We start from the raw sequence: 72089 nt of genomic DNA, 5'->3' as shown, positions 1-72089 counted from the left end.
CCCACATCCCCACATCCCCACATCCACATCCCACATCCCCACATCCCCACATCCCCACATCCCCACATCCCCACATCCCCACATCCCCACATCCCCACATCCCCACATCCCCACATCCCCACATCCCACATCCCACATCCCCACATCCCCACATCCCCACATCCCCACATCCCCACATCCCACATCCCCACATCCCCACATCCCCACATCCCCACATCCCCACATCCCCACATCCCCACATCCCCACATCCCCACATCCCCACATCCCCACATCCCCACATCCCCACATCCCCACATCCCCACATCCCCACATCCCCACATCCCCACATCCCACATCCCCACATCCCCACATCCCCACATCCCTACATCCCCACATCCCCACATCCCCACATCCCCACATCCCCACACCCCACATCCCCACATCCCCACATCCCCACATCCCCACATCCCTACATCCCTACATCCCCACATCCCCACATCCCCACATCCCCACATCCCCACATCCCTACATCCCTACATCCCTACATCCCCACATCCCCACATCCCCACATCCCCACATCCCCACATCCCCACATCCCCACATCCCCACATCCCCACATCCCTCATCCCCACATCCCCACATCCCCACATCCCCACATCCCCACATCCCCACATCCCCACATCCCCACATCCCCACATCCCCACATCCCCACATCCCTACATCCCCACATCCCCACATCCCCACATCCCTCATCCCCACATCCCCACATCCCCACATCCCCACATCCCTACATCCCCACATCCCCACATCCCCACATCCCCACATCCCCACATCCCCACATCCCCACACCCCACATCCCTACATCCCCACATCCCTACATCCCTACATCGCTACATCCCTACACCCCTACATCCCTACATCCCCACATCCCCACATCCCCACATCCCCACATCCCCACATCCCCACATCCCTACATCCCTACATCCCCACATCCCCACATCCCCACATCCCCACATCCCCACATCCCCACATCCCCACATCCCCACATCCCCACACCCCCACATCCCCACATCCCCACATCCCCACATCCCCACATCCCTACATCCCCACATCCCCACATCCCCACATCCCCACATCCGTACATCCCTACATCCCTACATCCCCACATCCCCACATCCCTACATCCCTACATCCCTACATCCCTACATCCCTACATCCCTATATCCCTACATCCCTACATCCCTACATCCCTACATCTCTATAGCCCTACATCCCTATATCACTATATCCCTATATCCTTATAAGCCTTATAACCCTATAGCCCTATAGCCCACTATAGCCCCACACCTGGGATTAAAATGAAGATATATTCCCATAATATTTCTGTGTTTTTTAAAGAAACCAAAATTACACAATTCTTACTATGGTAGAATGCAATTTCATGATGGTCTATGGCACACTCCTTCCTTTGGAGGACACAGAAGACTCTCTCCAGGACAGAGACTACTTTGGTCACCAACTCCTTTTCCTGTAGTACTAATTAAAGGAAGACTCGATCCTTATGTTTTCTTCCACATAATGTTGAACTTTTCAAAGGTGTGGAATAAGGAAAAGGAGCCCCATGGTGTCATTTTGCTGCCTGTGTTCCTGCCAAGTAAAACTGTGTGTTGCGCCTTAAACATTCTCCCTGCTCCCAGCATTTGTGTGTGACCTTCCTTCTTCAGGAAGCTCGTCCTTCCACCTTCCACCTCTGCATACTCCACTCAACTCTCCTCTCAATGACCCTCACTTTTATTGTTCCTTGCTGAGTGTCCAGTGAGAAGTAATTCCTTCCTCTCCCAGAATGCCATGGTGGTTTCACATTACCCTGTGTCCAGCATTTATCAATCCTAGCTTGTATTTCACACACCGGTATTTGTCTTGTCCCCCTTGGTTTAAGATGGCGTCTTTGATTTATCTTAGTGTCCAGGTGCCAGGTTAGCATCCTTCACACATGGGAGCTCAGCAAACGGCTCAGAAAGGAAGGAATACACCAGTGGATGAATAAGAGCCTACGGACAAAGTCTAGAAGCACAGCGAAACTGTGGTTCCAACTATCAGCCACTCGGATTCCTTGTTCTAGCCATCTTCCGTCACCCCATCCCTGCAGGACGCTGGCATGAAAGGGGAGATCATCACATTTCCACTTCTAACCCTTGAGCATGTCAACTGCCAGGTACGCAGTAAGCACCGCGCCTGACTCCTCTTGCACTTTCATCCCCTATATTTTAGTCCTACTTCAAACATGAGAATCCAGATTCTGCCCTTCAGGAAGCCTGAGAATTGGCGATGGATCCTCTGTTACCTGGATCTCTGTAGTTACAGGAACGGCAGGGCTGTATTCAGGATCCTGAGTACACATACTCAGAAGAAGCTTGGGTGTGCATCTGTTTTATAGTTTACTTTGTCCTGTGGTTTGCATTGCATGTTTGGTTGGTTTGAAAACAAGGTGTCACGCAGCCCAAGCTAGCTTTGAACTTGCTATGTAGCTGAGGTTGACCTTGAACTTCTCATCCTCCATCCTCTGCCTTTCCAGTGCTGGGATTACAGCCATGCACTACCACTCTTGATTTTATACTTAGTTTTCTATAAGAGTTCTTATAAAAAAAATTCCCTCTTTAAAAATATATATTATGTACACTATATAATATATATTTAAAAATTGGGGCTGGGGAGATGTCTCGGTGGCTAAGAACACATACTGCTCTTCTGGACCAGTTTGGTTGCGATCACCTATGTTGGGCAGATCACAACCTTCTGTGACTCCAGCTCCAGGAGACCTGACCACTTCTTCTGGATTCCACACATACCTGCAATTCATGTCCACATATGTCCACACAGAGACACACACATACACACATAGCTAAAAATAAAATAAATATCTTTAAAAGCTAAGTGGAAAGTGATAGCCGCATTTCACATGACCGTGATCTTCCAGAGTGGTAGGTCCCTCACCATCCCCACACACCCAACACAATGGCATGGGCTTAACTAGGAGGCGTCTTGGCTACATAAGGCAAGAAGTAGCAACTTCCGGAGTCCTGGCTTGGTGGGTCCCTTCTCTCATTTTCAAAACAGAGAGGCTGATCTAGAAGACTCTATTACACTACTACACAATACGTTTCTTTGAAGAAATAAAAGTGCCCAGTGTGGAAGGCCCCACTCACAAGTGATCACCAAGCAGGAGCTGGATCTTCACTTATAATTATCTAATTTTATTTTCTCCTATGAGTAGCAGATCCTATACTGGAAGGGTGCAGCTTTAAAGCATGGTTTTTAAATACCCTAAGGCTTCGACATCCTAACATTCTAGAACTTTCTAAACAGTACTACTTCTGCCTTATTCCTCCTACCAAAATTGGTAATTATATTCCCCACTCTCATAAAACACACACATGGGGGGGGGCAGGGAAGAGAGAGGGGGCAGGAGGGAGGGAGGAAGGGAGGGAGGAAGGGAGGGAGGGAGGGAGGGAGGGAGGGAGGGTCAGAGGACTAAAATTTGACTACCTAAAATAAACAGTAGGTGTCTCCATTGCCCAAAATATCAACTGCTCGTATTATGGTTTGGTTTGGTTTTTTAAAAGCCCATGGATAAGCAGACATCTGCCTAGTCAGTGTGCTGTCTCTACACAGTAACTAAAACCTGCAATGCAGTTGCTTCCCAGGAAATCCCTTACATGCCCAGGAGGCACTTTGCGTGATTCTTCTAGAGCCCCTGGACGCCAGCACCCCTCTGCAGTTTTTCAGAGGTTCTACATCTTACCAAGACAAAAATCTCGACAAAAATGAAGACCAGTACGCATTTGCCCTAAACTGTGTTCCACTAAGTAATTTTGCAAGGCACTCCCCTAGAACGGCGTTGTGTCTGACCATCCTCCTACAAAGAGACAAACTACAGCTGCAGCGTCAGACATGGGTTGGAGCCAGGGCAAGTGGCAGTGCACTGAGGCAGCCAGGGTTGGACTCCAGACTGGTCCACGGGTTGCCAATCTCCCTGTGTTAGAGAGATGGTTTCAGACACTATTGTGTGTCTTACGTACACCGGCTACTGCTGTGATAAAACAGCATGACCAAAAGCAACTGGGGAGGAAAGAGTTTGTTTGGCTTACACATCCTGGGTCACAGCACCCAGGGGAGCCAAGGCAAGAACTCAAGGCTGGAGCTTGGAGGCAGGAAGTGAAGCAGAGACCATAGAGGAGCCGGCTTCCTGGCTTACTCTCTATGGATGGACAGTGGGCTGGACCCTCCCACAGCAATCATTAATTTAAAAAAATTCCCCCACAGACTAGCCTACAGATGTATCTTATGGAGAGATTTTCTTAATTGGGGGGGGGGTCCTCATTTCTAAAATTACTCTAGCTCCTGTCAATTTAACAAAAACACCAACCAGTACACTGCCATCCCAGACTCCATTGCTGAACAGACCTCAAAGAGCATAGATAACGTGTTGCACACAGCCCGCTAGTGCGCCTCCTCTTACACAGGTATCTCAAAAGCACGGACGTTTCTGTCACATAGATGCTTTTGCACAGACATCACTGTGGCACAGCCACTCACACAGACATCACTATTACATAAACACCGCCACTATGCGGCATCACCTCGGCACCGTGGTTACACAGTGGTTGAGAAAATACGTGAATTCTGAATTTGTATTCCAGGTCACCGTTCACTAGGGAAGCCATATTACTTAGCCTGTTAGGTTTTTGTTGTTGTTGCTGGTGTCTTGTTTGTTTGTTTATTTTGGGGGTTTTTTGTTTTGTTTTTGTTTTTGAGTAGCTGTAGAGAGGGAGAAGGCAGAAAGACAGGCTTGGTCTCACCTTAGGTGGGACCAAATTTATTCACAGCAATGGAGCATCTTGTCAGCCAGGTACCTTGCTGACCAAGATGACTACAGAGGAAGACAGATAGAAATGACTTCCGTAGTCCACAGGGAAACTGGGAAGTGTAGTTCTTTGGCAGGAAACTATCACAACCTCCTTAAATAACCAGTTTCTTCATATGTAAAGAGAACATTTGGAGAAAAAAAACAAAAACAAAAACAAGAAACCATCGCAGTGGAAGGTCTGTCTTATAGCTCAGCTATGTGATAAATTCTCTCCCCATCTTTATTTATTTACTTATTTGGTGGTAAAGGTATGGCCACAAAGATTTGCCCATCTCCTCTGTTCTCATGAACTACCTCATGTGTGACTTTCTTAGCGTGGCTGAAGATTTCCGTTTGAATGACACATATCAATTGAGGCTTTACTCTCATAAGCCTTCCACTCCCAGCACACATACACATAAAAAAAACCCTAATCTCCTCCCCCAATCCCCCCACCCCACCTCCATTTCCTAGTGCTGCACCTCACACTTGCTTCCCAGGGCTCTGTGGGACGCTATTATACTCCTCTCCAGTTTGGGATGGGAATCATCACACTGTCTGTCTGTCTGTCTGTCTGTCTATTTTGTGTTGGTATCACAGAATTCCTGCTGCAGGGTGCTCTAGTTAGACCCTGACTACCCCCCAACCCACATGTTAAATTCTCTGTCACCAAGGAAGCTAAAGTGGGCAGAGTGGAAACTGAATGGTGGGGCCTCAGGAGAAGTCTTTGGAGGCACACTTCTGAGGAAGATCATGTGACCCGGCACACTCCTTGCTTTCTGTTTCGGTTCCTGGTGTTAGTGGTTTCTTTTGTTACTCACTCCAGCCAGGACGTCCTGCCTCACCTTGTACACGCCTCAAAACAGTGGGTCTGTTCAATCACAAACTGAAACTGTAAGCCAAAAGAAACCTTTCCTCTTTATAAATTAATTACGTTGAGCATTTTGTTAGAATGGTGGAAGGCTCATAAACATTGGGAGATTTATAAAGAACAGATAAATATGACGGGAAAGTCCAAAGTTGGTGGGCTTGTGCCTGGCAAGGGTCTTCTTGCTGTACCAATATATGGCAGAAGAACAAAGGTGGAAGGAGGGTTGATGGAGGAAATGGGGGAGGGCAGACTCACGCTCCCTCAGGGACTCTGCCCTGTGATGACTAACCCATACCATGATAATGTGTTTGTGAAGGTAGAGCCTTAACACCCGACCTCTCAAAGCCCCTGTTTCTCCACACTGCCCCATCGGGAGTTCAGTGTCCCGTGAAGATTGGGAAACACACCAAACCAGGGACTTTTACCCCTGGCCTCCAAAATTCATCTTCTTATCTTAACTATCCCTAATTCTCAAGCACTAGCTTAAAGTCCAAATTTCAGGGCCTCGTGGGATAAACACAGACAAGTCTCAATGCATGATCTACCCAGAGGTGAGTCTTGAAATCAACAAATTACATGTTTCATAAAGACAACAGCAGAAAAAAAATAACAGACATTCCCGTTTTGAAAAGGAGAAATGGGAAAGCAAGGGGTAACTGACCCACAAAATCCAAAACCCAGGAGGGTAAGCAGCAGAAAGTGTTACACCTGGGGAATACTAACCTTTAACTCCACAGTATGCGCATCCTGAGCACACTGTCCCTGGCATCCTTTGCCATAGGATACTAGGCCCCATGCCCAAGAGCAGTCTCTGTCTATACAATTAGCATCATGCAGAGTTTGTGTCCTCCAGAGTAGAGGCCTAAGCATCACCCCAATATCCTTGAGCTGCAACCAAAGAATGGGTGAATTACAAGAAATGAACACCAAATCACCTGCAGCTCTGGAGGCTGGCAAGACCAAGGTCAAAGGGGCAAGGTCCCAAAACATCCCGGAGCATCCATTGCTAAGGAGCCAGGGGTACCTCTGTGGCAGCCTTGGTCTAAAGCCCTGCTCTGGACCACTGACCACAGAGGCAGCCTTGAAGACCTCTAAATGACCTTCAGAGCTCCTTCCCTGCCCCCCCCCCATCCAAGGCTCCTTCTACCCTCGATTACCTCTTTAGCAGAGGGTCCCTTGGCCTACCTCTAGTTTGCTCTCCCAAACATACCTTTGCTCTCTCTGTAAGGTCAGGGTAAAGTGTTTCAAGTATTTTACTTTCCTCTTTTCTTTTAATTAAAAAAAATACATTTTGATTTCTCTCTCATTTTACTGCAAGCAGCCAAAAGAAGATGTGCTTTGCTGCTTAGATTTTTTTTTGTGCCAGATACCCTACTTTGTTCAGCCTTCCTCAAACACGTAGGACTGGCTCGTAACTCTACCAAATCCTGTGTCACTGTGTAACAGCAGGACCTTTACTCTGCTTCCTACTCTCCCTCAGCTCCCTCTGAGGCCTTGGCACGGATCTCACCATTCACATTTCCACTAACACTCTGGCCATGGCTGTTGCCATCATCTCTAAGAAGTCCCAGGCTTTCTCTACAGTTCTATTTTTCTCTGCCCTCACCAGCATTATCCTGAACAATGTTTGTAGTGATCCAGGCTCCTCTCCCCGAATGCTCTAAATCAGAGTTTCTCAACCTGTTGGTTGTGACTGCTTTGGTCAAACAACCCTTTTGCAGGGGTCACCTAAGACCATTGGAAAACACAGATACTTAGATCATGATCAATAACAGTAGCAAAATTACAGTTATTAAGCAGCAATCAAAGTAAGTTTATGGTGGAGGGGGTCACTACAACATGAGGAAGTGTATTAAAGGATCACAGTGTTGGGAAGGTTGAGAACCACTGGTCCAAATCCTCCTAGCCTACTATTCTGTGCTCTGTCACAAAGCCACCTCCCCCCTTTCAGGTATTTGTTAAAATAACTTTTTCATCTCCAACATCATTTTCTGTCGCGGTCTGTTTTCTGGCGCTGTAATCTCAGAATATCTGAGGCTCAGAGTCTAAAGTTGAGGGGTCCTGATGGCCTCTGATCTACAGAAAAGGGCAGAAGGACAAGGGAGCACACACAGGATCACTGGAAAAGGGATGGGGAGGAACTCCTGCAACAGCAGCATTAATTTGGTCCAACCTCCTCAAACACATCCCACTTCTCAACACGGTTGCTTTGAGAAATGAGTTTCTAACACACAAACTTGTGTGAACATTCAAACTGTAGTGTTACCAGATACAATCCTTGGAAAGTAATTAAATGTAATCTATTAAAATGATTATAAAATGATCAGATGGACAAAGCAAAAAATCATTAATTCAAATCGCCTGACACCCTTGAAAGACCCCCTAGTAGCAAGCTTATCCCGTGAATGTGGGCGTGTGGTTGGCTTTCAGCTCTGACAATTTGCTGTAGCCAGATGTGGTATAACAAACTGAAACATCTATGTAGCTATGACTTCCTGCCCAACAGCTGGGCTTTCGAATGACTCAGTACACAGCCACAATGCTGTACCTATATTGCACTATATAAACCCTCCAATAACAAAAACAAATATACTTATGTACTTCTTTAACTATCTTTAAATTAAAAAAACAAGAAGAGTATTCCACTCCTGAGGCAGAAGCTGCTCTTCCCTCTGCCTGGCCACAGAAACCCTTTCCAACTTCCTGCCTCATCCCTGGTATGCACAGAAAAGCTCACTGACAGGCAAGAATTCTTCTTGTGTCTGCAGCTCCCTGAGGCAACTACATTCTCATGCAAACTCACACATGGTCCTTAGAAAACCGTAGTTTCTTGCAAACAGCCTCTGTGGTGTCCAGCAACTTTTCAAATCCTGTTGCTTGCAGACATCTCTTCCTGGAGCTGCTTCGCCTTCCCAAAATTTCAGGCTACATAGTTGACCTAAAACCTCGGATCTCAGAGAACATCAAAAGGTTATAACTTTACAGCTTATCCAGATTTTTCTTCCTCGTAAGAATAAGAGCAGTGTTCTTTCTAACCTTCTATATCCCAAACAGAAATCAGATCTGATTTGTGTTTTAATTTATTTTACATTACTCTGTGTGTGCATGTGAGAGTGTGCAAGTGTTTGTGTGTGTGTGTGTGTGTGTGTGTGTGTGTGTGTGTGTGTGTACACAACAGCATATGTGTGATTGTTTTTTTCCTTCTACCCTGAGGTCCTGGTGTTAGAACCCAGCTCATCAGGCTTGGCATCAGGTGCCTTACTCTCACTTTTAAATGATCAATGTCATCATCACTAACAGGACAAGGCAGGGACAGAATGACCTATAAGGAGGCTATTTTAGCTTCTAGGCAAAAGATGGAGGCACTACGGACTAGGAAAGCAGCAGAAAGTAATAATATGAGTGGCTTGGTTCTCTTTGCAGTAAAGGAATGGAATTTCCAGATAACTGAATGCCAAATACAAAGATAAAAGAAGACTACATAAAGGCAATACTTTTATTCTATAAAAAAAAAAAGTCACAGGAACCACATACCACAACATGAAGTGGAAAAACAAGAAAAGAACCCCATTTCGAGGGAAATGCAATGGCTTAATCTCAGAGGTTTTACATTCGAAACATTCAGTAGACTTCTGGGTCAGAATGTCAGGTAGGAATGAGGCCTATAGAGCTGTGGCTGTAGCTAAGTTTACAGTGCATGTCTAGCATGCACAGAGCTGAAAAATGAGTTTGTCCAGGTGCCCAGATAAGAATAACACAGATGTTAGCTGACATCAGCAGTATGTGCCTCCGTGGCCTCGACAACCGCCATTTTGTGAAATGACGGAGAGAAACCCTGGTTGGAGTGGCCTTAGAGGAGAGCTTGCGTAGATGGATTGGGTTCTGAGAGTGAAATAGTATAAAAGACAAAATGCTAACATGAAGAAGACAGGCTCAAGAAATTGAGAGGGCAGGGCACTGCACAAGTACTGAGTCATCACCCAGAACTAAGACAGAGTCACCCAGAACTAAGTCAGAGTCACCCAGAACTAAGACAGAGTCACCTAGAACTAAGACAGAGTCACCCAGAACTAAGACAGAGTCACCCAGAACTAAGACAGAGTCACCCAGAACTAAGCCAGAGTCACCCAGAACTAAGTCAGAGTCACCCAGAACTAAGACAGAGTCACCTAGAACTAAGACAGAGTCACCCAGAACTAAGTCAGAGTCACCCAGAACTAAGACAGAGTCACCCAGAACTAAGTCAGAGTCACCCAGAACTAAGACAGAGTCACCTAGAACTAAGTCAGAGTCACCCAGAACTAAGTCAGAGTCACCCAGAACTAAGACAGAGTCACCCAGAACTAAGTCAGAGTCACCTAGAACTAAGACAGAGTCACCCAGAACTAAGACAGAGTCACCCAGAACTAAGTCAGAGTCACCCAGAACTAAGTCAGAGTCACCTAGAACTAAGACAGAGTCACCCAGAACTAAGTCAGAGTCACCCAGAACTAAGTCAGAGTCACCCTGAACTAAGTCAGAGTCACCTAGAACTAAGACAGAGTCACCCAGAACTAAGACAGAGTCACCCAGAACTAAGACAGAGTCACCCAGAACTAAATCAGAGTCACCCAGAACTAAGACAGAAGATATAGTAGAGAAAGAACACTAACCACCGTCTAAAGTTTTGTAGAAATGAGGGAGCTCTTCAAAAGCACTCAAGAGAATGGACCCAGCAATGCGGCCCAGCGATTCCTTCCTGAATACACACTCAAAGGAAACAGATCCCTGTGAAGAAATAGCAGTAGCCGGAAAGTGAGACCAGCCTAACACCATTGCCAGGCGAACGGGTAAACAGTGGAGTGTTATTCAGCCACACGGACGAATGAACTGCTGACACAATCTGCAACAAGAACGAACCGTGAAGACAGTACGCCAGCCAAAATAAAACAGCGAAAGGGATAAATAGTATATTATTCAACTTACTTGAAATATTTCAACATGCAAATGCATTGATATAGAATAGAGCAGAGGGGACCAGGAGCTGAGGGGACAGGGGAGCAGCAGGGCACTGCCTAACAGTTTCTCCTAGGAAGTGAGGGAAAGAATTTAGAGGTGTAGCAGTGAAAATCTGAGACATTATTCAGCTATTTAAGACTATTGAGTTATATTGCTGATATCGTTTAAATTGGCATTTTTATATTAGATCTAGTATTTAAATTAATAATGCTATGTACCTAAAAATCATTGAATAACACACGTTACATGGGTGAATTGTACAGCAAATGGCCTACATCTTAATGCAGTGGCTAAACAAATTAGAAATGGATGAGTGCCCCAGAAGGCAGAGCAGACGCAGCAGCGTGCAAGGTGATAAGTGGTTTAGGCAGTGACGTAACAAGATGTGCTGCTGTGTGCTGGGGAGCTGGAGAGCACTCCATTACCTAGAAAAACCACCACCCAGAAGCTTCTGGCCTAGACCACATCTAACTGACCAAACTGTAACCAAATGAACTCGGTGAGAACCCCATCAAAGTCTGTTCTCATGTCAAGGTACAATCTGTGTCCACGGTTCAGAAAGCCGATGTGTTAATTACGTGGACCCTTTCCCCACCAGCACCTTGTACAGAAAGCCTGTTCCCACACCACCCTTTACTGAAGGACAGAAAAGAACAAACAGCTCTAGTGTAACCTCTGACAGAAGCGTAGGAGCCCCATGGCCTTCTGCATCCTCCACTCCATCCCGCTCTACTCCCTGCCCTCAGATCCTCCTTGTGTACTTTATGGAAACTCATCATCGATAAAGTAAATTCATCCTAACACCTCTGATCCATTCTCTTCCCTCTCTGTATTCAGGCACTCTGGAAATTCAGACCTAAAACAAAACTTCCCTAACTGATCGTGTCTGTAGCTGGGAACTCTGTAGCCTCTTCCCAACTGTGAGTTTCTGCCATCCTTTCCAACATGCATCCATCCTTAGCAAGCACTCACTCTAGGCTAGAATCGGGTACCACTATAAACACACCGCTCTGAGAGCATGTCCAACCTCCCGCCTTGCAGCAGGTTGCTGTCCCTTAAACTTTGTATAAGCAGACACTCTGGAGCTGCTACTCCCTCTACGTTGGCACTGGAAGATGTCCCTCTTCATCGAATATGGATTATTTGCCTCCTGAAAACCTTTACTGCCTGAAATTTATGATCACCTTCCAGCTCTATGAATGCTAGTCAGTAGGGGTGGAGCTTCCAGTTGGGCACCGGCTCAGTCTTTCCCTGTCCGTATCGTCTGCAATAGGTCCTTACATTCAGGTCATGGAGGGTAGCCAATGCCTTTGCAACGTCCTGTCATGTTTAGGGGACCTGGGACCCTTTAGCCAATGACTCAACAAGCTGTAATCCATTTCTACCACACGACAGGCGTGGAGTTTGCTTGGTGGCATCAGATGTCTAGTTAGGACATTATCTACCCCCATTATATGATGACTCTGCCTAAATTAGTTTTCGGTGTATGTATATTTATGAAGCATTTACAGCACTAGGCTACCATATAGCCTTGCAAAAGGTCTTTAATGGCAGTTGCCCCTCCCATATGCGTTCCTTTGGCCTGCCTTCCCCGCCCCTTCCATGCCACCCTTCTAATCTAGTTTCCCCTTTATTTACTTATAATACAATGTTCTATTTCCCATGGGAGGAGGAAAGTAATGATCAATACACCCAGGCACAGTCCCTGCGCTAACAACAGCTACTTGCCGCAAGATTTGCTGGTGCAATAGTGGCATCAGCGTTATGGGAATAAAGGACCACTTTTAAAAATTGGGTTTACAGTCCACTGTCGGAGATGAAACCCATATCTGACACTGTAAAAGAACCTGAAACTAGCTATGCCACGGGCCCTAAGAGAAAGCCTAATACCATTACTCTGCTAAAATAACATAGCGATAAAGTTATTCCTAATGACGTATCACTATAATCACAGATCAGTGCACTGCTTGGCCCTCATCAGAGAAGCTTCTAGTAGGTAGGTGATAATTAGCACAGAGACCCTACATTTTGCAGTGCTCAGCTCTAAATAGGATTTCTTTCTCAAACCCCTCCCCTCGAGTTCAGAGGTCTATGTGGAAAAGGAGTCAGAAAGACTGTAAAAGCCAAAAGTAGATGACTCCAAAGAAGCAGCGTCTTCCAGAAACAACTGATGTTGTACATATGAGCTCACAGAGACTGGGGCAGAGTGCGTAAGACCTGCACAAGTTCAAGCCAGACCAAAATCCCAGCACAGAGATGGGGAAATGGACACACAGCCCCACCCCTAGCCAAGGTGCCTGCTGGGAAAGGGGGAAGCAGTTTTCCACAGTGGAGTGTCAGTGGGTATGCCAACCACACCCCAGGGCAGGCCCCATGCCCAGGAAGAGTTGGCCAACAACAGAGTAAACGCCATGTGTTTCGTGCCCTTCTTGTTTGTGTTGAATGTGTTTTTGTCTTACTTGGTATCTGTTTTGTTTTAGGTTTTTGTTTTTTGTTGTTTTTGTTGTTGGTTGGTTGATTGGTTGGTTTTTGGTTTTGGTTTGTTGTTGTTGTTGTTGTTGTTTGAGAGATAGAAAGAACATAAAGTTGGGTGTGTACAGAGGCAGGAGGATTTAGGGGAATTGAGGAAAGGTAAAATATGATCAAAATAATGTATGAGGTTTTTTTCTGAAAAAATAAAAGTTTAAAAAAAAAAACCTTTACCATGTGGGCATTGTGGCACACATCTTTGATCTCAGCACTCGGGGAGGCAGAGGCAGGCAGATCTCTGTGAGTTCGAGGCCAGCTTGGTCTACAGATCAAGTCCAAGACAGCCAAGGCTACACAGAGAAACCTTGTCTTGAAAACAAACAAACAAAAATCTTTACTGGCTCTCTCTTGTCCTTTGATATCCATAGGCCTTATTTATCGTAATGCTCAAAGTTGAGCAAAACGCTCCCAGATCACTAACCTCATCTCTCATTGCTGCCTACACTGGGGTTCCTTAGACAGAGCCCAGTGCCCATATAATCCAGGTCCTGAGGTCCAGGGATTTTCCCTCCATCCAGCACTTGGTCCAGTAAAAGGACCTAACCAAAATTAGTGAAGTCACATCTTATATCAATTAGATTGCTGAAAATAGTATTCGTTGTACTTTTTAGGTAAAATAATACCCACTTTTCATGAGAGTTGCCTGGACACAACAGATCTTCAATAAAGACTGCATGAGTAAATGGCAGACGGATCAATGGATAGATGGATAGGTGCATGGATGGACAGACAGACGGACGTGAACAACAGGTGAACTATGAGGAGACCTAAGAGTCAGAAACTTGAGGCAAAAATCACTAGAGGAATCTCGAAGGTGTGTGATACAGGTTCTTAGCCGTGCTCCTGTGATAAAGGGCTCTCTGACGCCTACGGTGCCTCCACTTTTGTGAGAATAAAGCTCCCCACAGGTGGTACATACTCAGGCTGCGTCCCCGCTGGCCTGTGGATCCACGATCTCTATCTCTACGGAGATTTAAGTAGAGAAGGGAAAGCAAAGCGACAGTCTCGACCCCTCTCGGTCTCATGCTGAAACACACATCTTTTCTCGGCCACACACTGTAGAGTTTTCTCAGCCTTGGCCAGCACTTTGGTTGCCTTGGTTGCACTGCTGGATGCAATGACTTCAGCTCTAAGACTACTGTTGCCTCTGCAGCCGTCAGTCCATGAGTACTGCAACTGCTTGGTCACCACTGTCCTGGGCACAAGCCCCAGTGACCCCAGGGCACCCCTGGCACCCCCATGTTCGTCTCCATCATCATCTATTGCTCCTTTACTTTCCTGTTAGTGTGTTAGTTACTCTCGCCCTTCCCTGTAGGGCAAATCTAGTCTTTGCTTACTGAGTAGCATGGAAAGACTAAATGGGCACCATTCCTTCTTCCCACCTTCCATTCACTGCAGCTCTCACCATTTTACTTCATAAACTTAATTTTGTTGCTACCTCATAACTAATGTTGCAACGGTTATGAACCATAATGTAAATATTTGTGTTTTCCAGTGGTTTTAGGCCATCCTTGTGGAAAGACCATTCAAGCCCCCAGAGGGTCACAGCCCACAGGTTGAGAACCCCTGTCCTAGGGGGAAGCCACCCCCACTCCTATTCTAAACCCACCAGAACTTAATATCATATGAATATGAAGATCAAACTGTGCAAAACAGCCCCAGGGCATCTTGGTGAGAAGACCCATTGATCCATTGGTGGACAATCTAGGTTGATTTCCTGTCATAGCTCACGTGACTAGCGTTGCCTTAAGAAAGGGCATGTAAATATTCCTGAGGATTTTTAAAAAATATTTGCATTTTTCATTTGTGAGTATATGTGTGTATATTTATGTGCATATGCCCATGGTATATGAACATATATTTGTGTGCCCAAGGTGGCCAGACGAAGACATCAGATCCCCGGGAGCTGGAGTTACAGCAGTTGTAAGCTGCCCCACGTAGGCACTGGGAATTGAAATCTGACCCTTTGTAAGAGCAGCTCTTACAATGGTAAGAGTGCTCTTAACCATTGAGCCATCTCTTTGGTCCCTATAAGTATGTCTTTGATGTAATAATTTCATCTCCTTTGGACACATGTACCCAGCAGGGACTGTGGGATCCTATGATAAATCTGCTTTCTATGAAGCCTGCACCAATCTACATTTCCCATCAAGTGTACCAGAGGACTCTCCACAGGCCTCCCAGCACGGTGTTCCTTTCAAATGAATTTACATTCCCGCGATGATTTCAGCATCTACTTGTCAGCCACAACAAAGCTCTCCGAAGATGTATATATTCAGATTTTGGCCACTGTTGTTGGATACTCCCTTAGAAGAACAGTTCTCTTTTTAATGTTTTTACATTAACACAGCCCCATGACTTCACATCTGCCCTTTCGAATAGGAGACATCTAACCCCAAAGGAAATAACCTCAACTTATGAAACAAGAGAGCCGCCACACCACAGACAGAATAAGACGAAACTTTCCAGTAATAAAACACCAAAACTTCTGCATAACCCAAAGGGAGGGAAGGAGAGGGCAAGAGCTCGGGGCCCGCAGTCTTACTAAAGCCAGCACCTGGAACAGTGCACAGCACTCTCTCCATATGGAGCCAGGTACCAGAAGCAACAAGATGCTGCTGGCTTCCTTTCCCCCCACAGCCATCTTTTTCCTTCTAATTTCTGGAGGTAAGACATGCATTCATATGCTTTTTCCTTTTGCTCATAATAAAGTAGGAATCTATGCAGGTTTAATTTGTGCTTAATGTTATGTAAAAAGGGAAACGAAATAATAATCCTCAATCATCTTTAAATGCTGCCATGTATCTTTGCTATCTAAAAGGCATACAGATTTTTTTTTTTAAAGCCAGTGTCTGAGGAAATACTATGAAGGTATCAGCTACATTTTGTGAGTCTTAATGAATCCAGACCTCTGCCACGTAAGGTCTTCCAGTGAAAAATTGCCAGTCCCACAAAAGTAGAGACATACCCAGGGACGTATTAACTTCCAATTATATAAGAACAAGTGAACGTGCTCAGGTAAGTCGTACTATGTTTAGTTTCAAGACATTGTTTGTGACTGTGCCCATGCCCAGTTAGAGGGATAATGAAGAAAATAACAGTATGGGTGTAAAATACTCTCTCTCTCTCTCTCTCTCTCTCTCTCTCTCTCTCTCTATCTCTATCTCTATCTATCTATCTATCTATCTTTCTCTCACACACACACACAAATAAAAATTAGCAGTATGCAAATGGCCTCTCCGACAATAGCTCAGTTGAGTATCTTAGAGTCATTGTCATCGTCTTCGTTTCCCTTTTGGGAAACCAAGGCCAGAAAGGTTACTAAATGGACTGAGTGCACAGCCGGTTAGGAGAAGGGCTGGGCTGCAGCTCTGACTTCGGGTTCAGCGATCCCCTCAGAGCTGGGTCACTGACATAGGGTCTATGAGCCTGTTCAAGGCTATGCTTAGACATCGGGAAGTCCGTGGCTCTACCAAAGCCATCTGCAAATATTTAAATTGCATGTGCATGCCTTGTTTTACTAGATTCTCGTAACTCTGTAAGAAAAACGTTAAAAAGAAAAGACAATGGGTAAGAAGCCCACCTGGAGGACGCTCTGCTTCCCGATGGGAAAATGTGGGTTTGCGCTGTGTGGGACTGTTAGCACAAGGCCTTGACATTATTAGTGGTGTGAACAAGAGCACTTACACTTCGTCACTCTCATTTACCTGGAAAATACCACCCATAGTAACTAATACTGTGAGTGGTGTTGGTCACGCATGGGTGCCTGGGATTCATAGACGTTCCATTACTACTGTAACTATACGGTCTTAATTTGTTTTCTTTGCTTTTAATATCATTTATTAAAACTGTCACTAACAAATTTGCTATGAAATATTGCAGATCTAGAAGGCCAGTGCCCCAGTGTCCCACCTACGGGGGGTGGGGGGTCATCAACGTCCAGAAAAAGACTTTCTTCCCACTCTGACCTCTCTGTGCCCCTGAGCTTTATGAAAATTGCCTGACATTTCCCACCTACATTTTGAATAGGTGGTTTGAACTCTACTGAGGGAGAATTCAAAATACAGCTGTGCAGGGAGATGAGGAAATATTAGCTGAGATAAACTCAACCTGAACAGTGAAAAGAATAGCAGCAGGTTAAGTCAGAACTTGAAAATTGTGTGTGTGTGTGTGTGTGTGTGTGTGTGTGTATGTGTGTGTGTATGTATGTATGTATGTATGTATGTATGTATGTATGTATGTATGTATGTATGTATATGGTGCAGCTGTTTGCCTCTCAAGATCCCCAGAATGCTGCCATTTTCTTACCCCAATTGAAATCTCCTCTAGCTGCACAGGAAATCTTAGGAAGCTTGAGACTTAGCAGCTCCTGTCTCTGAGCTCCCACAGCACCTTGCTGATACCCAGGCCAGACACTTCCGGGCACTGTGACCCTTTGTGAATGATACAAAGTACACAGGTCTTGTCTGTCTGTCTTTCTAGTGTTCATGGTCTTGGGTGGAGAGAGCTGCGTTCCATTCACTACCGCGCCGTTTTAACAGCAGATACTCAGAAATATGTGGTGGCGCAAATGGAATGATTGTGAATCTATTAGAAAAAGAAGTCCTGGGTTAGTGTAACCTGGATTAAAGGGGGCGGGGACTGGAGAGAAGTTTGCTGCACAGGGCCCAGGTTCGGTTCTCCTCATCCACACTGGCTCCTTAACCATTGTAGCTCCTTCAGCTCCAAGCCTTCCTCTGACCTCTACAGACATACGTGCAGGCAAAACACTCATACATATAAAATAACAATTTTTAAAGCCTATAACCTTAATATCTTTAAAGTGGGTGGTGGTACATTATACCATCCCAGAGTGCCCGGAAGATGGCTAGCATGGGGTTTAGAAATCCAATCAGTGGGCTGAGTTTTTTATAGATATATTAGCCCAAGAAATACTTTTTCCTGTCCAGGCATTAAAATGATAATGTTTTTACTTATTTTATTAATAATAGATTTTTTTCATCTATGGCAATTCAGAATGGTTCTCAGTATCTTTGCTTCTAAATAAGAAAGCTGAGAGTTAGTTTTGATACACACTGGGTAGCAGCAAGTCTGTTTGGGGCCAGTGCCAAGTCCTAGGGGTCCAACCCAGTCCACCCTACTCCCTTCCAGCTTCTGGCCTTTTGGTGTCTCTACCAAGTATCAAATGACTCTCTGTGAAATGCTATCTGCTGGTGAAGGTGGTCCACAGTGTCAAAATTAGCATAAATCACTGCTTTCCTAGTCACACCCACAGTCCTCTGCTGCTCAGACAGTCGCCAGCATCAGATTCTGGATGTTTACTCCAAACGTGTGCTTGCTGGTCCCAAACCATTCTCTCCAGGGGGGTGAATGGAATGTAGGTTATTATTATGGCAATAAAACCTGAGAACTATCATATGCAAAAATAAGAAAAGAATTCTACATATCTGTCATTTTGACCTTATTGAGAAAAAAATGGATAATAAAGAAGAAATGGAAAGGAGAGAGAAAGGTAGGGAGATGCAGGGGGGGAGAGACGGAGAATGAGACAGAGAGAGCATCAATTTATGCACATGGCATAAAAAAAGATATATTTAAAAAGTTGGGATGTTTACTTAAAATAAAACTTTAAAAATAGACCTAAACTAACTCAAGCCTGACATGGTATATGTCTGTAAATCTAGCATTTGGGAGGCAAAGGTAGTTTCAAGGTTAGCCTCAGCTACCTAGCAAGTTTGAGAGCAGCCTGGGCTACATGAGACCCTATCTCAGAAAACAAACAAAAACCAAAAGTCCAACACCAAGCTGAGTTTGATGAAACACCACAAAGCATGCATGTGTCTCTGGGAACACAGCCATGGGACAAATGTGTCCGAAGTAAGCACCAGACAGAGCCTGGTGGCTTGGTCTACTCTATTCCCTGGCACAGGAGATACACACACACACACACACACACACACACACACACACACACACACACACCTAAGAATTAACACTGTAATTTTTTATTTGGGCTGAACATCCCTGGGGGTAGAGGATGATTATTACATAAGCAAGGATTTCACTCTCTATCCACCTCTTAGCTTTTCCAGAGTCCTGTGAGGGAATTATAGGAGGAAGCGAGGTGCCGTCTCATGCCAGACGTTACATGGTGCTCATCAAAGGGCTGGAAACCTGCGCTGGGGCTTTGATCAAAGAAAACTGGGTGCTGACAGCTGCTCACTGTGACATGTAAGTCATCCCAGCTCCTCTCATGGCCAAGGCTGACTCACAGCGATGCAGTCCGAAGTCACGGTTGGGGTGGAATGGAGATAAAAATTGGACATACATTATCAACATTCTATCCCGTTATGATATTTACCTCACAGGCAAAGGCCAGATAGTATGAAATAAGGTTGAAATACACAATTGCACATCATTTAAAAGCAGGTCTTTTCCCACTTCAAATATCAGTAGCATTAGAACTTGAAAAGACAGGGAAATAATAGCACTCAGTCTAGTCACCCACACACAGTTGCTGTCAGCATTCTGTTCCCTGTTTGGTTCATAAGTATATTTCATGTGATCAATATTAATCACACAGAGTGTCTCCTATGGTTATAACTCATTTGTTTCCCATCACTAGTCTTTTCCTACCTTAATATATGTTACAATGATCCCAGGAAAATACTATGCTTTGACGAGGGGGGGAAAAGTTACCAGTGCCTCATGGCTTAAACTAATGGTTTGAGTCATATTTACCACATGGGTAAGCTACTCTTTAACAGGCTCCTGTTGCTGGTAAGCAATGCCCGATGTTCCTTGTTCTCTCTAGTAAACACTGCCTGAACCAAAGATGCAGCTTAAAATTATATATAAAGTTCTGCTGTGGTACAAAATAAAATTAGTCAAGCTAGAATATTTGCACAATTCATGCAAACAGGAAAGCTGGCACATGGGTTAGATGACAGGACTGTTTGGTGCCACATTGACCCAACAAGATGGGTTATGACTTTTCTTCTCTGTCACTGGTTCGTAAAATAGATTAGGGGTCAGCTCTAGCTGTGTTTGCTTCTGTGTCTTTGTGTTTGGCAGGGAGGTGGGAAGGGGTGTCTCTGTGTGGGTCTATATTGACATTCATATGTGGGACAGCAGGGTCTGTGGGAGGGAGTTAGGGAGTGGCCTCTGTGTGGTGTGTGTGTGTGTCTGTGTGTGTGTGTATGTGTGTGTGGGGGGGGTGTGTGTGTGTGTCTGTGTGTGTGTGTGTGTATGTGTGTGTGGGGTGTGTGTGTGTGTGGGGGGGGGGGGTGTGTGTGTGTGTGTGTATGTGTGGGGTGTATGTATGTGTGGGGGGTGTGTGTGTGTGTATGTGTGTGTGTGTATGTGTGGGGTGTGTGTGTGTGTGTGTGTGTGTGTGTGTGTGTGTGTGTAGGAGGGCTGTCTGTGTTTCTCCGGGATAAGCAGGCTATTGTAGTTTATGTTTGGGCTCTCGGGTTAGGTCTTTGCCCTGGGTGTCGTCAACCCAGAAGGGCCACTAGGAGACAGACTCAGCTGCACAAACCCAAAACAGCTGAAGAAGTAAGAAGCCTCTCCCTTACTCCAGCCCAGCCACCCAGGCCCACGGCGCCTGCCCAGGGAAGCCCATCTCCACACCCTCTCCAGGCCATGCTGAGTCATGGCTTTTAACTAAGCCAGGGACTCCCTTCCTGGCTGCTTCCTCCTTGGAAAGAAGTGAGCACTTTGAATTTGTCCTAACACATGTGGGGCATCTGATGTAGAAGACACCAAAACATCAAAAAGAAGGCCCTATACGGCCCAACTCTGTCCTGAGCTCGTTTGTAAAAAGACATTACAAACACTGAACGCCATGAGGAAACTGACTCCAGAGCTGAACCTACACTTAAACCTTGTACCATTTTCTTCTCAGGAAAGGGAAGCCTCAGATTATTCTTGGTGCCCATTTCGTATCTCAGAAAGAGAAACTCGAACAGATTTTTTCCATTAAAAGGGCGATTTCCTACCCATGCTATGATCCTGAGACATTTCAAGGAGATCTTCAACTCCTTCAGGTAAATATGCCTAGATTGTTTTTTGTTTTTCTCTCATGACTTTTAGTAAAAAAAAAAAAAAAAAAAAAAAAAAAGACAGTGTAACCTGAAACCAGTTACTACATGAGTGAGTGTGGGGACACACACACACACACACACACACACACACACACACACACACACATACACACACACACACACACCACATACCATCCCTCACAAAGATGTGCTCCAAGGGCAAGACTCCTCAGTAGGGCAGGGATCCAGCACTTTGCCAGCGGTATCCCTTGCCGCCTTACTGTTGCAGGACCAATCTATGGTGTTGATGCTCACTGGCCAAAGACAAACAGAACTCTCCCACAGTGAGACAAATCTGTGCTGCAGGTGGCTCACTCAGCAGGGGAGAGAGCTTCTCTGGGAAACTACCGAGTAGACTCCGTGAGAAGGCATGCGGAGGGCCTTCTTGCAGGGCTTGGGCTCTGCCTGGCAGTGCAGGAGGGTACTGAGGGGCTGCGCCTGCTGGGCATGCAGTGTCGTCAGCACATGGGCTAGCCCTGTGATGAGGCATCTTTATAAGTCTTACCTAGGAAGCAGGAGGGGAAGAGTCAGTGTTGTGACTGTAAAGGACACATCCGTCGTGAATCTTAGCCAATGGTGTTTGGTCATTTTGGGGCTGTGGACAATGACTTTGGTTTTGCCCCTGATCAAAAACTGACTACAGAGCCCTCAATTGGTACTGATGTTGTGTGGTACTGATGGTCTGTGAGGGAGCTGCGCACCACCAGGAAGAGGCCACTGCCCGGTGGTTAGTGCAGCCTGCCAGCAGAAGGTAAGTTGCAAGCAGGACTTCCTGTATAAGTATTCAGTCTGAAGAGAGACGGACGGATAAACCACTGGCTCTGAACCAACAGTATTCTGCTTATCCATGACCAAGACAGCATGGGAAGAGCAGGTGGTCAGGGAATCCTGCTGGATACCAGGAAGAGGGGAGGAAGGGGCTTTATAGATAGAAAGAGCAGTGTGTAAAAAACTAGAGTAGCTTGGAGGAAGAGAAGAGAAGAGGAGCTAGGGTAAGATTTGAAGCTGAGGGGTAACATGGGACACAGACTGCAAAGGCAGAGCTTTGCAAACCTCGCCCAGAACTTTGAGCGTTAGAGAAGTGTTTTGAGCAGGAGGGTGATGTGACCAGACTCCGTTAAGAGTGATGCATAAAGTAGGACTAAGCAAGACAGGCCCAGAAGAGACCGCTGAGGGCAGCAGGGGCTCACAGTTTCTCACAGAGCTGCAAACTTCACAGGGGCTTCGCACACTCACCGCTAGGGGGAAAGAGAAAGCCACAGGGCTCCCTTTGCCTCTGACAGGACCTTCACCTTCCTGGTCCCCATAGTTCTAGCCTAAACCCTCCCGCTATTTTCCTAGAGACCGCCAGGCCTGGCCCTCCCTGGCTCACCTCTCATGCAAATGCTAACTCCTGCCTTGCTTCCTAGATGGTGGTGTGAGGCAGCCCCACCTCCACCCCTTGGTACTCAGCTCCCTTGCTTTACTTCAGGTTGTGTTGTGTTGTGTTGTGTTGTGTTGTGTTGTGTTTTCTCTCCCTTCCTTCTTTACGGAAACATAAGAAACTCTTGTGTTTTCAGCTGGATGGTAAGGCGACTATAACCAAAGCTGTGGGCATCCTTCCCCTCCCAAAGAGAGGAGAAGACGTGAGACCCCACACCAAGTGTCACGTGGCCGGATGGGGGAGCACCAAGAAAGATTCTTGCAAAGTTTCCAACATCCTGAGAGAAGTCAACGTCACTGTGATCGACCGAAGAGTCTGCAACAACCCAGCACATTACGATTTCAAGCAGTTTGTGGACAACCACATGCTCTGCGCTGGCGGCCGGAAAGGGGAAGATGACTCGTGCAGCGTACGTGAATTAGAATGTCTGGCCTTCCTTTTATTATGGGTACCGAAATGTTTAAAGGACTCTCCTCGAAAGAGCGTAGAGAATGGTTGTCATTCCCCTTTATGTCTAAGGACTCATCCTTGTTCCTAGCGTCAGGGTGACATCCTGCCTCCCTTGGCTGACCGCCTCAGAGAGTGGTCTCTCTTTCCTAATGATCATTCCAATACATGAATAGAACCAAGGCAAAATGAGAAATATCAAATTCCTGCAACAAAATTATTTCAGATATCGAAAGTGCCCTTCTGTCTGAGATGACTTTCCTAGTGTCATCTTTGGAGAAGCTATTTGAGACCCCCCGTCCCCCACACCTCAAGCTTTCTAATTGCCTCAATATATGTGTTTTGTTTTGTTTTTTAATTTTTAAAGGGACAGTGATGTGGCTAGGCAGGCAAAGGAGCTTGCTGCCAAGTCTGAATTTGATCGAGAAAGTCACTCATTGATTTAGGGTTGTTTGGTTTTTTGTTTTGTTTTGTTTTTGTTTTTGTTTTTTGTAGCTCAGGCTAGCCCAGAACTCACAGCAATCCTCTTGCCATAGACTTTCATTCTCATTAATTTTTTATCTAGTTTCTGCATATAAGAGAAAATGTGTTATTTGTCTTTTTGAGTCTTAATTACCATCGCATGATTATCTCTAATTAAAAGATATTTAAAATTTGTTTTTAAATCAGGGAAAAGAAATAAATAGCATAAATGGAGTGTGACTGGATGGACTCATGCATGGATGGATGGATGGGTGGATGGGTGGATGGATGGATGGGTGGATGGATGGATGGGTGGGTGGATGGATGGATGGATGGGTGGGTGGATGGATGGGTGGGTGGATGGATGGATGGGTGGGTGGATGGATGGATGGATGCATGGATGGATGGATGGATGGATGGGAAAAAGATTAGTAAGTACCTTGAAATAACACACACACTAAAATGCGTGCTTTTCTGTTCCAGGGGGATTCTGGAAGCCCTTTGATATGTGATAACATTTTCAGGGGTGTCACTTCCTTCGGGAAATGCGGTGATGCCAAGAAGCCTGGTGTCTACATTCTCCTTACAAACAAATATCTCAGCTGGATACAGAAAACCATTGCAGGAGCCATATGACTCAGTTCCTTGGAGACAGAAACCCGAGGTCATCACTAGAGGAGACCAAACAAAAGGGTTTGGCACTTCACCTATCCCCAAAGCCCTTGCCATCCTTCCTGACTGTACCAGCCGCAGCCTGTCTGAACCAGTCACCAGCCACCTGCTAGCACTGCTATGTCAGTCACTAAGACTGCAGCTTCACACTTAACTCTCTCTGTGACAAGAAGGAGCCTTGAGAAGAGAGGGCCCTCTATTCAGAATAACTTGACTTTATTCAGAAAGTGAGGCCTGATGCTCTCCTATGTGCTGTTTTTTAAAAAGCCAAATTAGTCTTTGCTCTCACAAATACAGCCCCCAAATGCCTTAAAATGATGTGTGTGGACTTTTTTATTGTTGAAAATAGATTCATCTATCATACAGTAATACCCCAGCCAGTTCCACCTCTCTCCACTCTTCCTAGCTCCGCCCCCCATCTTCCCCCTCTGCTGCTCCCCTTTTGTTTCCTCTTCAGAAAAGAGCAAGTCTCCAAGAGACAGCAGCCAGACAGCACAAAACAAGATACAATAACACAAGGTGAAAGCCCTAATATCAAGGCTGGACAAAGCAACCCGAAAGGAGGAAAAGAGTCTCAAGGGCAGGCAAAAGAGGCAGAGACAAACCCATGTCCGTGGTTAGGAGTATCACAAGAACACCAAGCTAACAGCCATAACATATGCACAGAGGACCCATGCAGGCCCATACAGACCCATGCAGACCCATGCAGGTCCATACAGACCCATGCAGGCCCATACAGACCCATGCAGGCCCATACCGACCCATGCAGGCCCATACAGACCCATGCAGGCCCATGCAGGCCCATGCAGGCCCATGCAGGCCCATACCGACCCATGCAGGCCCATACAGACCCATGCAGGCCCATGCAGACCCATGCAGGCCCATGCAGACCCATGCAGGCCCATACCGACCCATGCAGGCCCATACAGACCCATGCAGGCCCATGCAGGCCCATACAGACCCATGCAGGCCCATACAGACCCATGCAGGCCCATGCAGGCCCATACAGACCCATGCAGGCCCATGCAGGCCCATGCAGGCCCATGCAGGCCCATGCAGGCCCATGCAGGTCCATACAGGCCCATGCAGGTCCATACAGGCCCATGCAGGTCCATGCAGGCCCATGCAGGCCCATACAGGCCCATGCAGGCCCATACAGGCCCATGCAGGCCCATGCAGGCCCATGCAGGCCCATGCAGGTCCATACAGGCCCATGCAGGCCCATACAGACCCATGCAGGCCCATACAGACCCATGCAGGCCCATACAGACCCATGCAGGCCCATGCAGGCCCATACAGACCCATGCAGGCCCATACAGACCCATGCAGGCCCATACAGACCCATGCAGGTCCATACAGGCCCATGCAGGCCCATGCAGGCCTATACAGACCTATGTAGGCCCACACAGACCCATGCAGGCCCATGCAGGCCCATACAGACCCATGCAGGCCCATGCAGGCCCATGCAGGCCCATGCAGGCCCATACAGACCCATGCAGGCCCATGCAGGCCTTATGCTTGCTGTTTCAGTCTCTGTGAGCCCAGAGGAGCCCTAATTGGTTGATTCAGAGGGCCATGTTCTCTGGTCTCCTCTGTCCCCTCTGACTCCTACAGTCTTTCCCCTCTTTCTTGCACGGGGTTCCCAATCTCCTGAGGGGAGGGACTCGGTGGAGACTTCCGATTTAGATTTTCTCCCCACACAATGTCTCGGGTGGGTCTCTGCGCCCACTCTCATCTGCTGCCCGAGGAAGGCTCTCTCACGACGGCCTGACAAAGCACCTATCTATGAGTATAGCAGAATATTATTAGGAAAAATTTCATCGATTTTTAAAAAAGAATTTTTATTTTTGCCAGCTGAGTTCGGTTCTACCCTAGGCCTCTGGGCTATCTAGTCTCTAGTTTCCGGCCATCCAGGCAGAACAGGGCATGGGCTCCCTCTTGTAGGGTGGGGCTTCAAGTTAAAACAGAGATTGGCTGCCCTCTTCCACATGTTCTGCACCACCATGCCCAGCACATCTTGCAGGCAGGGCAGGCTGTAGGTGGGGGGTTTTGTGGCTGCATTGGTGTCCAGGCTTCTCTTGCCGCTGCCTGGAGATACCTTCCCATGCCGAAGAGACTAGAAGGCAGGGGTGAAGTCTCCGTGCCCGCACCAGCTCTGCCTCGGTCCGTTCAGTAAGTGAATGGAAGTTTTCCTCAGAAACGGGGCCACACTGTCAGCTTCCAGAGGATGGCCTTCTGCCCTGGCATCAGCCTGGATTGTTTCGAGATCTCCGCAGGACCTCCACAGTCAGCAACTCAACTGAATGTAACCTAGTCCTGCCACAGAAAGCCTGGCCTGGCTACAAAAGATGGCCAGCTCAGATTCCATAGCTTCCGTTGCTAGGAGTCCTCACTAGGGTCACCGTCATAGATCCCAGGAAGTTTCCGCTGAACTAGGTTTCCACATCACCCCCATATCTCTCCCCACACTCTCTCCCTCCACCCTGGACATGGTCCCTCCCACCCCTGTCCCCACCTGCCCCCAGTCCACCCTCAGAATCTATTCTATTTATTTCCCTTCCCAAGGAGATCCAATCTCCGGCCTATAGTTCTCTTCTTTACTAACTAACCTCTGGATTGTACCTTGATTATCATTTACTTAACAGTTAATAGTCACTTATAAGTGAATATATAACATATTTGTCTTTCTGCATCTGGGATACCTCACTCAGGATGATTTTTCTAGTTGCATCCTGTTGCCTGCAAATTTTCATGATGTCATTTTTCTTAACCTCTGAGTAATACTCACTTGTGTAAATGTACCACAGTATCTTTATCCATTCTTTAGTTGAGGGACATCTAAGTCATTTCCAATTTCTGGATATTATTAATAAAGCTTCTAAAAACATAGTTGATCAAAGTTCCTTGTGGTAGGATGGAGCATCCTTTGGGTATATGCCCAAGAGTGGTTTGGCTGGGTCTTGAGATATACAAATTCCCAATTTTCTGAAGGACTGACACATTGATTTTCATAGTGGCTGTAAATGTTTGCACTTCCATCCGCAGTGGAGAAGTGTTCCTGTTACTCCACATCCTCACCAGCGTGAGCTGTCACTTGTGTTACTGACCTTAGCCCTTCAGACAGGTGTAAGATGAAATCTCAAGGTAGTTTTGATTTGCATTTCCCTGACGGCTAAGGCTGTTGAACATTTCTTTAAGTGTTTCTCAGCCATTTGAGATTCTTCTATTGAGAATTCTGTTTAGACCTGTTCCACATTAATTCTCCGGCGTTCTGGCCCATTAGTCAAATTTAATCCATCAAGCATTTTGTCAAGGGCTTCCTATGTGCCAGGCACTATGCCCAATGTAAATACAGAGGGACCCGTGCCTCAATCACTGTACTTAAAGTGTTCAAAGGCTAGCCAACGATGAGGAAGAGAATTCATGGGGAACTGTAGGATTACATGGCAGGGCAGAGGGAGTGTGTGGCGTGAGGGTGGTAGAATGGAGAAAGAAGTAGCATTTCACTTCCTTTGTTAGCCACAATCCCCCCCCCCTCTTTTCAAGACAGGGTTTCTCTGTGTAGCCTTGGCTGTCCTGGACTCACTCTGTAGACCAGGCTGACCTCAAGCTCATAGTGATCCGCCTGCCTCTGCCTCCTGAGTGCTGGGATTAACATCATGTGCCTGACCACAATTTTCTCACTTAAGGATGACACAAAGTTCAGGTGTCTGACTAATTTCCAAAGACCCACCATCCAGCCTGATAGAAAGATCATAGGTCTACACAGCCAACATCAAATACATCCCTAAAAATATTTACGGCCCTGAGCATAGAACTAGTCTGTGACTCCATTCTCATGTCTGTATACTTGGAGTAAGTAAAACAACAATTTAAAGTGAAGTGGTCCAGGACGTTGATGTCAAGAATTGCACATCATTTCTCCTACAGTGGTTAACAGAAAAAACAACTGATAACATCAGGTGCTGAGAATGTGGAGAAAGTTGAACTTTTGCACACTGGTGGTAGGAAGTGCCTTGGCACAGCCACTGTAGAAAATGGTTTTTGCAAAGGTCAGTGTGTCCCTGTGGCCGGTGTCTCATTCTTAAGTCTACCCGAGAGAAACGAAAGCGTATGCCCTAGCAAAAGCTTGAGCACACACGTTCACTGCAGCATTATCTACACTGACTGAAAAGAAGAAGCAGTCCAAAAGTCTGCCCACTAAAAAGCCAATTTTACACACACACATATACACACACACACACACACACACACACACACACACACACACACAAAGTTTATAAAGTGATAAGAAATCTCTAGTGTTGTTTTACTGATATTTGAAGTTTTGTCTTATTGTCTGAGACCAGGGGTAATTCACAACAATTACATCACTTGATGATTAGACAAAAACTCTAGGGGCCTGGAGTTCCCATGTAACGTGCCCATGTGGCAGAGCATTATCCATCCATAAAAACAAACTAAGCAGTGGGACGTTCTATCATGAGTAACCTATGCGAGTGTGGCTTAATGTGAGGTGGCAAGGGCGTGGCGCTAATGCCCTTCCCCTTCCTTGCTCCTTGCCACCTGTGGCTCTTGGGAGAGCTGGTCATGAGAGCAGCAGAGCTATCCCTGACGCTCATGGCTGTAGCACTCAGGAGAATGGGCCCTACACATCAACCGAGCAGCACAGTGGAGCTGGCTCTGGAGGGGTGTGTGTGTGTGTGTGTGTGTGTGTGAGAGAGAGAGAGAGAGAGAGAGAGAGAGAGAGAGAGAGAGAGAGAGAGAGAGAGCGAGCGCTTATTTGAAATGCCCTGATCAGGCAAATTTGTGAAAACAAAAAGTAGATTAGAGGGGCCCCCGGTGAGGGCAACAGCTGGTTGATAAAAGGTTCTTTGGGAAAATCAAAACGTTTTACAGTTAGATTATAGTGGTGACTATGGGACTCTGCAAGTATGCCTTAAATGAGTGGCATTACAGTACATGACCTACACCTTACCAAGCAACTAAAAGTCAGAATAAATAGAGAAACCATGACCACAGTTCTATATAAACTAAATTCACAACGTCTCCTTTTTCACTTGGTGTAAGTGGGACTTTGTTAAAAAATTTAAAACATCTGACAAAATTATTCCTCAAAACTAGAAGCCTGTATCTCACAGATTTACAGAAAATAATGAACCCCTGCTGCTCTAGTGAGATCTGGAAAAAAGAACCACGGGTGTCTAAACAGTGGTCCCTTCTAAGGTCACATGATTTCTAAAGAAGTAATCACGAGGTCCGAAGCCACAGGATGTTAACTGTGGGGCTGTGGGGTTTAACACCAGGCATCCCGCTGGAACACATGGCCGAGTTCACAACGCAGGCCACTTCCTCCACTCACATAGAGAGCTCAAGGCTTTCCACTAGAAACAAGCCAGCACTGTCCTTCACAGACCAGCCGTGTGTTCTGTCTGTTCTAAGAAAGCAACTTTCCCCGGTGTTGGGACAAAGGAGCCTAACTTTTACTTTCCTCTGAAACTGAGGCAGGAGCTCCTGTCCACAAATCTTCCTCTGGACATCCATTTGTATGTTTCTTACCAATTTTTATAACTCAAGAAAACAGGCGCCGGGCGGTGGTGGTGCATGCCTTTATTCCCTAGCACTCGGGAGGCAGAGGCAGGCAGATTGCTGTGAGTTCGAGGCCAGCCTGGTCTAGAAAGTGAGTCAGGACAGCCAAGGCTATACAAAGAAACCAAAAAAGAAGAGGAAGAAGAGAAAAAAAATATCCAAAAAGAAATGTACCTGGTGACCAATTTTAGGACATTATAAAGCAGAACTTCAAGTATGTGTGTCTCTGTGTGTGTGTATGTCTGTGTGTGTGTACTTGTGTGTATAAATGTGTGAGGAGACCAGAGCTTTACATGGGGCATCTTCCTCGAGCACCTCCCACTATTTTTTGAGACACTAAACCCAGAGCTTGCCAATGGAGACAGAGCTTCCTATCTCTGCTTTGCAATCTTGGGATCGCAGGCACACGCTGCTGTTGCACCCAAAATGTTATGTAGGTTCTCGGGGTCCATACCTGGGACCTTCTGCTTATGTGGCAAGCACTCGACCAACTGATCGACCTCCTTACCACCTAAAATTCTGATTTTTGAGATTTCAAAGAGCTTCTGCTGTGTATACTGAAGATGATACTGCTGTTGATAAAAAAAAAAAATAACCCTTCTTCTGAACTATATGCTAATGATAACAAGGTTTCCTCCCCTCAGCTATGGGTAGGAGGATGTGACTCCCCATCCATCCCAGCCCGCAGCACTGACACTGTCAACACGCCCACTGGTGATGCGCGATTACTCCTGTCCACCTCTATTTTAGTTTCATTTTCCAGCTCGACACCTGAACATCTGAAAGGAGGAGAAGAGCTGAAACCACATCCTTTGTACTCTCATATAAAAGTGGACAGATGCAAAAGCAGAGTTCCCCGCTGACTGATGTGGGAAGAGCCACAATGAAGAAGCTCTGTGCTCCCTGGGTGTCTTCCCTGGCCACTGTCAGTTTTCTTCTGCTAATCCCTGGAGGTAAGACAGACTCATAGCCATAAGGGAGCAGACGTTTGTGTCGCTTTAACAGTGGTGCCTGAAGTATACCTGACAGAGTACCCAAAGCCTGGGGGCAGTTAGCATTCGTTTTTAAATTATAGTCATTTTAGAAGAAAATATTCCCAAAAGTTAACAAAACCACCAATGGTGATTGCTGCCAATTTGTAGCTTGAAGTTTGCTTTAAAAGAGACTGTGGAAATGAGCAAACAGATGAATAGAATACTTTTGAGCTGGGAATTCGAACTCTCCTTTTTTGTTGCTTTGTTTTGTTTTCTGAGACAGGGTTTCTCTGTGTAGCCTTAGCTGTCCTGGACTCGCTTTGTAGACCAGGCTGGCCTCGAACTCACAGCGATCCGCCCGCCTCTGCCTCTGCCTCCCTGAGTGCTAGGATTACAGGTGTGCATCACCAACCCTGGCTACTCAAGCTCTACTTTTCAAGAAAGGAAATTGTGGTAAATGAGGCATCTCCGCCTTTCTTTCTTCAAACACTGCGCAACCGCTTTGAAAAGAGTTACGCTGAGTCTCACTTAGACAGCAGAAGTGAATGGGGGCTGATGGGTGTTTCTCGGTGTTTCTCTTGGTTAGTGTCCCCCAGGCGAGTCTTCCAGACACTAGGGAAGACATCACATGACTCCTTTAATGGAGATGGAGTATTTTCTCATCAGCTGAACCTTCCATGTAGTACATAAGGGCCAATATTCCTGTCAGGTGGGGGGGGGCGCGGGGGAGATGCACCATGCACCCGTGGAGATGCCGCCACAGTCCTTGCCCTGACCCTGGGAGAACAACTGCTTCTGAGTGGTTCTCCATGTTCCTTGAAGAACCTTGAAGAAGAAGATTGGCGTGGGTAAAGTGGCTGGCAAGTATCGAGGCAGCTGTGATTTATCTCAAGGCCCATACGCTTTTAGAGGTAGGAGTGGTGGGCAGGAATCCGAGAAAGGAGTTCTAGAGTTAACTTTGTGCCTAACGATGAGAGAGTTTTAATTCAAAGTTGGGTATGGTGGTGCATGTCTTTAATCTCAGCAATCAGGGAGGCAGAGGCAAACAGATAACTGTGAGTTCGAGGCCAGCCTGGTCTACAAATCAAATCCAGGACAGCCTTGTTTTGATTGAAAAACAAAAACAAAAAACAAAAAAACAAAACAAAAATGGGACTGGAAGTAGACATGTGACCAGCATGGTGTAGCTGGTAAATACTGAGATACATCAAATCCTCTCAAACCATGAGCTTAGAGCAGATTTTTTCCCTCTCCTTATTTCTCCCTCCCTCCCTCCTTCCCCTCCCCCTCTCTATTTCTTTATAATTGAATTTTTGGTTTTAATGTTCTTTTTTAAGCCAATTATATATTTTACTCAAAGTAAGCAGTAAAAACTTCTGTGTTTGGAAAGAGCTGTGTGAACCCAAAAAGGGAAGAAGCACTAAAACAGTGCCTCATATTCTGGACTAGTTAGAATAATCTGGAAGACTGTTTAAAAAACAAAGTCTGAACATCACAGCTCCTGCCTCAGAAGTTCTACTAAACCTGATTCTAAGTGGGGATGAGTAGTTGCTGATTGTCAACAGCTTTCCGCCTACTCTAACCCTTAGCACAGACCTTTTCAAGACTGGTTAGTGGCAAGCTGGCCCTACTGCTCAGAGACAGGGCTCTACAAAGAGAATGTTCTTGAAATCATCATCCCTGATGCCCACAGGCGCTCCTTTGTAGTCTAGCTCTCTAAGAGTCGCCCCAGGGAAACCTGGGATGTGGCTACAAAGCTTCTCATGAGAAGTTCCAGGTATACCACCGACACCTGTGGATTTGGAGAGTAGTTTAACTTATTTGTAGAATAAGAAGTGTTGATCCCTACTCAGGAAGCCACAGCTCTCAGCCAACAGTCAGAAGCATTTCAGGAGAATCCAAGAATACCTTGTGTAGAAGTTGAAAAACAGACACGAGGTCCTCTCCCCTGTCATGCCTGCTTGCTTTACGCCTGGTCTCTCTGTTCTCTAATGGTGGGCCTACCATCCTGGTGCAGCTCACGCAGTTTTACTGAGGTGAATTGTCTACTTACAGCACCTGTTCACCTTTTAGCTCTACTCCTTGTAGCTCATTTGGAAAGGGTTGAGACTAAACCAGGTTTGGTCTGAGGATTGAAGGAGGAAGCTGAGGTGACACCAGTGTTATTCTCTCAACTTGTGGGTGAAACCTCAAGGGGACCAAAGTCTTCCAGGAGGGTCTCAGCTAAAAGGTGCCAACATCTCTGGGCCTGGTGGCGCACGCCTGTAATCCCAGAACTCACGGACGTGGAGGCAGGCAGATCTCTGTGAGTTTGAGGCCAGCCTGGTCTATAAAGCGAGTCCAGGACAGCCAAGGCTACACAGAGAGAGACCCTGTCTCAACTTGTACACTATGTTTTTGCAAGGCCCATGAGTGAGTGGAGGAATGCAACAGGCTTCTGGAAACACACTCCTACCCTGCTTCTCCAGCTAACACTTATCCAGGGGGAGTAGGGATGCTTAGGTTTGCAGCAATATTAGCAGCTCCTCCAGCAATTGCTACCGGCGCTGACCACTACACAGCTCTCTGCCCTTGGCAAAAACACCTCGGCTTTGAAGCCACAGGTGTGACAGGTCTCCACCTGAGTGGTTCCCAGAATACCAGTGGCAGGTTTCTGTGGATGTGACATCAGGAACTTCTCAGGAGCCTGAAAGGGCCAAGACTTAGGCTGTGACATCAGAAGGTCTACATAGGAGGTAAATATGAGGTGATGCCAAACTCAAAAAGCATGCCTTGTCCCGGAAATACGGCTTTCCTGGGGAGCTGTTTGGAGTGGGCACTGACCTGGCTCTGTTTTTTCTGTTGAACAGGTGGCTGTGTAAGAATCATTGGAGGAAAGGAAGTAGTTCCTCATTCAAGACCATACATGGTCCTCCTTAAATTGAATTCAAAGGCCATCTGTGCTGGTGCTTTGTTGGCAAAAGACTGGGTGTTGACCGCTGCCCATTGCAAAGTGTAAGTTCTTGAGATTTAAAAGAAAAAAGTTTGTAGAAGTAGTCTAATGAGGAGAAATAATAAAAAGACAACATCTCACTAACACATTGGAAAGTCACTTTTTTTTTTTCATATGTAAGGAAAGTCTTTGACAACTTGCATTGGGCTGAAGGAAAGTTAAGCCCAGATTTGTCACAAGGAGTCAAGCCAATGAGGATGCAGTGTCTACAAACTTTATAACAAGGTCCCCAGTAGGGGGCAGAAACAGAGCCCACAGGCTTGGGGAGGGGCAGGTTCGGGAGGTAGAGGTGGATCCGGGAGGACCAGGGGAGGAACAGGAGTGAATATGACCAAAATACACTGTATCAGAGATTTTTAAATGGGCTTATTAAGTGGAAATAAAATCACTCTGGCTATTTTATAAAGTGGGTATCATTTCCAAAAATCAATAAGCTAGCGAGCTGGCGGGGGTGGGGGTGGGGGTGGGGTAAGGCTGAGATGCCAGCAGCTGCTATTCTCCCGGCCCTGTATAGGTCATTACATAGCATCCACCTCTCCCACCTCCCTTGAGCACACTCCATTTATCCTGTGAGTCCCTTGTGGCGAAGGGTTTCCAGTCCCTTCTCTGCCAAATGGCTTCTTTCGTCTGTAATCTTGCTAGCACTTTCCCCAGTGCCTGCGCTGCAGCATTGACGGGCAGCATAACTGACGCTATCAATCTACCGGAGGCTAAGATTACAAATCCACAAATTCACTTCTTTGCTCACCCGCCAAAGTCCCCAATAGCCACATGCGGCTCGTGGCTATTGTGTCAGGCAATTTACAAAATGTATCATAATCAGAGCATGCTCTGGAGAGTACAGTTAGGGTGTGTCTTACATGAGACCAGTCTCAGGTGGTACAGTGGAGAAAAGGCGATGTGAACATTGCTTGGTTTGGTGCGTAAGCGTGAACACATCAGGAATTATTTGCATCCTGCATGGCGTGCACATAGGACCCCTTGCTAAGCTGTCTGATTCTGGAAGCTTTCCCATCTGGGTTTGTTCTCTTGCAAAGAGATCTTCCAGAAACTGCTCTAGAGTTCCCAGCAGCCTATGGGTCTCCTCCCGGGAGCTTGGCTTTCTAGGGATTTGCAGCTCTACCACTGCTGATCAGGGAGGGGAAAGACAGGAAAGAAACCCCAAGATCTGCGTCTCGGAAACGGAACTTCTCCCATTCGCTCTCTTATAAACCTCAGCTATCTTGTATAAGCTGTTAGAGATAGGACGATGGCAGTGACTCGAATGTCATTTGTCCCCTCATAAGGGAAGCTTGGTCCATATGGTGACCCTACTGAGAGTCAGTGTGACCTTTAAGAGATAGACTGTTGGGGCTCCACTCTGGTAACGGGACGAATGCAGACTTCAGAGTCAGTCAGTTGCCATGGAGGTAGCTTGCTTTATACCGAGCTCAGTTTCTGGTCATCCTCTTCCTCCTCTGTCAGTCAGCTGATCCTAGTCAAACATCCCCATCCGGCCCACCTCCATGAGCTGACATGACACAAGTTCCTCATTAGAAGTCAAGCAGATGCAGACAGACACTGAGCTCTTGAACTCCAAAGGACCCCTCTATTCCTTATAACGCACCCAGCCTCCGGTGTTTTGTTAAGGCTACATAAATCTAAGACAGTAATGATAACAGAGTCCTAAACCCTTTGCCCTTCGAGGCAGGTGTATTCTTTCAACTACAAGATTTCTCCAAATGCAGCATTTATGCCAGTGGCATAATGAAACTGTTCAATATACAGTAACCTAATAACTAGTATTGTATCTACTCCAGGGGGAAAAGTTCTCGGGTCATTCTTGGAGCTCATTCAACAAAGGAGGATGAGAAAGGAATCCAGATATTGTCCATTAAGGAAGCACTTCCCTATCCATGCTACGATCAACACACACATGAAGGGGATCTGCAACTTCTGAAGGCACGTACCTTTAGTTGTCTGTATGAATCACAGAACCTTCTCAAGTCTCCCTACTTACAGCAGTGTATGTCCCTAGTTCCCTACCTGGTACAAATAAGAGAGCCCCAGCCGACTGGGTAAGACATCCAAACATTAAAACATTAATCTCATACTCCTAACTGTTCGTGTTTCTCTTCCTACAGCTAAAGAAAAACGCAACACTTAACAAAAGTGTGTCTACCCTTGCCCTACCTAAAAGGTGGGATGATGTGAAACCAGGAACCAGGTGCCAAGTAGCAGGGTGGGGGAGAGAAAGCAACAAGCCACCCCCCTCTTCTGTGCCCAGGACCCTGAAGGAAGTCGCCATCACTGTCATAGACAGAAGGGTCTGCAATGATGAGAAGCATTATAATTATGCCCCTGTAATTGGGTTAAATATGATTTGTGCCGGAAACCTCAAAGGTGGACAGGACTCATGTAATGTAAGTAAAATGAGATGAAATACCTTAGCTGGTGCAGCAAGGCACGTGACGTGGGTGTACACAGTGTGACATCATGCTTGCTCTTGTCAGAGCACTGGCTTCTACAGGTTCCTCTTGTGCTTGTTGCTGGTTGGTTGGTTGGTTGGCTGGTTGGTTGGCTGGTTGGTTGGCTGGTTGGTTGGCTGGCTGGCTGGTTGTGACAGGAAGTCTCACTATAAAGCTTTAGCTATGCTGGAGCTTGTTATGTAGACCAGGCTGGCCTGGAACACAGAGAGATCCGCCTGCCTCTGCCTCCCAAGTACTGGGGTTAAAGGCGTGCACCACCACACCTGCCTTCTACTCTGCTTTTTTGAAATTTGATAACATCTAGGCAAACAAAATAACACACTCAGCTTCAAAGGGTCGCTAAAAATAAGTATCCAGTGCTGGGACCATTGGCAAGCTACCACATTGACTTTGTTTCAAACATTAAAAATCAAAACACACAGAAAACATAGAAGAAATGGTGGGGTGTTTATTACTTTTCATATTACCATATATAGCTACAAACAAGATACCTAAAATTATAAGGAGTTCCCGGAGAGCCTTCAGTCTTTCCCATTTCACCACAACCCCAAAAAAGCTTAACTGCTTTTGATGTAGACATTTCCAAAACCAGCCAGAGACCTGGGACTAGACCGCATAGTTTCTAGCACTGAGCTGAGTAAACAATTTCAGGCATGACCCTCACCAGAGAATGTATAAGCCTTCCTTCCAGAGTCCCCCCAAAACAGGAGGGACACGATGAAAGATGAAAGACAAGACTTTAAAAAAATACTTTGCAAATGTTTAAGCCCTCAGGTCTAGTTTGTCAATTCTTGCCTTTCCCCAAGACTCCACAGTGTCCCCTGAGCTGAGGACAGTGTGCTTGTCATCAAGCAATTATCAGAGGAGCTATACCTTGCCTTCAAGGTTAGCCAACTGCCAGGAAGATGTGCATTCGTCCTTAGCACCCACTCTTTTTACTTTACCCTCCTCTACTCATTCCCTTCCACATCCTTCGCTTAAGGCGCCCAGGGACCTGACGTTCCCTCTTTGGGAACCACATACAACACCCAGAGGCCATAGCAGCATCCCAGGGTACCCTTCCCCTTGTTCCAGCCACTGGACCACTGAAGTTCAGTAGTGCCACAGAGGAATCCAGCCTACCAGGCTGATTCTACACATCGCAGATGCTATAACAGGGAGGAAATGTATCTCAGCAGGGATGGCCACAGTTGCCACATAATTCTTTTATTATTCATACAGATACATCATGATATATAATATTATATATATTATACTACTGCATACAGAAGTAATTCATTACTTCATACAGATGTAAAGCTAACTATTCCCTGAAAGGAAGACTTCAGTTTTCTTTCTTTGGGAAAAATAAATATATACAAGAGGAACCAGGAAACATGGCAGTTACTCTTTACCTAACTGCACCATCTGTGTTTGCCTGTTTCACCCCTTGAGTCATTAAGCCACATGTTGAAAAAGTGACCAAGAAGAATGGCTTTCTGGAAAAGGGCAATCAGTCTCAAAATCAGTGGGTAAAATGTGATCAGTTTTCACTAATCTATAGACATGAAGCTACTGCTAAGCACCTTGGTGTTTTAAGGAGTGATTTGTAGGCTGGCGTTCACAGTAAGTGCTACAGAAAATCTTCATAGTCCATACTGACCCAACCTCCTCCCCTTCTTCTTTCCCCAGGGAGACTCCGGAAGCCCTCTGATATGTGAGGGTATCTTCCGAGGCGTCACATCTTTCGGCCTTAAGGGGAAGTGTGGAGTCCCCCAAGGGCCTGGCATCTATACTTTTCTCTCAAAAAAACATTACGAGTGGATAAGTAAGACCATGAAGGGCACAACTTAAACATGCGGATCCCATTCCATCTGCCGCCATGTCTGCATCTAATCACAAATAAAAATCAGCTTGACTTGACTCTACGCGCTCCTCTCTTGTGATGTCCTTGGCAAAACCAAGAGTCAGACGGCAACGTCGTAGACGAGGCAGGAAGGAGAGCAGAAAACCAGGACCACCAGTGTCCTCCCTGGATAATGTACCTCGCTCTCAGCAGGCCTGTCTGACAGCAAGCATAGTGAAGGGCTCAGGCATTCCGAACTGCTCTAGTGTGTAGGAGTGAAAAAGGAATTAAGCCTGGCGCGCACTGCCCCTGTCACACCTCTACACCACCATCCTTATTTATATACGGAGGACAGAAATCAGAAACGACTCGAGGGTAGGTTCCCTAGGAAGATGTGCACTGCACTGTGACCTTTGGAGTAAGGTGAAGCATACATAGCCAGGACTCACCTCTAGAGATTCCGAGTGAATGTTGGTGGAACCCAGACATGGGATTCTTACATTAACACCCCAATAAGATTGATAATATCCAAGGACCAGACTCCCTGAAATACAAAATGAAATTCTTAGTCAAATTTGCCTTTCTTCTTAGAAAAAATTACTAGTGTCTATTGAAGACTAACATGCTTATATTTTATAATCTAGCAATTCTACTCTTGAGGATATGCCAGACTGAAATAAATGGTTTTTTTTTTCCACCAAAGATATGTTCAGTAATGTACAGACCAGATTAAGTACTTAAAGTTAGAACAGTAGACAACTTAAATATCCATTTCTAATAAAAATAAACAAGTTTATATTTATAAAGAAAACACATAGCAATAAAAAGAACTGCAGCCCTGTGAAACACTGGGTTGTTGTTGTTGTACACGTGTTTATTGCACGATTCCAGCTCCCTGAAGGTTGGCAGAAGTAAAAAGGAGTCCTTCATGACACAAGTCACAATATACAGGCCATTCACTTACAGCAGTATACCAGAAACATTTGTATCTTAATCTAAATGGCACTCACTGCTATCTACTCATAAACTAAAAAATTAACCAGCTATCCACTAAGGATTTATATACTTGAAGTTTTGTATTACAAAATTTAAAAAGCCTAGACTTTTGCTAATTTCTTTATGAAATGCATATCCCAAACTTCCCACTAAAATTAATATCACATATAAATGTGTTGATTTTTTTTTCTTAAATGAGGCTACTTTGTTCACATACCAACGTTAATTATAGAAATGACCTTTGGTCATGACACTAAGACTGTTAAAACATAAAATAGATCGCTGGAGGACACTCAAACTGTCTAGTGTGTGTGAGACAGACAGACAGAGACAGAGAGACAGACCTACAGTTTTAGGTGCCCTAAATTTTCCTAAAGAAGGAATTACTAGCCTTCCTGAGTTAAAAGAAGGTGGGAAGAAAATTAATTGGCAAGTTAACACAAATTTGGCAATAGAATCCTAATTTCTCTTGTATATACACCCTGCTCTGCAATAATCAGGGTTTTTGTTTTGCTTTGTGGGAAGAATAAAGGAGAAGGCTTTTTTTTTTAACTTAAGAGCCGTGGTGGCTCACACCTATAAACTCAGGAGTTGGACACAGAAGGATTCCAAGTTTGGGGCCAAACTGACCTATATAGTAATTTCAAGAATAGCCTGTGATTAGATGCTATAGATGTAGACAGTAATTTCCTGCCAAAAAAGAAAAGTAGAAACAACAGTGAAAGCAAATGAATACGTGTTGCCTGGGATGTGCTCCCCTGTCACTCCTATCTCATTGTCCGTAAGGGGCAGAGTGTGCTGAAACTGAAATAACCAAAGAGTCACATACTAAGATTTTTTTTTAACAACCCACAATTATATTAATACCAATTAAGTAAGACAGACTAATACCATGAGTCCAAGCGCAGGTAACAAACATCATGTGCAGAAAAAAAAAAAAGGAGAGAAAAGAGCAGGAATTCCAGACAAGTAAAGTCTAATACCGGAGCGACACAAAGATGCAGGGGTCACCGGGGGCTGCTTTCTGCCTTGCTCCCCATGGCTTGCTCAGTCCGCTTTCTTATAAAGCCAGGACCAGTGGTGGCGACCCCCACAGTGAGCTGGGCCTCCCGCGGCAACCATCAGTCAAGGAAACGGCCGACAGTCTTGCCCTACAAGTGAAACCAATGGAGACAATTCCTCAGGTGAGGGTTCCTCTCCCCAGATGACTCTAGCTTGCGTCAAGTTCACACACACGCACGCACGCATGCACGCACGCGCGCACGAGCGCGCGCACGCACCAGCGGCAGAAGCTGCTGCACAGTGCCTTGCTATAAGAGACCTTTTGCATCCTTGGTCTCTTGTGTCTCCTGCCTTGCTGCCTCCTGCCCTAGGGTGGCACAGTGGCAGAATCTTTATCCAATACCAGCATGCTCTTAGACTTTCCACCCTCCACTACCATGCGATAACAGGTTTTCAGTGTTTCTAAGTTTACCCAGCACCTGAGACTTTGCTAAGGTTCTCCCCCAGTGTTTGCTCGACCTTCACCCATCCCCCCCCCTACTCCCACCCTACCCACCCCCATTCCCACCCCCACCCCCACCCTGACCAGGGCCTAGCACCTGTCGTAACAAATGATCATAAGTCGGGTAGTTACGCATCAGAAACTGACTCTCCCACGGTCTGAGGTTAAGGTGTGAAGTGAAGGTGTTGAGTGGGACCGCACGCCCTAGGAGTCTCTGCTACTGGCACGCCTCGGTTTGTGTCCACAGCATACCAGCCTGCCTCCGTGAGCACACACTGCCTCCTCTGTCTGTTCCCCGATTTTCTCACAAGTCACAGGACACTTGGCATTGGATTTAGGCCTGCTTACAAAGCCTGTGACTGCTTCTCCATTGAACCTGAAACCCATCACATCATGAAAGAAAAAAAAAAAATCCGTTGTCCGTAGGTCACATTCATGGGCTACAGAGATTTCGTACCAGTATCTTCGAGGAGAGTGTGTGTTAGCCTTCACCACTCTCCACGCCTCACTCCCATTGGTTCCATCTTCTACAGTCTCAGATACCCAGGGAATGCCATCACTGTACTCAGACAAAAGCCATCCCTATGGCTCCAAGAACCGGACCGCATAAACTGATGCAGCTTAAAGCAAAAGCGTCCAAAAACTCTTCCCCAAAGCAAGTACAAGACTTGCTGGCAGACTTCTGGAGCATGCAGCTTTCCTTCTGTTCTTTTATTCATTATTCTCAGTTAATTTTCATTTTAAAAAAAGAGCATTCTCAGTTATAATTGCTTTATACAAGTCTAATACATTTTTAAAATGAAGATAGCATTTAATAGTCACATTAATTTGGGGACTTTGAGTTAAAATTAAATCAGTTCCTTATTTCAGAACTCATTCTGTCTTAGGACTGCTGTGCGCATTGGAGGTGTTTTGAAAATGAAGCTGTAGTAGGTGACATTTCTCATCCTGCCCTGCAGTGCTCTTAACTTCAGCATGATAAGGTGTCTACAAATGTCACTTGGAAGACACTTGGTGAAACCTAGTCTAACGCAGCAGCCAGCAGCCTTCATAGTCAAAACCTTGGGCCAAAACAGACAAGAATCATTTCAGGAAAAGATGAAGATGAAATGAAAAGAATCATTTCAGGAAGATATGAAAGAGAACAAGGCCAGATAAGGCTCTACTGGGAAGGTATTTGGTGACACAGCTGAACCCAAGTGGGGGGGGGCACATCATGGCTTCATAAAACCAGGATTTATTCCAAGTCAGCTGAGAGTGGGACTCTGAGGCACCGTCTCTGGCTCACAGACATCGGTGAGACAAGCTCTTCAGCACAGAGAAGGGTGTGTGCACTGTTCAGACCCTGCAACAGGCATGACCTAGACTCCTAGGGGTCTTGTTGCACCTACATGTCACTCCTTTGTGCATACACACCACACAGAAGCCAGTAAGAACGGTGCCAAGGGCTCATGGGTCCAGCATGGGTGCATAAACTTAGGATCACAGAAACAATGCAACTCTGTTGTTGTTGCTGCTGTTGTTGCTGTTGTTGTTGTTGTTGTTGTTGTTGTTGTTGTTCAAGACAGGGTTTCTCTGTGTAGCCTTGGCTGTCCTGGACTCGCTTTGTAGACCAGGCTGGCCTTGAATTCACAAAGATCTGCCTGCCTTAATTTAGAAATAAGTAAAATGATGCAGGAATAATAATCATCTCACACAAGATCACAGCATTAGTTAACAGCAGAGGCAGAACCAGTTCAATGCTCTAGTGTTAGGCCAAACTCCAAGGAAAATTGTTTTCTACTGAAGACCATCATCATTATATATATATATATATACATATATATATATATATATATAGAGAGAGAGAGAGAGAGAGAGAGAGAGAGAGAGAGAGAGAGAGAGTTGTTTGATATAGTTGTTTTTAAAGGACAGAGAACTAGGCCTGGAGAGATGTTCAGCAGTCAAGAGCACATACCACTCCTGTAGAAGACCTGAGTTCGATTCTCAGCTCCCACGTCAGCCAGCTGACAAGCGCCTGTACTTTCAGCTCCAGAGACTCTAACACCCTCCTCTGTACTCTGAAAGTATCTGCACTCACACATGAATATTCTCACTCACATGAACACATAATTTAAAATAAATCATCAAAAAATGAAAAAGGATGTAGAACCTTGCAGCAAAGCTTTTCAATATTTTACACTATTTCTTGTCATTTAAAAAGCCTGATTTTATTGATATGTTATTTTGTTTATTTTTGAACACCCTAAAATATGTGCAAGAAAGTCATCTTTTTGCAGAAGTAGGAAGCTAAGTAACTTTAGAACTAGGAACGTTTTAGCTGGGGAATAGTGCACTTGCCCAGCTTATGCCAAGCTCTGGTTTGATCCCAAGTACAGCAGGAAAGAAGAAAAGGAAGGAGGGGGAGAGTAGGAGGGAGGGAAGGAGGGAGGGAGGGAAGGAGGGAGGGAGGGAAGGAGGGACGCAAGGGAGAAGGAAGAGGGAAGGAAGGAAAAGAAAGAAGAAATCTGTATACATAATCAAGTCACAAACTTAACTTTAACAATTAATTTTAGAAGCTCACTCTAAGAAAAAAAGCCACAAGGAAGAAAGGTAAAATAGTCCCTCTCTTGGGGCTAGAGAGACAGATCGGAAGTTACATGCCTGTGCTGTTCCTGTACCACCCTGCACCTCTGCTGGGTGGCTTACAACCACCTGTAGCTCCACTTTAGGGGAACCTAACACCTCTAGTCCCCCAGGGCACCTTCACTCACAGGTGCACATACCCACAGACATACAAGCATAGCTAGAAACAAACTCCTTTTAAAGTGAATCTCCTTTTCAAAAAACAAATGAAGCAGTCTCCCTCCCACACTTCTCCAAGTATTTTGGTACTGTCTTTCTTTCTTCATTGCCTGAACAGAAAGCTCTCTCATAAAAAGAAACGTTAAATAGCTGCAGTGTTACATTCATAAAGAAAAGTATCACATAGGATATCTCTTGTCAAAAAGTTATAAGTTAAACATTCCCCATTGATTTTTGCCACAAAGTTCCAGGCACAGGAGTCTTTAAATGAACACTTCTACCTTAAAACCATGCTTTTTTTAATGCACCCTAAGGATAAAGCCTTTATTATATTCAATAGATACAATGGGCAACTGAAAATGGCTTATTATCCACTGTGTGTTAAAAATGAAATGGAATAACAAAAGGGGAAATCCCAACTATGTTCCAAAAAGAGGGTTGAAAACTAGCTTGACTTAAATTGAATATACACTTCTAGAGAAAGGACACTGGGGTTCGAAGCCCCTTCCAAACACACCAGCGACAGTCTTAACTTACAAGGAAATGACACTTTTACCCCAGACAAAGATACTCCTCTGAGGGGGAGGTTGTGGCTTCAAATTCTAAGAATATTGTTGGTGGGCAAGCACTAAGTCTTGTTTGCTACATGTGAGTGTCATCAGGACACAGCATATTGACCCTTTGCTGTGGACCAAAGAAGCCATATCAAAGGCAGGTCTCCCCTGAAAACTGAAACCAGGTTGTCTTTCTAACATAATAAATTAATGTTTTGGAGAACTTTACACAGTGTATTTTAATTATATGCACCCCGGGCCCCGCCACTCCTCCCCTAACTACTCTCAGGTCATTTCCCACTTGCCCACTCTTTCCCAACTTTTTGACCTCTGACCCATAAAATCTCCCAAACGTTCTTCCTTGGTGGCCCCTCCCACTCCTGTTTTGTTGTTGTTGTTAGTTTTGTTTTTTGTTTAGAAGGAGTTGAAACAGAGTTTCTCTGTGTACCTTTGGCTGTCCTAGACTCGCTTTGTAGACCAGGCTGGCCTCGAACTCATAGAGATCCACCTGCCTCTGCCTCCCAGAGTGCTGGGATCACAGGATTGTGTCACAGCACCCAACTTCCTACTCTGTTTTTTTTTTTAAGATTTATTTATTTATTATGTATACAGATCTCATTATAGATGGTTGTCAGCCACCATGTGGTTGCTGGGAATTGAACTCATGACCTATGGAAGAACAGTCAGTGCTCTTAACCTCTGAGCCGTCTCTCCAGCCCCCTACTCTGTTTTTAAAGTTTTAAAATTACCATTCTTTTGTGGACAGGAACAAGAATAAGTTGTGTTTCTTCTGTTGCTAGGGGTGTAGGACTTATTTAACTAAAGTTTCTCCCCAAAGAATTATCACTGTGATTTACACGGTGACCTTGGTAAAGGCGTGACACCCCACCCACCACCACCCCACCACCCCGCCCAATCTAGAACAGCCTTTCTTCCAAATGTTTCAGCCACAACATACTGTCAAAGCTAATATGTTACATAGCAATCTTATTCCTAGGCACATACATATAACTTACAGTGCATTGTATAGGAAAGGGAATGTCTACAATAGAAGTTTCACGAAATCACATCTATTTTTCCATCTGTGGTGTTCTCGAGTATTCAGTTCCACTATGCTATGAGGGTTTTATGTTGTTTTGGTTTTCAGTCTTTGGTTTTTTCTTAGTGTTTTGAGACAGGGTCTCATGATCCCCAGGCTTGCCTGGGATCTTTATCTAGCTGAGGCTAGCCTTGAACTCCTGATCTTCCCACCTCCATCTCCTCAGTGCTGGGCTCACAGGCACATGCCACAACTCCTGGCTCTGTTTCCAAGTTCTATTACTGATCTTGACTCATTTACACACACACACACACATACATGCACATACACACACATACATACACATACATACACACATGCGCACATATGCACACACACACACACACACACACACACACACACACACACACACACATACACACACACATACCCATACCCAGTGTTTCAGGACCTCAACTTTAAAACACCCTAACCCAGATCTCAGTCACAGAATGTGTGCTAAAAGAGCTGCCCATGACCCACAAACAAAACAAGGACTCACAGTGAAACCAAGTAGAAATTAAGCAACAAAGAAGCCAGGGCCATAGGCACCCAAGTACCGTAGGGCACTGCCTACAAGGATTCCAGGGTGCATCTGGAGACGCTGAACTCCACAGCCAACACCCTCTCAAGGGCGTGCACAACAGACAGGACACGCCCAAACCTTTAAGAATTCCTTGTGTCGGGGCAGAACTACTCTTGTTCTACGCAGAACTCCAGTTGTATCTGAGCACTCCATTATGTTCTGTGTAAAACACCATCCTGCTGGAAACAGTGTGTAGAGAAGGAACTGCCAGGTTAGCAGTGGAAATTAGTATCTGGGACCTCAAAAGTAACCACATCTTGAGGAGGGTAAATGGTAAAAGAATTCTTTGAATTCATTTTGAAGCTAGAGAAGAAAAAAGTCGCGACAGTTTAAAACTGAAGTTACTTCCAGCTTAAGGCCTGAGAAACAAGCAAACGGACATCTTGTTGTTTGTTTATTGCTTGTGATGGGGTCTCACTATGACGCCCAGACTGACTTCAAACTTGTTCTGCAGCCTGGGCTGGCCTGAAATGTATGATTCTCAAACTCTGGTATCACAAAGCAAGCACTGTCCTGCCCGTTGAGTCTAAGCTTGTTTGTTTGTTTGTTTGTTTGTTTTTCTTCCAAGCTTCTACAATCATATCTGAGCATCCATCCCATGGGCCGACCCAGGACCTACCTAGCTGCTAGAAATAGGTTTTTTAAAGAACTGGGGTTTATGGTTTAATTTAAAGTGTTTCTCTAATCTGAGAAGCCTGGGGAGATACCATGTGTAGGATTAAAAATATGGAAAGAGTCGATTCAAGCTCCTCCTACACCAGCAAAGTGGCTCTGACAGGAGCAGCCTGGGACGGCTCAGAAAGACAAATGTCACATGTCCCCTCACATGAAGATCCTCGTTTCAAATCTTTTGACTTCTGCGCTTCTTCTAGAGTACCTAGAAAACTAGAAAAGAGCCTCTGGTGGGAGACGCAGTAAGCCAGGAGGATGGCAGAGCCTGAGTGATATAAAAACAGAGACGAAGAGTCCCTGAGATGGAAGTTTAAGCAAGGATGGGATGGGCGGGGCATAGAGTCGGGGAAGAAGAGGGTGTAACTGAAACTAAGGACATATGGGAAAGTCTTACGAAAATTTACAACTTTATAAGCCAATTAAAAATACAAGTTAAGAGAGAGAGAGAGAGAGAAAGAGAGAGAGAGAGAGAGAGAGAGAGAGAGAGAGAGAGAGAGGTGCGAGGTATGGTAGCCCACACCTTTAATCCCAGCACTGGGGAGGCAGAGGCAGGTGGATTTCTATAAGTTAGAGGCCAGCATTATAGATAGTGAAATTTCTATTAATTAGAGGCCAGCGGTATACATAGTGACTTCCAGGACAGCCAGAACTATGGAGAGACCCTGTCTCTAAAAACAAAAACAAAAACAAAACACAGAAAACAAGAGGTCTGGGGAAGAGAGGTAAGAGCCTCTGAATGTCTGGATTATACAGTTTCAGAAAAACCAAGACTTACTAAACCGAAAACCCAAGGCCAAATGTGAGGCACCTTTTTATAAATTGCTGGTCGGGAGGTCCCAGAGCCCCACCCGGAAAGAACACAGGCTCTTGTCACACGTCTTAGTTTCCCACCACAACTAGTTGATGAGACCCTATTGCTGAAGACACCGTACACCTTGGTTGCAAGGAATAGAGAAATCAAACCGGCGCCGAGCCAAGAGGCCGCCTTTCGTGAGGTCAGAAGATGCTCTGCAGGCTGCTGGGGGAGAAAAGGAACCCAACTGCCCCATCCCACTGTGCTCCTGTAATCTAATCCCAGCCTGCCAGGCAAGGTGCGCCGGCTGGTGAAGCAGTGGCACACTCTCACAGTGATCTCTGATTGGTTTTTAGGCCACTCTATAAGGGGAAACTCATACCTGGCTGAGGAGGTCTTAGGCCCTATTGTTTAACTTGCTACTGTCGCTTAACTAAATTGCCATGACACCAGCTGTCTTCTAAATACTTATGTCTATTTCCATAGACGACTGCCCCTCCCAACCTTCATCAGAGAAGCCTTTCTTTACGACGAACAGCGGTGGATGGATGGAGAGAGAGATGGCATGGCTGATTGGGGTGCCGAGAAGAACTGGCCATTGAGCAGTTAGCCCTGAACAAGATGTGTGTGCCGTTCCCTCTAAAGGTCAGGTATTATCACAGAATATGGGATGCAGAGAAGGTACTATCACAGAATATGGGGTGCAGAGAAGGTATTATCACAGAATATGGGGTGCGGAGAAGATAAGAGCCAGAGGAAAGGGCTGTGACATGCTGACATCTGAGCACAGCTCAGTCAAAATAGTCCTGACCCCATAACCGCCATGACCGCCATGACAGCTTGCAACAAGCCTATACATGACTAGGCTGTCAATAGTCAGTCATAGATGAGGCAGATGCTTATGAAACTGGCCCTTCCCTGCCGAACTATTGGCTATCAATGGATTCTGGGGCAGTGGCTGTCGTCAATTGTTCATCCACCAAGGGGCCCACCAGGCTCCAAGGATCACTTCCAAACCCATCTGCACATGGGCAATCCTCGTTAAGCAGAGTAAGTCTTAAAACAAGGCGGGAAGACATGACTGTGGGGCCCGAGCAACGGCTCGGGGATTAAGAGCACTGATGCTCTTGCAGAGTTCCTGAGTTTGGCTCGCAGCATCCACATGGCCGCTCACAGCCATCCTTAACTCCCTATGGCAGAAAAGAAAATTTTTGCTTGATTTAAGTTTCATGGTTTCAGTTTACCTAAATAATTAGTCGTGTTTCATGCTGAAGACATGGTCACCGCATAGTGTGTCCTCTAGAACACACATCAGAGGACCTGCTGGAAGTTATCTAGTAACTGTACAGAGTTGTTCTGTTTCTAGTTCTCATCAAAAGACCCCATCAAGTCCAGACCGCCGGCCACTATCTTTTCATCTCCAGCCCTCAACTCAACCATCAAACTGATAGAGAAATACATATATCAACAGGAAACAAGATAACTCAAGTGACTTGTGGTTTCTCTGACTAAATGGCTTCTGATGAAAGCTTGAAAGTTTCACAGTACTATACCAAGAAAGCCGATTGTTACTCATAAACACCTGTCTTTGGGGTTCGCTCTGAATACCTACAACTGTCAGCACTGCAAGGTTACAGGAAACATTCAGGCCTACTGATAAAAGGTTATAAAATGTCTTTTAACGAAATCATCACCCAAAGCATTAACCACAGAGATAAGGATGTAGCGTCCTATGGAGCACTTGCATAGCACGTACAAGGACTTGAACTCCAGCCCCAACAGCACACACACACACACACACACACACACACACACACACACACACACACACACAATCAATCATCAATCAATTAACAAGAAGAAGAACAAAAGAAAAACGCTCTTATAACCAATGAGTGATGGGTGATTATACTAAAATACAAACTATAAAGTTAACATATGAAAGTCAATGTATTTTCATATGTCATCAATTAGAATTTAAAATTCAAAACAAATAGTATTTATATTATTATTCAAAAGTGCAAATGCTTAAGTATCAGTCTGAAAAGAAGCATGTAAAATATCTATATAAAAAAAAACAACATTAAAAACTTTGGTAAAAGAAAAAGTATCCACATAGGAACATATTTGCACATAAAAGGGTAAGAAAACTCATTATGTCCACATGCCAATTCCTCCCAATTCAGTGCAATCACAATCAAAGTACCATAAAGTTATTTTATGGATGTTGATAAGGTGACTGACTCTAAAGCCATATGGAGTCACAAAGAGCAGAAAGAGTAGACACATGTTGAGAGATGAGAACAAACTGTAAAGACGGGCATCAGCTAGCCTCAGCCCTGCGACCAGGCTGCAGTGATCAGGGCAGGATAATGGTGACAGAGGAACCAGCAAGCTCAGTGGAATGGGCTGGGGGCCCAGGAACAACCCACACAAATCCCCTCTGGTTATTGAGGAAGAAACAAAGGCAACACAGCAGAGAAAAGAGAACTCTTCAACTGCTTCTGCGGCGGCTAAATTCCATATAGGAAACACCGGATCCACAAACAGATCTTACCTTCCTCACAAACATGAACTCCAAGTGGGTCACAGGCCTGAACTATTACTCTCCTAGGAAGCGACCCAGGCGAAAACCTACATAAACTTGGGTCTTGGGATTTCTTTTTACATAGAGCACAAAGACCAAAACTCGGGAAATGAATGATTTGTGAGCTGAGCCTTCTCAATGAAATTCAAGCCTTCTGCTCTGTAAGACACCATCAAGAGAATGAGAGGCAAGCCGGTTTTCACAAACAATAAAGAATTGTTTTTCTAAATGTACAAAGAGACCTTTCAGCCTGAACAAGAGCTATCAAGATGCCCAAAGGATAACCGTGTTTGCCACCAGTCCTGACAACCTGAATCCAATGTCCAGAACCCATATGGTAGAAAGAGAAAACCAATTTCCAAAAACTGTTTTTGATATGTATGTGTGTGTATATACTTTATGCCTTACAAAACTGTTGTATATGTATTGAAGTTATAATACAATTTATATATTACCTAAAGTGTCAGAATAATAAAGACACATTCTCCCAGCCTTCTAAGGTTTTTGTTTGATTATTCTTTGTTTTTTAATTTGGCCAAATAGCATCTTAGAAAAACACAGTTACTGCTGCTCAGACCAAAGGATGAGGGGACTGGCTGGGTTAGAGGACCCGCCAAAGGTGTGCAAGGTCCTGGGTCCACACACCACGACAGCAGACCTTCAAAAGAAGGAAGGAAGAGTGGAGGATGGCAGAGGAGAAAGAGGAATAACTGAGGCAGGGCGCCTCTCTGGATATTTTACTCTGCTTTAAATTTATTATTTGTTAAAAAATAAAAAATAAAAGATGATTCCTCCTCTTGTCTCAACAGTATATTTCTAAAGCAAACTCCCCAAAAGAATATGGGCACACAGAGGAAGGAGATGCAGGCTATCAAGATGAGACCTGACAAGCTGAGGTCAGCTGGTGGGGGAATAGGGCAGGAGAGGGAGGGAGGGTGGGAACGGGAAGATACAAGTGAGGAAATAACAATCAGGATGTAATACAAATACGTTATAATAATTTTGGGGTTTTTTTTTTTTTTTTTTGGTTTTTCGAGACAGGGTTTCTCTGTGTAGCCTTGGCTGTCCTGGACCCGCTTTGTAGACCAGGCTGGCCTCGAACTCACAATGATCCACCTGCCTCTGCCTCCCAAGTGCTGGGATTATAGGCGTGCGCCATCACGCCCGGCTAGTTATAATAAATTTTAGAAACAAATATTCTGTGTTCATTTTTACGTACCAAACTCTTACTTCCCCCACCCCCCATTTTACTACCAGGAAATATAGGCTTAAAAACTAAATATGTACAAAGGTCTAGAAAATGAAGTTTCTGTGAGTTGTTTATACAATGCCTAGAACTTTCAGAATTTTAATGAAAATTTAAAAGCACAGAAGCAGAGGTGCTTTTCGGAAATGAGTCTCTCTCGTTCTCTGCCTACTTTTGTATCTGGAGTCCAATCCATATTTACAAAATTTTATTTGAAAAGGAGAAAAGACAGTCACATTTCCTCGGCAATTACAAAGTGAGAGGCACGTTATGTCGACAGATTTCTCAGGTCTGCAATCTTCCCTAACGGTGCCACAGACGACACAACACATCCAAAGGAAAGAGAAAGTAGGGAGAAGAACATGGAGCCTCAGAGACAAACGTTTTGTGTGTTCTAAATGTGGCCCACCCTAAGAAGTTTCTGGAAACTTCCACAGCAATTACTTCCCAGAGCTGCAGAATCATCCAGATACACCTCCAACCCCGCCATCTTCAGGCTGCTTCCAGCTTTGGGCCCAGCTGGCGCACTTAAAAGTTGCAGGAGTTGCCTACCACAAGGCTGACAGGACTAATCAGGTGTGGATAAAGCCTAGAAAAACACTTCAGGCCAGGTGGCCTGGTGGCCAGGTGACGACAGCGGCAGCGGTGGCACAGGACTTTAATCCCAGCACTTAGGAAGCAGAGGCAGGTGGATCTCTGAGTCTACAGAGTGAGTTTCAGGACAGCCAGGGCTACACAGAGAAATCCTATCTGGGGAGTGGGGGTGGGGAGGGTGCATAAATACGGCACAAGGCAACACAGACTGTAACTTTTTTTTTTGGAAAATAGATAAAGGGTTAATAATTGTCCACAAATAACATAAGAAAAAGAATGTTGTAAAGAAATTACCCTTTAAATATCAAAATTAGGGTGTCCTTAATGGTGGAACATGGCCTGTGCCCCAGGACTCAGGAGGCAGAAACAGAAAGGTTGTGAGTTGAAAGCCAGCCTGAGCTACATAGTTAGACACTGGCCTCAACTACATAGTGAAATTTCGTCTCAAAAAAAAAAAATGTAAACTACCCTGTCTCAAAACACTAAACAAACAAACAAACAAACAAGCCTTAGCCGGGTAGTGGTGGCACATGTCTTTAATCCCAGCACTCAGGAGGCAGAGGCAGGCAGATCACTGTGAGTTCAAGGCCAGCCTGGTCTACAAAGCAAGTCCAGGACAGCCAAGGCTATACAAAGAAACCCTGTCTTGAAGAAACAAAACAAAACAAAAAATTTTAACTGAGATAGCCAATTTAAATTTTTATAGGCTGGTAAATTATTCACCAGAGGAAAGAGCAAAACAAATAATAAGATTAAAAAAAAATAGAACAGAGAAGATAAAATCAATCCAGAAGTGTCAATAATTAGTTTAAAACAGAAGAAATAGAAACAAAACTGAAGAAATTAGGAGAGAACAATTGGAGAATTTGAGCATATGGAAAGGCCCACCAAATGTTGCTTTTTAACACATAATGAGGTAGAGGTCGAGTATTAACGCCAAGACTTATCCCCCTGAAATTCTAGAACACTGGTGATAGAAGATGCCGCTCACTGTGGCCGGAGGGAAAGGCAGGTGGATACAGAAAACAGGAGGTCAGAGCAGGACGGGACTTCTCAGCACATGTGAGATAGAAAAGACAGAGTCCACAGTGCCAGCTGAAACTGGAATTTACAGCCAGCCAAACTATGACTCAAGTGTGAGTGAGTATCACAGAGGTTTCCAGAAATAGTGGATCTAGGGTGGGAGAGAGAGGAGTCCCAGGGTTATAGCTCTGGGACTGGCCAAGTCAGCAGTCTGCTCTTCAGACTGGCGGAGGGACACCAAGGCCAAGGGGACAGTGGAGCGAACAAGCACATGGTCATCGTTTCAGTATCGGGAAACAGAACGCGGCCTTCCGTGGGAAACAGCATGTTTGCAGGCTTGTTAAGTGGAAACAGAAAGCAAGCAGGTGAAACGGAGTCAGACTAGAGAAGAAGGCTTCTGGCTTAATGTAATTCTTTAATATTTTATGCTATATATTAATGTATTCATTATATTATTAAATCAATAATTATATTATTGTATATTAATGTGATGATGTGTTGGTATATTGATACATTAATACTAGTATATTAAAACTAATATTAATGTTCATGTGTTAATTTGATGTATGGTATATATTATGTTAATGTTATGTACTAATTAATATTATTCATTAATTGATATCATGCATTCCTGACATATTAATATAGTGTGCTGCATAATATATTAATATAACTGCTATAGTTATTGACTGTTGGTGGGATATTAATTTGTTATTAATTATTAGTATAATATGTTAGAGTAGGATATGGGCACTAACTAATTATTCTGGTCTGCTTTTGCAAAGTGTGACAGAAGCAGGTCCAGAAACTGAAGCGTCATCGAGGCAAGAGGGTGAGTGAGTTCCTGTCTGATGCGCCAGAGTCCCAATAAAGTGTCACATCATAAGGAATAGCCACGTCAGCTGGCTCCGTTGGTCTTCCTGTGGCGCTCCTGTCAACCTCTAGGTCCTTGTCCACAAGACGTCGTTTTGCCCTATGTTTGCCTGTGACTCTCCATGTTTGGGTGTCTCTCAGAGGACAACTATTCTAGGCCCCAGCTGTAATCTTTGAGTGGCATGTTCCTCTATGCTCCTGACCCAGAGAAACGCATGTCTGCTGCGGTAACCGGTTTTTTTGTTTGTTTGTTTTTTGAAACAGCAAGTAGAGGTGAAAGCACCTTTATAAAGTGAACATCCACCATAAGTGTTGACTGCAGCATGCAGATATTGTTTGGTAAACAATGAAGTTTGCAGTAGTTATCAGGGTCAGTTGGAGTCCTTAATTCAATCCCTTGTAAAACTCTGTAAAACATTTCTGTGCAGCATCTACCTTCATGCCTCTTCCCCGGTTGATTCTCTCTGTGCTGTTCAATAAGGAAAGAGCAAAACCTTTGCTAGGGACACACACTCAGACATTGACAAAGACAGACAGACACACTCAGACAAAGACAGACACAAGGACAATGGGCGCTTCCCAAGGCAGCACCCAGACAGGCTGAGATCCAGGGTCATACAACAGACAGAGGAGGTTGGAAAACCCAGGGGGTGTGAGGTAGAGAATTCAAATCCGGGTTCACGCTTGGTTAAATGACGCCAAGAGGAAGTGCTTTGATGTCCTTCCTTAACGTGACACTGACCCTTTACTGAAGACTAGTGCATCAAATCCACACACTCCTCACCAACAAACCATGGCTCTTGAGTATTCAAGATAGAACAACCGACTACAAAGCAGGTTCCCAGTCTTGACGCTATTGGTATTTCAAGGCAGGTAGTTTAATCATGCTGTGGGCGCTGTCCTGTGATTCACGGTGTGGTTAGCAGCATAGCAGGCCTGCACCCACTCTGGTGCCCTTCCCCAGAGTTGTGACAGTGGGAAATACCACCAAACATGCCATGAGGCACAAAATAGTCCTTAGCTGAGAACCACTGATAGAAAACAACATCCCTAACACAACCTGCTGGTCAGTAGCTCAGTGTAGTGCCTCAGATGTAATAAACTTTATAGACTCATTTGTATAAAAACCCATATAATATATAATCCCACCGAATTGACGAAGGCATCGACCAGCACACGCTTCTCCTTTAGGTGCCCACAGGTTCCCTTTCTTATGTGAGATCTATATTATATTATAATTAGCAACTTAGGACCAGCCCCATTAATATGAGTTCTGCAAGTTTCAACAACTGCTCAGTCTTTCTTGTGGCAACACCCTCCAGAGGATCAGTGAGGACCTCAGGAAGGCCACACACGTTTCCTGTAGTGCTGTCTTTGCCACTCTGAACACTATCTGACTCCATCTGATCATCACAACAGATGTTCACAACCAAACTGTAGCACTAGTTCCCTCATCCTCCACCCAGGCTCGTCAGTGACACTGGGCTTCTGTTTAACAATCGCTTCAAGAGATGTCTTGCCAAGCCGATTGTGTGTGCACAGAGCCACCAACATTGCTCCCAACAGTATGGATAAGAGGACAGAAAAGTCCCGACAGGCTGGCCAGTGACGATCTAATGAGCATTAGAAGGTGAGAAAACAGTAGTGTTAGCAAGCTGGCCCAGGCACGAGGCCCCTAATTATTTCATTATTTCATAGGATTCTCCAACTTTGACCATCACCCATGCCCTAAGCTTGTACTCAACAAGAAAGCATAAATGAGAGACCTGCTCTCTGTATTTGTTTCCTGTTTCATATGAGTTCAAGTAATTGGGATTTATACTCAGTATATTTTTCTTCTTGCACAATCTGTACACTAAGCACAGAAGGAGACACACACACACTACATGAACAGTCTTGACTAAAGTGTAATCTTGTGACTTCCCACCGCTTCCTTCGGGAGCTAGTCACTGAATTTGGTGAACCTAAACACATGTTACTGATGGATAATGTGCCCAAAAGACCTAGAGTGAACTCCTGACACCTTAAAATATTAAGAGGAGGTTCAAAAGAAGAAACCCAACAAACAAAAAGGCTTATTGGAAAAAAATCATTTAAAAATCTTCTACAGCAGAGGTTCTCAATTGTCATACTGCTGTGACCCCTTCCTTAATACAGTTCCACATGCTGTGGTGACCCCCAGCCATAAAATTATTTCATGGCTACTTCACAACTGTAACTTCGTTACTGTTAAGAATCATTATGTAGCTGGGCATGGTGGCCCACGCCTTTAATCCCAGCACTCTGGGAGGCAGAGGCAGGCAGATCACTGTAAGTTCGAGGCCAGCCTGATCTACAAAGTGAGTCCAGGACAGCCAAGGCTACACAGAGAAACCCTGTCTTGAAAAGCAAAACAAACAAACAAAAACAAAAAAACGAAAAAAAATCATAATGTGGCTGTCTAATATGCAGGCTGGCTGATAGGCAACCCCTGTGCGAGGGTTGTTGGACCCACAAAGGGGTCACAGCCCACAGGTTGAGAACCCCTAGGCTAGAGCATAGCTTCTGTAACAGTAGGTACTACGGGGGCTGAGAAGTAGTTGGCATCAGAGAAAGATACCTGGACATGCAATGACCAAGAGTTAATGCAAGATTAAATGCATAAGGAATCTAGATGTTTCTTTCAGTGCTCCCTCGTGAGGCCTCACACGACCTCACCACGGCCTCGGCTCTGAACAAACAACCCGGGCAGGCACTTTGCACTGAGAAGTCTGGCACACTGCATGATGTCAGCAAACACGGGCCCAAATACCTCAGCTCAGATTCAAGGCTGTGGTCACTATGAAGAGCAGTGTTCTGAGTGTGCGGAGAAGCTTTTCTGATCTTACAGAGACCTACCTGTTTCGTTAAGAAAAACTTCTAGGGTTTTCCACTATCCTTCCTCAGCAAATAAGTATCAAAGGAGTCTATCTTTGGGTTATGTTATGCTGCAGCGTTTGACCTTCCAGCAGATTGGGGCCAGGAGGCTGGATCCCCAGGGAAGTTGTTTTATCTCAGAGGATCATTGGGCATTAATTGTATCTAATTGTTCCGGCGGAGTTTCTGGAGAGTGCTGGCAGGTTTCACTCCCAGAACGCAGGGCGGAGTGGGATCACCGGAGGACAACTTCTCACAGGGCACTAATTATAGAATATGCATTACATATAGGATGGGACATTAATTTTGCCCCTAAACCATGGAATTTAGTTACTGTTATCTCTTTCTGGTGGGCCTTTTCCAGAAAGCCCTGATAAACACCTTGCAGCTGAGGAGCTCTGAATTTCAGGTGTTATCAACTCTATGAAGAGTCCAGTTCCTTCTCTTTTTCTAGTTGCCAGAAACTTACATTTCTGGCCTCACCTTTCTCTGCCTTTCTCCCTGAACATTTTTTGGAGAGGGCAAGGAGAAGTGTGACCATGACTAAGCCCACTGCAAACAAAGTCATAAACACTAAAACAAAGCCAAAAAAGACCCAGGAGCCTTCTGCCATGGCGCCTTGGAGAGGGACCATGCAGTTTTTATTTTTATTGTTTTTTTAGGCATTTAGCTCCATTTCTTAGGCCAGTTTAGAAGACTGCCAGCCTCCTAGTTCTGCCTCTCCAACTGGCCACGTGTATGTAGCCATCTTTGCTCTGGCCCATGGGCATTCTCCGGGAGCTATTCACCTTTTTCAGACTATGACAAAATATGATTTTTAAGAGTGTGGATACATGCCTACCACATTGGGCACCACTTATTCTTCTTAAGTTATCTGTATTATCTGTATTATCAGTAGGCCTGGCTAGCAATCAATTAAGACACAGACACTTGAGAGAGAGAGAGAGAGAGAGAGAGAGAGAGAGAGAGAGAGAGAGAGAGAGAGAGAGCCTTAGTTAACCTGGGGCAGGGCAGACATTAGTCCTCTAAACTACTTCCCACTGTGGGGCAGGCATGGGATCCCTGCCCCAATCCCACGCCATCTGCTTCCAATAACTTCTATCAAGCTACCTCCCATCTATAATTCCAAGTACTTGCTCATGTTCTTCACCTGGGCCGGATTCTCCATCCACGCCAACCAGTCTTTCTTTTTCCTAGGACTCCTCTCTCTCTCTCTCTCTCTCTCTCTCTCTCTCTCTCTCTCTCTCTCTCTCTCTCTCTCTCTCTCCCTAAGCCTGGAACCTTAGCCACACCTCTGTCTCCTCTGTCCTGCCCAGGTGGGATGCCTTTTTATTAATTAGCATCAAAATATATCAGACTACCCCCCACCAATGTTTGATTTTTTTTCCCATGTCCATTTTATATACTTACATCTGCAGGGTCACATAAAAATGTCTCAAGTGAAAAGGGGTCAAAAGAAAATCTGCATTAGAAGAAAAATCAAATTGATGCTGAGAAACTTTTTAGGTGGCCTCCCTTTAGGACAAACCAAGTCAAGCACGCTAGGCACATATAATCTTGCTGTGTTTTTAATAGTCCCTTCTTTGGTGGTCATTCCCCTTCGCACTCTTTTGAGTGATGCTCACAACACCCCTCTTGCCCTATTGTGAAGCTTTCCCTTTGTTAGGTACCTCTAGCCACATCCTTCACTTGGTCCATCACTTTCTTACTGGTCCCTAAGGGCACATAGGCAGCCCCTTCCACATATTCAAAACTGGCTTTCCTGCGCTTCTTGGGATGTGGGTCTTCTGTTTTCTCCCTCTGCCTACCTGCCCTTTGGTAGCGACATTTTCCTTCCCGCCTCTGTCCCACCATGGTGTCTTACAAAAATGGAGTGTGGAGTTATTCATTTCAGAACTTCCTTTGGCTGTGGCTTTTGGTGACTCTTTGTTGTGAGATCCTGCAAGGAAGGCATTCAGCTTTGGGTCTGGCTTTTAAAACAACACGGTCCCTTGGATTATTGGTCTGCTGGCCACAGCATCTTTCTCAGTAGATTAGACTGTGAAGGCCTGAGTCCTCCCACCAAATTCCAGGAAAAAGAAAGGGGAACAGACAGGGCCTTAGTTAAAGCCCTGGGCACATGCATGAGCGGTCACAAGAAACTGTCTCAGTGGTCTTGAGAGCCAGGAGGAAATGCCAGCATAAAGGCACAATTCCACCTCCAGCAGTGGCTGTGAACACTTCACTTCTGCATGGATAAAACAGATTTTCAGAATAGGTAGAAATAGTTCTGTAGGTTAAATGATGCTGCAAGGAGCAACTTCTCAATTACACTGAAACACAAAAGATTTCCTACAGTCCTGAGACACCCCACCCCGCACCCCCACCACAGTCAGGTAATTCTGGGAGTGATACTTGGCATTATGTGGGAAACTCCTTGGTTTGTAAAGCCTTACGTTCCTTTCCATCTTCAGAACCGTCGTGGTGCCTCAGGAAGACGTTGGTACTGTGTTCACAAACATGCTCAGCTGGGCACAGTGGCTCATGCTTGTCATCTCAGGCCTTGGAAGGCTGAGGCAGGAGAATTGTGGCAAGTTTGTGGCCTGCCTGAACTACATAGTGAGCTCCATGCGAGCCAGGGCTATATACTAAGACCCTGTCTAAAGAGAGAGGGGGTGGTGGGGGAGGGGAGGAGAAGAGAAATGATGCTAAGTCACAAGTCATGTTGCATGGGGGCATTTAAAGAGTAGAGCAGGCTTTAAGGCAGTGGATGACATGTGGAAAATTTTGTCCTGAAGGATGGAAATTACGAAGGCTACACCCACATGAGAATCAGGTGTCTTAAAAAGAGGCACTCCAGGCTCTGACTGGTAAATCAAGGATCCTGGCAATCATATCAGGGCTTGGGTAGGAGGAAGGGCATCCTCCACCACCCCACCCCATCCCAACCCCACTACCACCCCAGGGTGAGCATCACTGTGTCTCCTTTCTAACTCTCTCTTGCTTGCGATCTTTTCCATTCTCTTCCTCTCATCAATGCTTTCATCTATTTCAACTTGATTATATTATAATAAATATATATTTTTCAGACTCCCGTGGGCCAGGAAACTTACTAAAGTCATTAGCATTCTAGAGTCTTCAAAACAAAAGAATAACCACATAGTGCAGAAATACATGCAGAAATAAGTATATATGCATGCGCACACATATATGAACATATATTATATACTCATTTTCCAAGCCATATTTAAAGCACAACATATGTATGAATGTGACAATCACTATACTATAGAAAGGGCAGAAACACAATGTGTGTCAAACTAAACGTGGCCTGTGGGAGCTCCTGCACTTGTACAACCCACATAAGGACGTGAAACTTAGTGCACAAACTAGAAAACTAGCTAAGAGTCTAAAACTGGCCTCGCTTAAGAGTGTCCACTGCTAGCGCCATCCTCAGCACAGACCCTAAGAGTCAGTCAGGGACGTGGGAGGGAGAGGCCGCTGTCCTCAGAGGAATCGGAGGAATAGGCTTCCACGTCCTGGGCTGGGCTTGGCCGCCATCTAGTGAGTGAGTGAGTGAGCTGCCGGCCTCAGGAATCTCTGCAGACAGCCTCTTCACAACGGTCCCCTTGAAACTGGAGTATGAGGTAGTGACATAATTAAGTCCCTGCAGAACAACGATGAGAGCTGTGACTTCTAGTGGGCTTCAAGGTAAAGGTAGAAATTCCAATAACAAGCCGGGCGTGGTGGCGCACGCCTTTAATCCCAGCACTCGGGAGGCAGAGGCAGGTGGATCGCTGTGAGTTCGAGGCCAGCCTGGTCTACAGAGCGAGTTACGGCTACAGAGAAACTCTGTCTCATAAAACTAAAATAAATAAATAAACTGGTTGGATTTAAAAAAAAAAAAGAAATTCCAATAACATCCCCAATAGAATTGCACATTATTTATCTACAACAAATCTCATGCATGCATGTGCATGGGATTTAAGGTAGAAATTCCTTCCAATAGAATTGCATGTTATTTATCTACAACAACACTTATCTACGTGCATGAGACTTGACTTTTGTGGCCCTGGAGGAATTGTTTTCCTATTATTTTTAAACATCAAAACACCCTTTCATAATCACAGCTTCCATGGTTTCCATGGTAACAAAAAAAAAGAGTGATTCTTTTTGACTTACCTTCATTACACATCGGTGTAAAATCAAGTGTATGAAGCGACACTGTGCTGAACACTGTCAACGTCTTCTCTCTTCAATTTTTCTGCTGGCCCCAAGGTTTGGAACTTTGGGGACTAAGCAAGCCATGCCTGTGGCCCATATGCAGACAACGCCTACACTCCCAACCACGCCATCTAAGACTGAGAAAGGAGGAACAGCCATATTGGAGGAAAGACAGACATTCTTGTTCAAATTTTCCTTGGGTTTCTAGAATCTAAATATACGTTTCAAGAAAAAAAAATAGTTTTGAGCTTAAAGAAGGGAAGGGAAAAGAACAAATCTGACATATGTCATGTGTGACGTGATCAATAAAGTTCACACCAGTAGTCACACTGTGTGCCTCGGTGTGTCTGTTTCTATGGCTTGGCAACTGTCACTCTGTCCATCTTGATTGATTCCCACTTGGAACCTTGTCCAGGACTCTCTGCCAAAGTAACCGCTGACACCCGTTCACAGCTGGACTCACCAACAACTCCTTCAGGACGTGTGCGAAGCATCACACGCCTCCCTCTGTTCCACACTGGCTGAGCAGCCTGCTTAGGCCAAGTAATGCCCCCGCCCCTCCCCCACCCCAGGACTCCAGACCCTAATCCCTGCCACCTACCGACATCATCTGCCACTGCTACGGCAAGGAGGATTTGCACATAGGTGCCCACATAAGGTGCTGCTGATGTGACTAAGCCGTGGACTAACTCCTAATTCACGTGAGTTGGGGATGCTACACCATCATCCTGTCGGGGCCTGAATTCCGCCACTCGTCCTGACAGGAAAGCAGAGGGCGATGGAACTACACCCAGAAGAGAAGGCACCGGCCCACTTAGCAGCGTTTGCAGCAATAGCATCCACAGCCCGGAAACGCTGACCACCGCCAGAACCAAGAAGGATTGGGCACCGGCGCAACCGAGGAGCCTCTGAGGAAGCAAAGCCTGCTGACAGTTTGTCCTCCACCAGGCCTAACTGGCCTCTGGCCTCCACAATTGCAAGACAAGAATTGAGCGGCATGCCTTGGGGTGATTTCTTTCAGCAGCCTCAGGAAACTGACGCGCAGCTGCTCTTGGTGGCCTTCCGCAGCTCCAGTGGCGTATCGGCGTGCTGCGTTAATGGCGACAATTCTAAAATGCCCAGCAGTCAGATATATGAATTAGAGCATACGTGTCATCGCTGTTGTAGTAAATTTAAAATTTTTTTGCCAAAACTGTTTGTTCTTAAGTTAACCTATAATTATTATGGTGGTATTATCTAACCTGCTATCATAATCAATAAAAACACAGGCGCCAGTTGTGTTTTACAATAGCCTCATTTTACTGGGCTGGGCAGATATTAACCCCCTAAAATATCTTCATCACTTCCCAGCCCCCCACCCCAGGCTGTCTGCTTTGATCACTCCTATCTGCACTGCTTCCCTCCATCCACGCTGACCGGGCCATGCGCTGCTCTCCAGGCTATAACCCATGACAACCCCTTCCTCCTTCCTCCTCCTCCTGTGCCTGTCTCCCCTGCCTCATGGCCCCAAGCTTGCCAACCTCAAACCCCTCTGCCTCTCTTCTGCCGAATCCCAAGCTTCAGCATTTTTTTAATTATCCAATCAACTTTAATTAGGTAAGCAACTAGGTCTTGGAGGCCAGTAATTAGCATCAGAACACAGCACCAGGCACAACCCCCAACACATCACTACCCTCGGTTAAGCAAAGAATTATGGGACGAATCATTTCACCTAAAGGCAGATCACATTCGTGAGGCAGAAAGGATTGAAGAAAGAGTCCAGGGACTAGGAAAGGATCACCCTCTCTTCTCTGTTAGGTACAACTTTCAAGTTGGGTAAGATAAAATATCTTCTTAATCCCAGCACTTGGCAGGCAGAGGCAGGAGGATCACTGTGAGTTCGAGGCCAGCCTGGTCTGCAAAGTGAGTCCAGGACAACCAAGGCTACACAGAGAAACCCTGTCTCGAAAAACCAAAAAAATAAAAAATAAAATAAATAAATAAAAAATAAAGATCTTCTCCATAAACTTGTGTGTAATACAAGTGGCACAGTAAGAGTAATAGCATGTCAAACAAACACAAGTATCCAGGGACAAACAAATAAGGGACACCCCAGAATACTCATGACATGTCCAGACTGATCGGTGATCTATTAAAACACATAAGATGCTCCTCCAAGGGGGAAAAAAATGTTCCTTTATACTTCCTCACCAATGAGAACAAGTGCCCACCCTGCCTCCAGGGTCGTAAGATAGAAGACCAAGCCCCTAGACTCCGGGAATCAAGATGGTGAGTGAGCGCCAGAGCTACGCAGAAAGGTCAAAGACAACAACGCAGGTGCTCGGAGCACAGGGACTAGACTTGTCAGAGCTCGAAGCATGGCAGGGCTGCTCTGGCTGGCCGTGAGAGGTGTGCCCTGCATAGTGCAGAGCTGTCACTCATACAGACATCAAGGGCAAGGGCATCAGCTCGGTTAACAGTGTGATACAGGCTGGTCGTGGTGGTGCACACCTCTAATCCCAGCACTGGGGAGGCAGAGGCAGGTGGATCGCTGTGAGTTCGAGGCCAGTCTGGTCTACAAAGCGAGTCCAGGACAGCCAAGGCTACACAGAGAGACTCTGTCTCGGGAAGAAAAAGAAAAGAAACAGTGCAATTGCTTTTTTTTTTTTAATCTCTTTATCGTTTTCTTTCAGGAAGATGAAGCCATACTTCAACTTAAGGAAAACACTTTACAGTCCAGCTCTTTCACTGCTGTTTGTACACTAGGCCATGAGTTTGTACGGAGTGGGCTCCAGCCGCTCAGCTCCTTCCTGTTAGTCCTCACACAGTGTGCGTCTCTGGGTGGCGCAGGCTGGCGCCTTCTGTCAGCCCAGGTGCCTTCTCCTTGCCTTCCTCCTCCTCCATGCGCTTCAGGATGCTGTCTTGGCTTTTAGAGAGTTGGTGTGCTTAATCCCCACGCTGATTCTCTTGGTGAAACTCTTCCCCTTAACCCGCTTGTTTACAACGATGCCCACAGCATGCTGGGAGATGTCGACTTTTCTGGTTTTGCCATGGTAACACTTATGGAGCATTGCTTTTTGAACAGTGCCCGTTCCCTTGATGCCTGCAATACCAATTCCATGATTTATAAAAGGCCTAGAGAACAAATAGCAAGTGCCTCTCCACTTGTCATTTTGTCGAGCTACTGGAAGATGGCTGCTGTGGCTGAAAGAGATGCACCCCCCCCCCTTTATTTTAATCAGTACAATCTAAGGTCCCATTAGTTTACAGTGAGTACTGTTCCTGCAGATGACCAGAGTTCAGTTCCCAGGACACACATTGGGATCTTTATAGCCACCTGTAGCTTTAGCTCCAAAGGATCCGATGCCATCTTCTGACCTTCAAGGGAATCTTCAAGTACATATACTACCCATAGATAGATAGATGATAGATAGATAGATAGATAGATGATAGATAGATAGATAGATAGATAGATAGATAGATAGATAGATAGATAGATGAGACAGGAATACATGATTTTTTTGTTTGTAGAGACAGGATTTTTTTTCTGTGTAACAGCCCTGGCTATACTGGGACTCACTTTGTAGACCAAGCTGGCCTGACGTTCACAGAGACCCACCTGCCTCTGCCTTCTTAGTGCTAGGACTAAAGGTGTGCACCACCACAGGCCTGGATAAAATAGTTTTTAAGAGAGAAATAGTGTTTAGAATGAGAAAGTAATATGCAACTGTTCCTGCAACAGTCAGCACTCAGCTGAAGATTGATGCCCAGGCTTGGAATTATGCTTTAGAAGGGAGCTGGTCAGCAGGAGATTGGATAGATACACTGGTACATTGATAAAAATTGAATACTGCAGCCCCATACAAAGAACAGCACAAGGCTTATAAGACAGTAAGGAAAACAGGAAAGAGACAGTATAATTTCATTTAGGTAAAGTACAAGGACCAAAGAAACAAAAGCATATTTCAGGGTGTGCACAGGTGCTGTAGCAGGACACAGGAGGCAGGGAAGGCGTCCCTCAGGCTAGGTAGAGTCCATTTCTTCACCAGGCGGGTGTGTCCAACCTTTAGGCATTGTGACATGGCATTGTCATCCACAGTGTTCATTCTTGAACATCGGGGAAGGGGGGAGGGGAAAAAACCAATCACACAGTGGTTTAAATAAGCTTAGAAATTTGTGTGAGGCCACTTTCATGGTTATGCTGGGATGCAGGTTGAAATGGCTGGTAAAATATTTGCTTTGGGGCAATGAAGAGGGTAGGTTCTCACTAGCTACTCTAGGTCAGCCTTGAACCCCAGACTCCAGGTGCTCCCGCCTTTGTCTCCCCAAACCTGGGGTTACAGGAAGGCTTCACAGCACTTGGTCTGAATTTTGTTCCACTGATTGTTTTTATTAAGCTGTATGTCCATCGTATATACTTTTCAGAATGTTTTAATATTTCTAAGTAAAAAAAAAAAATTGGCTGAGGAAGAAGAGGAGAAGGAAGGGAAATGGGTAGCAGAAGACATATGTATAAGGCCAAGGGAGGACATGGCCCACAGTGAGGGTGGCTAAGATGAATGTCTCACGAAGCACCACAGCATGTGCCAGGCACCCGCCATGCGTCTGGGTAGCCAGAGTGCCGATCCAGAAGAAGAAAGACACAAAAGAAACCATCTCCAAATATGTAAAGGAATGTGAGTCACGAAAAGAAAGGAAGCTTGTCTTATATTGCCCCCAAGCCAAAACTCGGGCCAACGAGAGGAAGAAGCAGGTTCTTTTATTGAATACAATGATCTCCCCAAGAGAGCACAGTGGGCTTAACATGTTGATTCTCACTCAGTCCTTCCGTTGGGAATACAGTTAGGTTTTTCAATGGAATCTTTTACTATTTTAACCCTTTGGCATTGATATAAAATTTGCCCATGCAAAAACTAATTCAAGTAAGGTGAATGAATATATTTACACTAAAATATGATGGCAATAACAAATGGTATGCAAATACAGAAAACACCGAGGTGGCACGTAGACAGCCCTGGCCCCCGGCTGCACTGTTCCGTCTTTGATGTTTTTAAGCTTTTGTCTCAGGACCCATCTCCCGCTAAGGAAATGCCTGTCGCATAGTTGTAAATGACTCAACTATTTATTAATAGAGAGGAAGAGGAAGATAAGAAAAATAAGACAAAGGAGGGAAAGGGATGAAGCCCGTCAGCTCAGCGTGTCCACCTCGAGTGGCCACACCGTGGTGGCGTTATACAGAGAGGAATCCGGAGCCCAAGACAAATAAAGAGGAATCTAGAAAGGTTAAAAAATAAGGTCAGGAAGTCACAGAATGAAGCGACCAAGAAAACAGAAACAAACGGGTCTGGAGATAAATGATCTGGCACACAGATGTTCAGTGGGTGGGGATAGTGTGTGAGGTCCAGAAAGGGCATGTTGGTGATGACGGGGAAGGTGAGCTGGCTCAGCAGGTAAACATGCGTACTGCCAAACCTGACAAACAGAGTTCAAGCCCCAGGCCTCACACATGGCAGAAGAGAAGTGAGTCCTGCAAGTCGTTATCCGGGCTACACACGTGTACCATGACATGTACCCACACAAATAAAGAAATGAACAAATGTGATTTTGAAAGGAAGAAGGGAAGAGAGAGAGAAAACGTCGAGGCAAAGACAGAAATAACAAAGATGGTCCCGTGGCTTTGGGGCACGCTCCACCACCACCGTACCACAGCCTTGCCACACACCCAGCGACACCCAAAGAAGTGGCATTCTAACCTCAGATGCTTCAAAATCAGAGTCTCAGTGCTATTTCAAAATAGACATGAATACCAAATTTTTGGGTGGTGAGATGACGCAGTGGGTAAGCGCTTGCTGTGTAAGCCTGGTGACGTGAGTTCGAGCCCCGGAACCCACCTAAAGGTAGGAAAAAAGAAACAACTCTACAAAGTTGTCCTCTGACCTCCACGTGTGCCACGCCATGGCACAAATGTAAAGAAACACACTAATGAGTACACAATAATTTTTCAAATGATAAAAGATTTTAGCACTCACAATGCCTTCATATTCTAGTGGGAAATATGACCCAAACTGAAACTGTCAACATTCTATTGATAAAGAAAATCTTAAAAATATATATATTTTGGATTTTTTCACCACAGATAATATATAGAAGATAGACACGTATAACATGATTAAACACCATAAATACGTTTATGTATTAAAACATCACTTGGTATCCTGTAAGTATGTGCCAGTTAATGTTTTATATATTGGTATTTAAAAGCTTTAATCAAAATTATCCTGCTCATTTTCTAATCAGAAGTGTCCATTGTTCCCAATCGCCCATGCCTGCTACGGGGGAGCTAAGCATCCTTAACCTTCATCATTCCCTCGGGACCCTTCTCACGTTTGGAGACGCTGCATTCATGAGGACTCTCGCACTATCTTTCCGCTCTTTAGACTTCCTGCAACTCCTTCCTGGTGATTTCAAGGCACGAGGACATGCTTTCTTGTTTTTCTACACTCCCAGGCTCTTTCTTTCTGCCCTTAGAACGTCTTATAAAGATCTCCTTAGGAAGCTAAAGGTCTCCTGGAGAATAAAACCCCTCCACCAGACTGCCTCTTATATTGTCTTCTAAACAAACATGTCTTAACTGTTGTGAAGAAACGGCGTCATGCAGATGGAGGACTTCTGGTTACGAAGCCGAAAGTGTTAAACTGTGTTCTTGTTTCTGCAGTCACTGGTTCTTTGATCTTAGCTGAGTTAACACACATTCCTTCCTATTTGTGTGAGTGTGCTTCTGTGTGTGTGTGTGTGTGTGTGTGAGAGAGAGAGAGAGAGAGAGAGAGAGAGAGAGAGAGAGGGAGGGAGGGAGGGAGGGAGGGAGGGAGGGAGGGAGGGAAGAGCAGACAAAACTCATTAGCAAAAGTTATTTTATCTATAAAATATAGCTTAGGGCCAAACTCCTTGCTGCCTTCTATTTGTGATTTCTGTGTGCCCTTGTAACCTTGGAATTGATTTTTGGATTATCCACCCCTGGCTTCTTCACGTGCACTTTCCTCACATCCTGTGCAAAGACTGACCAAATAACCACTTGATACCATGCTGACTGGGTAGCTTCCACAGCTTTGTCAGACATCTCAGTTACCCTTCCTCTCACTTAGAAAACCTTCCCCAGACTGTTGAAAAAAACGCTGGTGAGTTTTCTGGGCTATTATTCCCTCTGCAAAGAAATGCATCGTGGGAAATACGTGCTGTCTGGGAATAGTCTGGTATAAGCAGAACACGTATTCAGTAGCGACAAATCCCCAGTGGCTGAGAGATGATATTAGCTCACGCTCAGAGAGAGCCTGCCAACCCTGTGTTCATCACACACTGTCCAGGGCGAGAGTCGGCTGGACTGTGGCGAATGCTTTATTAGGAGTCTGCCTAGAAATGTATATGAAGTGCTCTCGGTGTTTGACCCTCCTAAACCCCAAGGACCATTAAGTTAACACACTGACTCTAAGTTCATCTTTGAGTTAATTCCCAGGACCCACGTGGTAGAAAGAGAGAATCAACTTCTACAAGTTATCATGTGACCTCTATATACACACAGTGTTACTCAGGCACACATATACATACATACATACATACAAGATACATAGATGATAGATAGATGGTAGATATAAAAATTTAACTAAATAAAAATTTAAAGTGTTAATCTACAATAAATTTTCAGATCAGACTAACATGTGCCTCAGACCTCAGCGGTTGCTTGCTTGTTTGGCATGATGGCTTGTACAGTGACTGCTTACATGTTTAAACAGCATGATTCTGGCCTTTCAAACCCATTCCACTCAGGATCACTTGGTGAATCTCCATAAAAAGAAACTAGACCAATTATTTTCTCAAAATAGTATCACCCTATATAAAAAGACCTTGTCTGAGGCGTGGTCACAACACCCCTTGCAGAGGCAGCCACTTGGCTCCCTATCTCAAAGGGGTTAAACTTCATGGTTCAAATTTTCAAGTTTTACCAGTTCTCCTATGGGTTAACTTTAAAACCCAACTTCCCCAGACATTTACATGGATTGCCTGGTGAACTGGATAAAGTCTCCAGTGTACTTGCAGATACATGGCATGCATCCTTCCTGGAACCACAGAAGGTTCCAGTATGAAGGGCCTGCCCTTTGGTGTGCATGCATCATGAGGAGACACTATAAAAAAAATGAAGACCCTAAGTCAGGAGGTCTTGGATGGACTAGATGAAGGTGATGCAGCAGGTCCAGGGTCCCACCTGGAGAGCAAGGCCAGAGGGTCGGAGTCACAAAGGAATGCAGGGACATGATGACAAACGGGGCCTTTGAACAACTCAACCAGACTATAGTGGAGTAAAACTATGACACTTAGGAACTGATGGGTTTCTGGGCAGTTTTGATTTTTTTACTGGTAATATGTTTAGAATAAAATATTTTCTACATGACCATTTTTTTCTATTGTTTCCATTCTTTTTTGGGAGGTGGTGGTGGTGGTGGTGGTGGTGGTGGTGGTGATGGTGGTGGTGGTGATGGTGGTGGTGGCGGTGGTGGTGGTGGTGATGGTGATGGTGGTGGTGGTATTGGTGGTGATGGTGGCGATGGCAGCAGTGGTGGTGGTGATTGGTTTGCTTTCAGAGTTTTTTGTTTTGTTTTGTTTTCTTGTTTTTATTTTTGAGATAGGCTTTCTCTGTAATCCAAACTGGAAGCAAAACTGTGGTCCTCCACTGCCACCATTACCAGCACGCACCACCATGCCCAGCTCTGCTGGATCTGCTCTTACCAGGCAATGGAGAAGGAGTAAGTGGCTTCTCTTGTTGGTTTTGCGTAAGGTTAAGCCTAAACTACAGGTTTTGCTCAACTATAAACACATGTGTGCACATGCACACACACTCACACGCACGCACACGCACGCACACGCACACACTGCAGGCTCTCTAAAGCCCCAGGAGTGCACTCAGCATCTCAGCTCGCTCTTGACTTCCTAGAAACACACACTGGCCCTGAATGGATGGCCTCTTCGTTCAGAATTTCCTGTGTGGTAAACAGGGCAGCTCCTAGGGCACTGAGGAGCATGTAACGTTCATTGCCTCCAGTTTCCATCCCTAATCTATGGTCATCAGAGGCCTCGGGGAGCAAGCTGTAGCCGAAGAGAAAAGGGAAGATGAAATATACAGCTATTAGTGAGTGCATTTGCACAGGCGTGGGTTTACACGGTTTGTCTCAGGTTTGTGACTGAATTCTGCTATTTACCTGTAAAAAGGTGATGGCCCAGTATTATTTTTCCATCTGTAAGGCAGACAGACCATTGGTGAGTCATAAAAATCATAGATCAGAACCAAGTTGGCTCAAAAGTGCAACGGGCAGCATTATAGAGTAATTCAAAGAATTATTTCATGAAACTTCTCAGTGGTGTGTGTGTGTGTGTGTGTGTGTGTGTGTGTGTGTGTGTGTGTGTGTATGTGTAGTGTGTGGAGTTATATGTGTGTATGTGGGGGTATGTGTGTGCCTGCATGTTCATACATATGTGTACCTGTGTGTGTATGCCTGCATGTCTGTGTACCTGTGTGTGTGTGTGTCTGTGCATGTGTGTGACTGCATATGTGTGCCTATGTGTGCATGTCTGTGTGTGTACCTGTGGATGTGAATGTGAGTGTGTGAGTGCGTGTGTGTTTGGTTATGTTGTCAAGTATATACCTTGCCATTGATGATGGAAAAAACTATGAAGCTGCTAGAGTTCCTGACAGAAGAGGGGTGTTGTGCCTCTATGGCTTTCTGGTTTTGCTGTGTTCTCCTGGCATCTGTTTGCCTTCACTAGATGAAGTCAGAGTAAGTAGAATGGCCTTTTCAGCTCTATTATAAAGTCTTCATATTCATGTACTAGGGTCAATAAATACATAAAATTTGAAATTATTTGTGGTCACACATCATATTAACAGACCACATTAATCTACACTCTGCTCCTGGGTGTTACTCAGTCCTCAACACCCAATCCGTTGCTCAGTGAACACACAGGAAGCCAAGCAGGGCGATGAGCCTTCATTTCCAAGTGACAAGATCACCACCTGCTGGTGAAGCGTTGTCTTAGACAGGGGCGTGTTAAGGGTTCGCTGAAACGATACCAGTTTTCCTGGCCAAAAAAAAAAAAAAGATAAGTTGTAGCCACATTGCAAATATGTTGACATTTTGTCACGTTTCTGACTTCATTGGATTCTTCTGGGAAGGGTCCTCCAGTTATTTAGCAGCCAAACGGACTGTAAGCCCTTCCGGTTCCCTGAAACTCCGCGGTTTCAAGTTTCAACCCCTCGTTGAAGTCCCGCCTGCTGAGAGGCCCGGAAACCATCCAAGATGGAGCCTCTCGCTGCCTACCCACTAAAATGTTCCGGGTCCAAAGCAAAGATATTTGCAATTCTGCTGTCTATGCTTCTGTGCACGGTGATGCTTTTCCTCCTGCAATTAAAATTCCTGAAACCGAGAATCAACAGCTTCTATTCCTTTGAAGTGAAGGATGCCAAAGGAAGGGTGGTGTCTCTGGAAAAGTTCAAAGGCAAAGTAAGTCTGTGGATTTTTCTTTCTGTGGTTCCTCGGCCTTGATACTTAGTCTCGCTGTAGAGTAGGGTTCGTTACAGCCGTTGAGTTGGAATGTAGTTTTCAAAGTAATGTCGTTAAATGTGCTTTTAGTTGTCACAATTCTGAGAGCTTTTAACTTCCAATCCATAAAGCGACTGCTTTTCTCGAAAGCTGCCTTCTCTTCTTGATGATGTGTTATCGGGAAGATGCAGTGTGGCTAGGATGAGCCCCGCTAATAGGAGTGTTAGTTAATTAATCTAACTGGAACTGTCAGAGTTTTCACCCATTCATCTGGGTTATGCTTTTCTGGGGGGTTTTTTGTTGTTGTTGTTTAGTTTGGTTTTGGGTTTGGTTTTTTTGTTTGTTTGCTGTTTTCTTTTTCGAGTCTACAAAGTAGGTTACGCTTTTCAATAAAGTTGCATGTGTCTAAAAATAAGGAATCTATCAGAGGTTATATTCTCCCAAAATGATTTAGGATTTTAACTGCTTGAAAGATTTTTTTTTTTAATCTGTGCTTCTCTTTCCGGTGGGTTTTTTTTTACTTTCTTTCTTTTTCCGAGAGGCTTCCCTAGTTGTAAACGTGGCTAGTGACTGCCGGTTCACAGACAAAAGTTACTTGACACTCAAGGAGCTGCAAAAGGAATTTGGGCCTTACCACTTCAACGTCCTGGCTTTTCCATGCAATCAGTTTGGAGACTCGGAGCCCAAGTCCAGCAAGGAGGTAGAATCTTTTGCAAGAAAAACCTACGGAGTCACATTCCCCATCTTCCACAAGATTAAGATTTTAGGGCCGGAAGCAGAACCAGCGTTTAGATTTGTTGTTGGTAAATATCTACTCTGCCTCTCATTTCATACGTGACATATAAATGATGACGATAAAGAGATATAGATATATCAGGACCATAGTTCCTGTTTT

The 72089-nt window shown here is 45.2% G+C and overlaps 3 protein-coding genes across 4 annotated transcripts in view; all 3 read left to right on the top strand.

The window, feature by feature from the left end:
• The first annotated feature begins 15753 nt into the window (after positions 1–15753).
• On the top strand, positions 15754–24737 carry LOC311608328 (granzyme A-like). Its single transcript, XM_084800785.1, has 5 exons — positions 15754–15951; positions 19368–19515; positions 21191–21332; positions 22949–23221; positions 24205–24737. The coding sequence occupies exons 1-5, from the start codon at positions 15870–15872 to the stop codon at positions 24355–24357; spliced, it is 798 nt and encodes a 265-aa protein (XP_084656911.1). The 5' UTR covers positions 15754–15869; the 3' UTR covers positions 24358–24737.
• Positions 24738–30771: 6034 nt separating this feature from the next.
• GZMA (granzyme A) lies at positions 30772–38318 on the top strand. The gene is made up of 5 exons (XM_084800784.1): positions 30772–30935; positions 33806–33950; positions 35748–35889; positions 36072–36350; positions 38088–38318. The coding sequence occupies exons 1-5, from the start codon at positions 30821–30823 to the stop codon at positions 38247–38249; spliced, it is 843 nt and encodes a 280-aa protein (XP_084656910.1). The 5' UTR covers positions 30772–30820; the 3' UTR covers positions 38250–38318.
• A 32342-nt stretch (positions 38319–70660) lies between these two features.
• Positions 70661–72089, top strand: part of GPX8 (glutathione peroxidase 8 (putative)) — a 4212-nt gene continuing 2783 nt past the window's right edge. The window contains exons 1-2 of one of the 2 annotated variants that reach the window (XM_084801814.1): positions 70697–71155; positions 71736–71997. In XM_084801814.1, the coding sequence (XP_084657940.1) occupies positions 70952–71155; positions 71736–71997 (466 nt within the window). In that variant the 5' untranslated portion in view covers positions 70697–70951. Of the gene's footprint in view, positions 71156–71735; positions 71998–72089 lie in introns of both variants that reach the window. The other variant, XM_084801815.1, reaches the window with a different exon arrangement.

The sequence above is a fragment of the Acomys minous genome, assembly GCF_964271855.1.
Source record: "Acomys minous genome assembly, chromosome: 11".
NCBI classification, from domain to species: domain Eukaryota; kingdom Metazoa; phylum Chordata; class Mammalia; order Rodentia; family Muridae; genus Acomys; species Acomys minous.
Note: the sequence above shows the minus strand (reverse complement) of the source record. Positions and strands in the feature narration are given on the sequence as shown.

Bases quoted from the DNA above. Each gene is read 5' to 3' on its own strand.
- LOC311608328 (XM_084800785.1), top strand. From the start codon at position 15,870: ATGGAGCCAGGTACCAGAAGCAACAAGATGCTGCTGGCTTCCTTTCCC. The intron at 19,516-21,190 runs GTAAGTCATCCC...TTTTCTTCTCAG, and splicing joins ACAGCTGCTCACTGTGACAT to GAAAGGGAAGCCTCAGATTA. The intron at 23,222-24,204 runs GTACGTGAATTA...TTTCTGTTCCAG, and splicing joins GGGAAGATGACTCGTGCAGC to GGGGATTCTGGAAGCCCTTT.
- GZMA (XM_084800784.1), top strand. From the start codon at position 30,821: ATGCAAAAGCAGAGTTCCCCGCTGACTGATGTGGGAAGAGCCACAATG. The intron at 33,951-35,747 runs GTAAGTTCTTGA...TATCTACTCCAG, and splicing joins ACCGCTGCCCATTGCAAAGT to GGGGAAAAGTTCTCGGGTCA. The intron at 36,351-38,087 runs GTAAGTAAAATG...TTCTTTCCCCAG, and splicing joins GTGGACAGGACTCATGTAAT to GGAGACTCCGGAAGCCCTCT.